The sequence below is a fragment of the Aquarana catesbeiana genome, linkage group LG07 (genome assembly GCF_042186555.1).
Source record: "Aquarana catesbeiana isolate 2022-GZ linkage group LG07, ASM4218655v1, whole genome shotgun sequence".
Lineage (NCBI taxonomy): Eukaryota > Metazoa > Chordata > Amphibia > Anura > Ranidae > Aquarana > Aquarana catesbeiana.
The window spans coordinates 12,527,343-12,599,431 of NC_133330.1; the positions used below are offsets into that span (position 1 = coordinate 12,527,343).

General features: G+C 46.9%; 1 protein-coding gene across 2 annotated transcripts; it reads left to right on the top strand.

Annotated features, from left to right (window-relative positions):
- Positions 1-25,046: 25,046 nt before the first annotated feature.
- On the top strand, positions 25,047-59,942 carry LOC141102689 (galectin-1-like). Of its 2 annotated transcripts, XM_073591608.1 has the most exons (4): positions 25,047-25,313; positions 31,679-31,743; positions 40,785-40,956; positions 59,599-59,942. In XM_073591608.1, exons 2-4 carry the CDS (start codon positions 31,685-31,687, stop codon positions 59,740-59,742), a joined length of 375 nt encoding a protein of 124 aa, XP_073447709.1. In that variant the 5' UTR covers positions 25,047-25,313; positions 31,679-31,684; the 3' UTR covers positions 59,743-59,942. The 2 variants fall into 2 exon arrangements, with proteins under 2 accessions (XP_073447709.1, XP_073447710.1); XM_073591609.1 differs by lacking the exons at positions 25,047-25,313; positions 31,679-31,743 and adding an exon at positions 40,360-40,440.
- The last annotated feature ends 12,147 nt before the right edge of the window (positions 59,943-72,089 follow it).

Here is a 72,089-nt window from a genome sequence, read left to right on the forward strand (position 1 = left end):
AATGAAATTTCTAAAGGGGAAAAAAAAATAATGAAGTAATAACGGTGTCGGCTATAGTGAATTGTCTATAGGAGGAATCAAAAGTGCTCATTTTCAGGGTTAATATGCAAGTTATTGTCATAAAAAAGTGTTTGGGGAACCGGGTCCTACCCCAGGGGACATGTATCAGTGCAAAAAAAAGTTTTAAAAATTGACTTTTTTTCGGGAGCAGTGATTTTAATAATGCTTAAAGTGAAACAATAAAAGTGTAATATTCCTTTAAATTTCGTACCTGGGGGGTGTCTATAGTATGTCTGTAAACGGGCACATGTTTCCCGTATTTAGAACAGTCTAACAGCAAAATGTAATTTCTAAAAAAAGGAAAAAAATAATTTAAAGCTACTCGCGCTATAATGAATTATTGGTCCGACAATACACATAAAAGTTCATTGATAAAAACGGCATGGGAATTCCCCACAGGGGAACCCTGAACCAAAATTAAAAAAAAAAATGCATGGTCCCTCTAAATTCAATACCAGGCCCTTCAGTCTGGTATGGATATTAAGGGGAACCCCACGCCAAAATTTTTTTAGAAAATGGCGTGGGTGCCCCCCTCAAAATCCATACCAGACCCTTATGGATTTTAAGGGGAACCCCGCGCCAAAATTAAAAAAAAAAGGCGTGGAGTCCCCCAAAAATCCATACCAGACCCTTTTCCGAGCACACAACCTGGCAGGCCGCAGGAAAAGAGGGAGGGATGAGAGAGCGCCCCCTCTCCTGAACTGTACCAGGACACATGCCCTCAACATTGGGAGGGTGCTTTGGGATAGCCCCCCAAAGCACCTTGTCCCCATGTTGATGGGAAGAAGAGCCTCATCCCCACAAACCTTGCTCGTGGTTGTGGGGGTCTGCGGGCGGGGGCTTATTGGAATCTGGAAGCCCCCTTTAACAAGGGGACCCCCAGATCCCGCCCCCTCCCGTGTGAATTGGTAATGGGGTACGAATGTACCCCTACCATTTCACAAAAAAAGTGTCAAAAAGGTTAAACACAAGAGACGGTTTTTGACAAGTCCTTTATTAATTTCAAAGTTACATAGTCAGGTTGAAAAAAGACACAAGTCCATCCAGTTCAACCATAAAAAAACAAAACAAAAAAAACAAAAAAAAACCAAAAAAAAATATTGTACAATCCAATATATCCAATACTATACCCACAGTTGATCCAGAGGAAGGCAAAAAACCCCAGCAGAGAAATGCTCCAATTTGCTACAGCAGGGGAAAAAATTCCTTCCTGATCCCCCAAGAGGCAATCGGATTTTCCCTGGATCAACTTTACCTTTACCTTTTAACTTTAATTTCTTCTTCCATCTCCTTTCTTCTGGTCTTCCTTTAGTGTTCTTCTTCTTCTCCATCTTCTTCTTCCTCCGCTCTTCTCGTCCCGCATCATCCTCCGGCTACTTCTCAGCTCCGTCCGCACGATCTGCCTCAGTGGAAGTCTTCCACCGTGTGATGCTTTGGTTCTCCTGACACTTCTTATATAATGGAGGGCGGGGCCACCCGGTGACCCCGCCCTCCTCTGACGCACAGGGACTTCACAGGGACTTCCCTGTGGCTTTCCCTGTGTTGTCAGAGGGTGTGGGGTCACCCGTTTACGTACCCGGGTGAACCCACCCCACTCTGACAACATGGGGGAAAGCCACAGGGAAGTCCCCGTGAAGTCCCGCGGAAGTCTCCCACTGAGGCGGATTGTGCGGACGGAGCGGAGAAGAAGCCGGAGGAAGATGCGGGACGAGAAGAGCGGAGGAAGAAGAAGAACATCGAAGGAAGACCAGAAGAAAGAAAATGAAAGAAGAAACGTAAAGAAGAAGAAATTAATAAAGGACTTGTCAAAAACTGTCTCTTGTGTTTTTTAACCTTTTTGACACTTTTTTTGTGAAATGGTAGGGGTAGACTCTTACTCCATTACCAATTCACACAGGGGGGTCGGGATCTGGGGGTCCCCTTGTTAAGGGGGGCTTCCAGATTCCGATAAGCCCCCTGCCCGCAGACCTACACAACCACCGGCAAGGGTTGTGGGGATGAGGCCCTTCTCTTTTTTAAATTTTGGTTCGGGGTTCCCCTGTGGGGGAATCCCATGCCATTTTTATCGATGAACTTTTATGTGTATTGCCGGACCAACAATTCATTATAGCTGGCGCTAGCGATAGTAGTTTTACAGTAGTTAGTAGTGATAGTAGCGATAGTAGTTTTAAATGACTCTTTTCCTTCAGAAATGTCATTTTGCTGTCAGACTGTTCTAAACACGGGAAACATGCGCCCCTTTACAGGCATACTATAGACACCCCCCCAAATACGATATTTAAATGAATATTACACTTTTATTGTTTCACTTTAAGCATTATAAAAATCACTGCTCCCAAAAAAACGTCTGTTTTTAAAACTTTTTTTGCATTGATCCATGTCCCCTGGGACAGGACCCGGGTCCCCAAACACTTTTTATGACAATACCATGCATATAAGCCTTTAAAATTAGCACTTTTGATTTCTCCCATAGGCTAAATAGATAAAGGGTGTTCCGCGGCTTTCAAATTTGCCGTGAACACCCCAAATTGTTCGCTGTTCGGCGAACTGCTGAACAGCCAATGTTCGAGTCAAACTCATCCCATCCCAGGCTCTCTTCCTGGGAAACATAGACAACGCTGGTCTGTAAGAGCAAAAAGGGGCCAGCTGAAACTGATATTAGAAGTGCAGCTTCTGAAAAGTGGAAAGTTTTGAAGCTATTAGTCTTTGCTGTTCTAATCTGTGTACATAACATATGTATTCCCAGGGGCCTCCTGGGAATACATCATCTTAGATGCCTCCTGTTGTTGCTGGTCGGCTATCCATAAAGGGAGTTGGTGAGATTCCAGCAGAGTTTCCTGTGGCCCCGATCACTCTACTAAGCCTGTTTTGACCCCCCCTGAATAAGGGCGGTCGCAGGCTTTCCGGTAAGCCTCCATTGCTTCATTACCGGGTGGCGGGCAGCACTAGCGGTGAAATACAGACCCAGCAGACATTGCATCCCTTTACACGTGTATTCCCCAGGAAAAGGGTATTGATGCTGTTCAATATTTTCTAGAGGGTGAACCTAGCATTGCCTCCTTCCAACGCTCCTTTATTATGGAGCTATTGGAATTCGCCACTAAGCGAAGCTATTTTTGGTTCAATCAACAATATTATTTACAGCAGCGCGGCGTGGCTATGGGTGCCAAATTTGCCCCAAGCCTCGCCAATCTATTTATGGCAAAGTGGGAGGAGGATGTCGTCTATGGCGACAGGGACCCATCCCTTACGCTATGGGTGCGGTACATAGACGACGTCCTCCTCCTGTGGAGGGGCAGTGCTGAATCTCTTGAGTCATTTTTTAAACATTTGAACAGCAATGATAGAGGCATTTCCCTATCCTATACAGCGAGTAGAGACAAAATCAATTTTCTTGATTTGGAGATTGGAAAACGTAATGGTAGATTTCATTTCCAGACGCATTTTAAAGCCACGGATCGTAACAGCTTCATACCACCAGACAGCTGCCATCATCGATCCTGGCTAGACTCCGTGCCACGTAGTCAGTTTCTCAGACTACGGAGAAATTGTTCTGATATCAACACCTTCAGATCACAGTCTGAACTTTTAAGAACTAAACTTTTAGACAAGGATTATGATCCCATTCTTGTTGATCGTCAATACCAACATGCCCTTGCTGTTAATAGGGAGTCCCTTTTAGAGGAAAGACCTAAGAAAGAACAAAGAGATACCTTTAAATGGTCCATGTTCACCTCCTTTTCTACTCAACATAAACAGGTCAAGGCTATCCTCTCAAAACATTGGGGTATTCTCAAAAATGGCCGAATCCTGAATACAGTTTTGCCTGATCGGGCTAAAATCATTTTTAGAGGAGCCCCCACTTTACGGAGTAAAATCGCTCCAAATATTATCAACCCCCCTATACACCAACCCTTCTTCCATGAGATGGAGGGTTTTTATTCGTCGTGCAGAAAGTGTACGGTGTGCCAGCACAACTCTGGGATAGGATGGAAAACTGTGTCATTCACATCCACAGTGACCAGAAAACGGTACCCTATCAAGCAGTTTTGTACTTGCACCACCAGTTACATGTGTATGTAATTACATGTCATTGTGGGAAACAGTATGTTGGTCGCACCATCCGCTCCTTTGCGATTAGAGTAGCGGAGCACATCGCTCTTATTAACCACTTAAGGACTGCCTCACGCCGATGTACGTCAGCAAGGCGGCATGGGCAGGCAAAATCACGTACATATACGTGATCTGCCTCCCGCGGGTGGGGGGTCCGATCGGACCCCCCCCGGTGCCCGAGGCGGTCCTCTTTTGTCCCCCGGCGATCGGAGGTGAGGGGGAGGCCATCCATTCGTGCCCCCCCCCCCGCGATCGCCGCTGGCCAATCAGATCATTTCCTTTGCTGCTGTATGCTAAACAGCAGCAAAAGAAATGATGTCATCTCTCCTCGGCTCGGTATTTTCCGTTCCGGCGCCAAGGAGAGAAGACTGGAATGTGAGTGTAAAACACTACACACACAGTAGAACATGCCAGGCACACTAAACACCCCCGACCCCCCCCCTATTGCCCCCCAATCACCCCCCAATCACCCCTCCTTGTCACACTGACACCAAGCAGTGTTTTTGTTTTTTTGTTTTTTCTGATTACTGCATGGTGTCAGTTTGTGACAGTTACTGTGTTAGGTCAGTTAGGGTTAGCCCCCTTTAGTTCTAGGGTACCCCCCTATCCCCCCCTAATAAAGTTTTAACCCCTTGATCACCCCCCGTCACCAGTGTCGCTAAGCGATCATTTTTCTAATCGCTGTATTAGTGTCGCTGGTGACGCTAGTTAGGGACGTAAATATTGAGGTTCGCCGTCAGCGTTTTATAGCGTCAGGGACCCCCATATACTACCGAATAAATGTTTTAACCCCTTGATTGCCCCCTAGTTAACCCTTTCACCACTGATCACCGTATAACCGTTACGGGTGACGCTGGTTAGTTCGTTTATTTTTTATAGTGTCAGGGCACCTGACGTTTATTACCGAATAAAGGTTTAGCCCCCTGATTGCCCGGCGGTGATATGCGTCGCCCCAGGCAGCGTCAGATTACTGCCAGTACCGCTAACACCCACGCACGCAGCATACGCCTCCCTTAGTGGTATAGTATCTGAACGCATCAATATCTGATCCGATCAGATCTATACTAGCGTCCCCAGCAGTTTAGGGTTCCCAAAAACACAGTGTTAGCGGGATCAGCCCAGATACCTGCTAGCACCTGCGTTTTGCCCCTCCGCCCAGCCCACCCAAGTGCAGTATCGATCGATCACTGTCACTTACAAAACACTAACCGCATAACTGCAGCGTTCGCAGAGTCAGGCCTGATCCCTGCGATCGCTAACAGTTTTTTTGGTAGCATTTTGGTGAACTGGCAAGCACCAGCACCAGCCCCAGGCAGCGTCAGGTTAGCGCCAGTACCGCTAACACCCACGCACGCACCGTACACCTCCCTTAGTGGTATAGTATCTGATCGGATCAATATCTGATCCGATCAGATCTATACTAGTGTCCCCAGCAGTTTAGGGTTCCCAAAAACGCAGTGTTAGTGGGATCAGCCCAGATACCTACTAGCACCTGCGTTTTGCCCCTCCGCCCGGCCCAGCCCAGCCCACCCAAGTGCAGTATCGATCGATCACTGTCACTTACAAAACACTAAACGCATAACTGCAGCGTTTGCAGAGTCAGGCCTGATCCCTGCGATCGCTAACAGTTTTTTTGGTAGCGTTTTGGTGAACTGACAAGCACCAGCGGCCTAGTACACCCCGGTCGTGGTCATACCAGCACTGTAGTAGCACTTGGTGACGTGGCGAGTCCCATAAGTGCAGTTCAAGCTGGTGAGGTGGCAAGCACAAGTAGTGTCCCGCTGCCACCAAGAAGAAGACAAACAGGCCCGTCGTGCCCATCATGCCCTTCCTGCTGCATTCGCCAATCCTAATTGGGAACCCACCACTTCTGCAGCGCCCGTAATTCCCCCATTCACATCCCCAACCAAATGCAGTCGGCTGCATGAGAGGCATTTTCTTTATGTCCTCCCGAGTACCCCTACCCAACAAACCCCCCCAAAAAAGATGTTGTGTCTGCAGCAAGCGCGGATATAGGCGTGACACCCACTATTATTGTCCCTCCTGTCCTGACAATCCTGGTCTTTGCATTGGTGAATGTTTTGAACGCTACCATGCACTAGTTGAGTATTAGCGTAGGGTACAGCAATGCACAGACTAGGCACACTTTCACAGGGTCTCCCAAGATGCCATCGCATTTTGAGAGACCTGAACCTGGAACCGGTTACAGTTATAAAAGTTAGTTACAAAAAAAAGTGTAAAAAAAAAATATATATATAAAATTTAAAAAAAGTTGTCGTTTTATTGTTCTCTCTCTCTCTATTCTCTCTCTCTATTGTTCTGCTCTTTTTTACTGTATTCTATTCTGCAATGTTATATTGTTATTATGTTTTAACATGTTTGCTTTTCAGGTATGCAATTTTTTATACTTTACCGTTTACTGTGTTTTATTGTTAACCATTTTTTTGTCTTCAGGTACGCCATTCACAACTTTGAGTGGTTATACCAGAATGATGCCTGCAGGTTTAGGTATCATCTTGGTATCATTCTTTTCAGCCAGCGGTCGGCTTTCATGTAAAAGCAATCCTAGCGGCTAATTAGCCTCTAGACTGCTTTTACAAGCAGTGGGAGGGAATGCCCCCCCCCCCACCGTCTTCCGTGTTTTTCTCTGGCTCTCCTGTCTCAACAGGGAACCTGAGAATGCAGCCGGTGATTCAGCCAGCTGACTATAGAGCTGATCAGAGACCAGAGTGGCTCCAAACATCTCTATGGCCTAAGAAACCGGAAGCTACGAGCATTTTATGACTTAGATTTCGCCGGATGTAAACAGCGCCATTGGGAAATTGGGAAAGCATTTTATCACACCGATCTTGGTGTGGTCAGATGCTTTGAGGGCAGAGGAGAGATCTAGGGTCTAATAGACCCCAATTTTTTCAAAAAAGAGTACCTGTCACTACCTATTGCTATCATAGGGGATATTTACATTACCTGAGATAACAATAAAAATGATTAAAAAAAAATATGAAGGGAACAGTTTAAAAATAAGATAAAAAAGCAAAAAAATTATAAAGAAAAAAAAAAGCACCCCTTCCCCCCTGCTCTCACGCAAAGGCGAACGCAAGCGTCGGTCTGGCATCAAATGTAAACCGCAATTGCACCATGCATGTGAGGTGTCACCACAAATGTCAGATCGAGGGCAGTAATTTTAGCAGTAGACCTCCTCTGTAAATCTAATGTGGTAACCTGTAAAGGCTTTTAAAGGCTTTTAAAAATGTATTTAGTTTGTCGCCACTGCACGTTTGTGCGCAATTTTAAACCATGTCATGTTTGGTATCCATGTACTCGGCCTAAGATCATCTTTTTTATTTCATCAAACATTTGGGCAATATAGTGAGTTTTAGTGCATTAAAATTTAAAAACGTGTGTTTTTCCCCAAAAAATGCGTTTGAAAAATCGCTGCGCAAACACTGTGTGAAAAAAAAAAATGAAACACCCACCATTTTAATCTGTAGGGCATTTGCTTTAAAAAAATATATAATGTTTGGGGGTTCAAAGTAATTTTCTTGCAAAAAAAAATAATTTTTTCATGTAAACAAAAAGTGTCAGAAAGGGCTTTGTCTTCAACTGGTTAGAAGAGTTGGTGATGTGTGACATAAGCTTCTAAATGTTGTGCATAAAATGCCAGGACAGTTCAAACCCCCCCCCCCCCAAATGACCCCAATTATGAAAGTAGACACCCCAAGCTATTTGCTGAGAGGCATGTCGAGTCCATGGAATATTTTATATTGTGACACAAGTTGCGGGAAAGAGACAAATTTTTTTTTTTTTTTGCACAAAGTTGTCACTAAATGATATATTGCTCAAACATGCCATGGGAAGATATGAAATTACACCCCAAAATACATTCTGTTGCTTCTCCTGAGTACAGGGATACCACATGTGTGAGACTTTTTGGGAGTCTAGCTGCGTACGGGACCCCGAAAACCAAGCACCGCCTTCAGGCTTTCTAAGGGCGTGAATTTTTGATTTCACTCTTCACTGCCTATCATAGTTTCGGAGGCCATGGAATGCCCAGGTAGCACAAAACCCCCCCAAATGACCCCATTTTGGAAAGTAGACACCCCAAGCTATTTGCTGAGAGGTATAGTGAGTATTTTGCAGACCTCACTTTTTGTCACAAAGTTTTGAAAATTGAAAAAAGAAAAAAAAAATGTTTTTTCTTGTCTTTCTTCATTTTCAAAAACAAATGAGAGCTGCAAAATACTCACCATGCCTCTCAGCAAATAGCTTGGGGTGTCTACTTTCCAGGAAAGTTCTATTTGTGGGAAGAAAAGGACGCAAATTTAGTTTGGGTACAGCATTGCATGACCGCGCAATTAGCAATTAAAGCGACGAAGTGCCATATTGGAAAAAGACCTCTGGTCCTTAGGCAGCATAATGGTCCGGGGCTGAAGTGGTTAAGAGCGGCGACACTAAGCATACTGTTCCAAGACACTACAAATTGAATCACAATCGTGTAATAGAAGGATCACAATTTGTGGTGATCGACAAATATATCCCTCCCTGGAGGGGTGGCGCTAGAGCTAGAGGGGTGTCCCGTTTAGAGACTTTTTGGATCTATGAGCTCCGTACACATTTTCCTTTGGGTATGAACGTGGAGCTGGACGTCAATGCCTTCATCAATAGGGCTTGATGTCCTGTTCCATTTTTCCATTCATTTTTATATTATTTTTTATTTTCTTCATTGGTTCTCTTTTGTTCAATGTTATTATTCTTTATTGGCTCTCTCTTGCTCATTTTGTTTTGTATATGCATTTTTTATATATATATTTCAATATATGATTTTTTCTTTTTAACTATGTATGTGATATTCTTATGCATTATATGTGGGCAGGACTTATTTGTACATTGTTGTGAGGGTCCACTCCACATATGCACATTTATAATACTTTGGTTGGTGGCCATTGACATTGTCCACCTAACTTTATGTAATTTTACGTAAAGGAAGAAGAATTTTGAATTTTTCTATGGCCATTTTTGAAAACCTTTTCATTGCCATTCTTTTGACATATCACAATATTCCTTGCACAGTTATATGTTTACACACATTGCTTGTAAACAGTCACTTTAGATGGACATTAGTAGGTCCATACACATTTGTTTATTTGCACAAGGTATGTCCCTTTATTAGGTATTTACCAAGGAGCAATTCCTTTAATACATACACGACACTTTAAATTGAACACACAATTATTTAACATTTTAACACAATATTGACCTTGTCACGTTGGCCCCATTCTTTTGTTTGTTTGGGGCCAACCACTATATACACGTCACGGAGTACGTCACTTCTTATGCACGTAACGTGCATCCTGGGGTGGTTACTTTAGTATACGATGGTGACCGTCCTCTGGATGAAGTGTCATTCCCGTTACTTCTAGTTTGGAGGCGCGCATGCGCAAGGTGCGCGCACACATCGTAGTTTCGTTGCATTGCGGCATCAGCACAGCGTAGTTGGTGCGCATGCGCAGGGTGCGCGCGCACTTCATATTCATCCAAGAACGGCGCATCTACGGCTTTTGATAGCCGCTATAATGTTTAATCAAACAACGCTTTTAACTTTTCAGGTGGTAATATCACATACTAGGTTCTATGCATAGGTTGATATGGATTCATATGTGTATGTTTGGGTCATTCCTTCTGAGCACAACATTAACCCCTATGGTTTCACTTCCAGCGGGTAACTGGCCTCAGGATGAGGCGTGGAACGCACGCCGGGCGGCCATTTTGGCCTGAATACCGGAAGTGTCATTTGTACACAATGCGGAGTTGCCCCTCATCAACAGGATTACTCCCTCTATATATATCTTGCTGGATGCAGTGGGAGGACCCCCTAGACGATGTCTAAGAGGACGAAGCGCGTTGGGTAGGACCCCACTGCCGCCATACTTTTATAAGTGCTGATTTTACAAAGACTTACATGTGAGTGTACTTTTTACTTTCAATAAATTTTGACATTTGTTTTATGGAATTACGCTATGTGGCCTTTTTCCTTCTTACTCCATATCACCACCATCTACTCCTTACCCTGAGTGACATACGAGTCCACGGATTATTCTTGGATGTCCATTTCCACCATCCGTTTGGAAGATCTACCATCACCCACCACCTAAGCCTGGTTTGACCCACCTGAGCGTATGCCCCCCTGGGTCCATAATATCTGGTAAGCCTTCCCATTTTTGGTGGTGGTGGGCCTCTTCTATCTTCACTTGGATGTCACATATTTGAACTGTTTTCTACACGAAGTCACTACATTTGTATGGACTATTATTTTCCATGAGTCATATAGATATGAGGATTTTGTCCAATTTTTTCTTTTCCTTTAAAATGTTTTTTCACTAACATTTGGACTTCATTGTCCCCAAATTGAACTTTCCAGTTTTTAGCGCTACACATATTTTTGTTTTATTGTTATATGCCTTTAACCAATTGGCTGTGTTAGCTGCTTATATATTCTCTGGGCAGCACAGAATTATTTTGTATATTTTCTCTTCTGAAATACAGACCCAGGGTCTTGCATTGGACATCTCACTTTTGGACTTTATTTCACTTTATGAACTTTTTTCACAAATATTTTATATTTATTTATATTCTTATCTGCACCATCAATTTAATATTTTTTATTAGATTTCATTATTTTTCTGATGCTAGTATCAATTATTTATTAGATATCAGTCATTTTTAGTAAGCTATTCCTTTATTGATATATCACATACATTATTTGCGGTCTTTGTCCAGCGCTGCACTTTTTCTTTCTATTTCTGTCTTTTGTGCCCTTGTATCGTGGTTACGGTGTTCAGCTGCAGGACATCCTTCATGGTTCTCTTTAATATTAATTTTTTCACATTACTTACGCACCTAGCGCAATTCTTTTCTTTATATTTTATAAAGCCCATCCCTACCTGTGAGCCATAGCTGCTGCACGGTTGAACCTGCATTACCGGGCACCATTAAAAGATCATCTGCTTCTGCCTGGCGATCGGTGGACCTCGCAGTGGCGCCGACCTGGTCCACTGTGTTCCACATCTAACCAACCTTCAGCATCTACCCATCCACCGGTTGGTGTGGGGACCCTGCATCGCTTCCTGTGTGTGCTGACTACTTCCAGGACCTGGTGAGCGGGCTTAGGCCCCAAACCCCCCATTTCTTCAGTATCTCTCAGCACATGGACACTGCATGCAGACAACATAACCTGAATTACAAAGGAACTTTCCACTTCTGCTATAACCCCTTCTTACTTGTTGACTGCTAAAAGTGGTTGTTAAGCTACTCTAATTTATATCATCTGCTCTGTGTCCTAATCCTGTGTGTCAGCTATCTTTGGCTTGGAAAGTTCTCATTAGACTGGACAAGGCTAGAGACTTTGCTACCTAAATGTAACTGGAGCTACTGCTATAGTGAAAGGTCAACAAAAGACAGCTAAGATTATAGCTTTTACTCATGATTATACTATCCAGTTTAATCCACGGGGACCATTCAGACTTCATCCCAGGGAGAAAGACTTCCAACGCCACCAGACACTTGATCAATATTATACATTTTGCAGAACGCACGTGAATGCCTTCTCAGCTTCTTTCTTTGGACGCAGAGATGGTGTTCAATCAGTGTTGCCAACCGCCCGTAGATTTACGGGCACCCGTAAAAATGATGGCCGCGAGCCGGCCACGCAACTGCGCATGCGCTGATCCGAAGCCGGCCGGGCTCGGGAAAGCTCGTACGCGCTCGGGCGGGCGGCGCATGCGCAGTAACGTAATAGCGCCGCCCGGCGCCATTTTCAAATCGATCCAGCACGGCGGCAAGCTGACAGCTGAGCCAGGCGACGAGGCGACTCTGTCCTGTCATGCAGTGCATGACTTGGCTGGCTGCACACACAGGCGCCAGGCCGAGGTACGGAGAGTGAAGCTGTGGGGGGGATGGGATCTTCATAGTAAAAGGAGGACATTACTGGGACTGGAGACGGGAGAAGTAATATGATGGTGAATAGAGCACATCAGTCTCTGTCCCTGGCTGCATGGCATATGCATGGGACAGAGACTGATGTGCTCTATTCACCATCATATTACTTCTCCAGTCCACATCAGATTCATCAGTGTGCTGTGTCCTCCTCCTGTACCCCTTTCATCTCTCCACAGGTCAGGGCAGAGGTAAAAGGGGTACAGGAGGAGGACACAGCACACTGATGAATCTGATGTGGACTGGAGAAGTAATATGATGGTGGACAGGGGAGGAGGCTGCTGTGAGGATGTATCATGTCTGCAGTCTTTATCCACCTCCTGTATCATGTCTGCAGTGTCTGTCCACCTCTTGTAGTATGTCCGCAACCTCTGTCCACCTCTTGTAGTATGTCCGCAACCTCTGTCCACCTCTTCTAGTATGTCCGCAGTCTCTGTCCTCCTCTTGTAGTATGTCCGCAACCTCGGTCCACCTCTTGTATTATGTCCGCAACCTCTGTCCACCTCCTGTAGTATGTCCGCAGCCTCTGTCCACCTCTTGTAGTATGTCCGCAACCTCTGTCCACCTCTTGTACTATGTCCGCAACCTCTGTCCACCTCCTGTAGTATGTCCGCAGCCTCTGTCCACCTCTTGTAGTATGTCCGCAACCTCTGTCCACCTCTTGTACTATGTCCGCAACCTCTGTCCACCTCTTGTAGTATGTCCGCAACCTCTGTCCACCTCTTGTAGTATGTCCGCAACCTCTGTCCACCTCCTGTAATATGTCCGCAGCCTCTGTCCACCTCTTGTAGTATATCCGCAGCCTCTGTCCACCTCTTGTAGTATGCCCGCAGCCTCTGTCCACCTCCTGTAGCATGTCCGCAGCCTCTGTCCTTCTCCTGTAGTATGTCCGCAGTCTCTGACCATCTCTTGTCTCTTATGTCTGCAGTCTCTGAGGGGATCCTAGAAAGGATTCAAGAGTGGGAGCGCTGCTGGGATGGGGGTTACGGGAAGAGACAGACACGTGTGGACTGTGGAGAGGAGACTATAGAATAGCCACCAAGCTGGAGCCATCTGACTGAGCCCTGCTGGGTGCACCTGAGAGGAGGTCAGTGACAGCGCCGCCAGGCCAGTCTGAGGGGGGTCACTGATGCAAGGCGGGAGTGAATACAATAATGTAAGGGGGCACTAATATAAAGGTTCCCCCCTATATTAGTAATCCCCCCTTACCTTAGTGTATTCACTCTACGGAAGGTGGTCTCTGGTCACCATCCTGCAGACTCTGATGTAAGGGAGAACTCTCTGCTGGCCGGGTTATAGTATCCTGACCTTCATGTAAATTGAGAAATATGTTTTTTGACTTTTGTTTAACTTAACCACATTGCTAATAGCACTAGCTATGTGTTTATAGTTCAAATATTAATATTTGCAATGTTTAGCACTAAAAACAGTAATTTTAGGTACTTTTTTGCATTGCCAGTAAAAAATGTGGATCTGCCAGTAAATCCCATGGGTTTTTTTTTGGTCAGTAAAAAATTGGCACCGTTTGTAAATTTTGATGTTCTGCCAGTAAATTTCACTTTGGGGGGTTGGCAACACTGCGTTCAATTTGCATTGGGTGTGCCTGAGAGCTGTCCTCCAGAAGTTTGGATTTAAAGAATTCTTTCTGCCATCATGGCAGGGCCGTTTTAATAGTATCATGGGCCCCTGGCCAAAGTAATGCTCTGGGGCCCCTACAATGGCGAAAGCGCAGGGTAAACAGACATCAAGTAGGTAGGAGGCAGACAAGCAGAGCTTCCTCTTTTAGGTGGAGCTCCGCATTAACTACATGAACAGTCATTCTGTACAGCAAAGAAACTGTGGGAAAATACTACATACATAAAATAACAAAGCTGTCCTGTGCATATAATATATCTGCTAGATTGATGCCTCCCCAGCACCATGGCGCCTCTACACCCCAGATATCCCCCCAGCACTCTGACCCCTCTACACCCCAGATACCCCCCCCATCACTCTGACCCCTCTACATCCCAGATATCCCCCCATCACTCTGACCCCTCTACATCCCAGATATCCCCCCATCACTCTGACCACTCTACACCATAGATATTCCCCCCAGCACTGTTACCATATACCATAAGATACCCCTTGTATTGTGGCCCCACTACATCCCTGATACCTCCTACACTGTGGCCTCTCTACATCCCTGATACCTCCAGCACTATAGCCACCCAGGTTACTCCAAGCATTGCTACCCCCTATACATCCCAGATCCCCCCTCAGCATTGTTTTCCCCCATACACCCTTGATATCCCCCAGCACCATTATTTTATCCATGTAGTACCCCCTTTTCCAGTGGAGATACAGTGCATGTAAACTTTTGGCTATGTGCCCACCTCCAGCACTGGACTCACCTATACCAATAAAGCAGGCAGAAGGAGGGGTGGAGGAGGGACCATCCCTCCAGTTATTCCAAACCCTTTGGTGCAAACAGTGCTGGACATCTGGGCTCACCATGACACCATCTACAATGCCACTTCCGCAGGTGGGCTCTCAGTGCTGCTGACTCAGCAGCTCCCACTTCAGCTCCTACCCCGCAGTCTTTGAGTCCTGAGCATTCAAGCTGCATGGGGCGGGGTCAGAGCATCACTGGTGCTCTGGCCCCGCCCCTCCCTGCTGGCTGTGAAATAATAGGTATCGTTCTGTACAGCACGGCGCACCGCTGCCAGCCTGCCTGCCCTGTGTATCCATCACTTTCAGTGCCATCGTGGGACCCCCAATTTTGGGGCAGCATGGGCTCAAGGACCAGCTGCTTTGGGGAAAGTGCAGGGGCCCCCCATGCAGCTGGGGCCCCTGGGCAGTGCCCAGGTGTGCCCACTCATTAAGACATCCCTGCATCATGGCATTATATTCCAATCCTTCAGCCCAAGTTTATGTCTCTGAGATGCTCTCTCTACCCTCTTCCACAGGGATGGACTGGCCATCGGAGATTACCGGTGGGCCGATGGCTCAGTGTGGGCCAGTTTCTGCCGCATCTGCGGTGCGCGGCGATCTACCCGTCAACTGCCGACAGCTGTCGCCTGACGGGTATATAGTAAGCCAGTATGCAGAGTAACGCAGGAAGCGTGTGTAGTAGTAAGTTCTCTCTCTCATGTCACGCGCGGCTGCTTCCCGGCGGCCCCTCCTCTTTTCTCGTCTATCCCCATTGGCTTGTAAGATCATCTGGGATAGACGAGAAGAGAGGAGGGGCCGCCGGGGAGCAGCCGCGCGTGACATGAGAGAGAGAACTTATTACTACACACGCTTCCTGCGCTACTCTGCATACTGGCTAGTAAGATTCTGATGATGTGTCCCCTGATGTGCCCTGATGATGTGCCCCCTGATGTGCCCTATAATGTGCCCCGATCATATGCCCCCTGAGGTGCCCCATACCCTGATGTGCTATGGGCCCTGTGCCTATTGTGCCCTGTGCCCTAATGTGCCCTGTGCCCTGGTGTGCTATGTGCCCTGATGTGCTATGTGCCCTGATGTGCCATGTGCTATGTGCCCTGATGTGCTATGTGCCCTGATGTGCCCCGTTCCCTGATGTGCTGTGCCCCGATGTCCTATGCCCTGATTTGCCCCGTGACCTGATGTGCCTTGTGGCCCAATGTCCTGTGCCCTGATGTGCCCTGTGCCCTGATGTGCTATGTGCCCTGATGTGCTATGTGCCCTGACGTGCCCCGTGCCCTGATGTGCTATGTGCCCTAATGTGCTATGTGCCCCGATGTGCCCCATAATGTGCCCTATAATGTGCCATGTGCCCCGTGCCCTGATGTACTATGTGCCCTGATGTGCCCCGTGCCCTGATGTGCCATGTGCCCTGATGTGCCCCATAATGTGCCATGTGCCCTGATGTGCCATAATGTGCCCTGATGTGTTATGTGCCCTGATGTGCCCTGTGCCCTGATGTGCTATATGCCCTGATGTGCCCTGATGTGCTATGTGCCCTGATGTGCTATGTGCCCTGACGTGCCCCGTGCCCTGATGCGCTATGTGCCCTAATGTGCTATGTGCCCCGATGTGCCCCATAATGTGCCCTATAATGTGCCATGTGCCCCGTGCCCTGATGTACTATGTGCCCTGATGTGCCCCGTGCCCTGATGTGCCATGTGCCCTGATGTGCCCCATAATGTGCCATGTGCCCTGATGTGCCATAATGTGCCCTGATGTGTTATGTGCCCTGATGTGCCCCGTGCCCTGATGTGCTATATGCCCTGATGTGCCCTGATGTGCTATGTTCCCTGATGTGCCCCGTGCCCTGATGTGCTGTGCCCCGTTCTCCTATGCCCTGATGTGCCCCGTGACCTGATGTGCCTTGTGGCCCGGAGCCCCGTGCCCTGATGTGCCCCGATGTCCTGTGCCTCAATGTCGTGTGCCCTGATGTACTGTGACCTGTGCCCTGATGTCCTGTACCCTGATGTGCTGTGTCCTGATGTGCTATACTTTGATGTGCTGTGCCCTGATGTGATGTGCCCTGACGTGCCCTGATGTGCTTTGCCCTGTACCCTCATGTGTTGTGCCCTGTACACTGATGTGCTGGGCTCTGTACCCTGATGTGCTGTGAGCTGTGCCCTGATGTGCTGTACCCTAATATCCTGTGCCCTGATGTCCTGTGCCCTCATGTCCTGTACCCTGATGTCCTGTACCCTGATGTGCTGTGCCCTGATGGCCTGTACCCTGATGTGCTATGTCCTGATGTGCTGTACCCTGATGTGCTATACCCTGATGTGCTGTACGCTGATGTCCTGTACCCTGATGTGCTGTACCCTGATGTGCTGTACGCTGATGTCCTGTACCCTGATGTGCTGTACCCTGATGTGCTGTACGCTGATGTCCTGTACCCTGATGTGCTGTGACCTGTGCCCTGATGTGCTGTACCCTGATTTGCTGTGCCCTGATGTCCTGTACCCTGATGTCCTGTGCCCTGATGTCCTGTACCCTGATGTCCTGTGCCCTGATGTCCTGTACCCTGATGTGCTGTACCCTGATGTGCTGTACCCTGATGTGCTGTACCCTGATGTGCTGTGTCCTGATGTGCTGTGCCCTATATGCTGATGTGCTGGGCTCTGTGCCCTGATGTGTTGTGCCCTGTACCCTGATGTGGCCTGGTGTGCTGTACCCTGATATGCTGTGCACTGATGTGCCTTGTATCCTGATGTGCCTTGTGCCCTTATGTGCCTTGTGCCCTGATGTGCTGTGCCCTGTACCCTGAGGTGGCCTGATGTGCTGTGGCCTGATGTGTTGTGGCCTGATGTACTGTACCCTGATGTGCTGTACCCTGATGTGTTGTGCCCTGGTCCTGTCTGGATGAAGTCCAGGGGCCACATTTTTGTCCCAGTCCAGCCCTGCTCTTCCATATATTTAACAATACTGACAGGGGTGTCCACTGCCCCCCCCCCCCCTGATTTTTAATTTAGTCATGGAACCACTGGCTGAAAGCCTCAGATCTCACTCCTCCATTGATGGGTACCAGATAGGTCCACATTAACACAAACTCAGTCGATTTGCAGACATTATCCTCATGCTCACAAACCTCTCTACTCCCCTGGCTGCGGTACAAGATACATTATTACAGTTTAGTAACATCTCATATTACAAGGTGAACTCAACAAAATGCCATATTCTTGACCTCAATATTGATGGTACAATGCGCAATTAGGTACAGCTAACATATCCTAAGGATAATCCAAAGGATACCTAGGCATTACTCTGACCAAGTCCAGCAAGGGGCCATACAAAGAGGATTTCATCCTCTTTAGATCACAATTCGCACAAAAACGTGATAAATTAGCTCACTTTACCTTCTTCTGGACGGGATTCCTAGTGGCATTCAAGATGAACTTATTCTCCGAGTGATTGTATCTCTTTCACAGTCTTCCAATCCACATCCTTGTCTCATATCTGCCCTCTCTACAAAGACACCTAAACTCTTACGTTTGGCGAGGGAAAAAACCCAGCAGCATGCATAATAGACCCATAAAACACAGGTTGGTTGGTGGTTCTGGATTGGTAGACATTAAAGACTACTGCTTTTCCACAATCCTAGTGTAGATGAGAGACCGGTTCACATTGTCATCTAACACCCACTGGAGCACCGTAGAACAAACAACAGTGCCAGGACACAATCTGGAGTGGTGGCTGCATGAAGGGAGCATTCCCCACCATTACTCCCCAAACAATTAGGGCAGCCATACTAGCCTGGTAAAAGTCTTAGACTACCACTGGAAGCAAACCCCACAGTTCCACTAAACATACCCTTACTAGCTCTATGCTTATTGATACTGGATGTATGTCTTCCACCCAAACTAATAACCTCTCATAGATCCCTTAGTGACCTCTACGTAAAGGGGGGATTAAAACCCTTCTCCAACTTACAACAGGACCAAGTATTAGCCCCAACAGAGTTGTTTCAATACTTAGCCCATGCCTAGCTAAGATGCCCCATCTTACACGGGAGATCCCCAACCAAGAATGGCTTTACCTTAAGTCCTTTTCCCCCAACAAGAAAGGGATTTCTCTTTTCTATAATCTCCTCCAGGAGAAACCAACCTTTGTGACATCCCCCTCTCACTAAATGGGAAAGGGACATAGGAACACAATTCACCCCCATTTGAGTGGCAACGAGCACTAAAGACAATCTACCGCACCTCCCACAGCACCTCTCTCTGGAAACTGACCACATTGAGGATCTCCACATTTAAACCCCACCTACCCTCTCTATGTTGGAGAGGCTGCGGAGAAGAAGGGTTCCTATTTCATATCTTTTGAAGCTGTCCACTTCTAAACAGTTTCTGGAAAGAAATCTTCAGTCTTATCTCTGATGTTGCCCAATCCCCAATTGCTCCTTCACCTGGCCTAGCCTTGCTTAACCTTTCTATAGAGTCTATTAACCTCTCTATAGAGTGCAGACCATAGTTACCCACATCTTATTGGCAGCAAGATTTTCAATTACCAGGCTTTGCAAGTCTATCACTCCTCCATCAATAGGGAACACAGTCCAATTGATTCAAACCCACTACACGTATGAGATAATATTGTCTTCAAACAGGGAAGCACACCTTCACTCCCAAAAAGCCTGGGGCCCATGGCTGCACTGGTATACACACTAGTTCCCTTCATTCCATTTCTAAATGAATCCTCTTGGTGCAATTTCCCTCCTTCATTGACAATTTTTTCTTTTTCTTTCTTCCACTTCTCTTATTCTAAATAGTCTCCCGGGCAAATCTGAGGCTTAACTTCATGGTACGCTCCATGTGAATTGTACGCTATATGCCAGTACTAACTTTTTTATGTTATTTCCTGATCACACTGTTCTCACATTATTTGATAAGTCTGTATTTGCCATTTCATGTTGCTGATTGGTATATCTACACTTTGAAAACTCAATAAAAAATGATTGAACTGAAAATCTTCTTAAAATACATCATAAATAACACACACTTCTACAGAAGCACATAGGTCACATGGGGCATGGTGGAGAAGTGATTACCTACAGCGAGCTCCGGAGAAGTGACTGTTCCCCCCTCCCCTCCCCATTTCTCTGGAAATTAAACCTTCTTAAGAAAGCCTGATAAAGCTGTGGGCGGAGCCTGGCAGGATCTGGCAGCCAATGGCAGCTCAAGCAGCTACCTAGGAAGTCGGCAGGCATGGAAAAATCCCACATTTTCCTGAGAACTGACACAATGGCAGCACAAAGCTGTCCTGTAACCACAGCGGGGAGTGGGAGCAGGAGGATTACATTGGAATTACATTGGACACTGGAATTTCTCCATACAGGTGGAAAGTCAAAAAAATGTGAAAATCGTGAAAAAGTTAATTTATTTCAGTAATTCAATTCAAACAGTGAAACTCATATTTTATATAGATTTGTTACACACAGAGTGATATACCCAAAATTCAGTATCTCAGAAAATCTGAATGTTGTAAAAAAGTTGAATATTGTAGACTCATGTTGTCACACTCTAATCAGGTAATTAACTCAAAACACCTGTAGAGGTTTCCTGAGCCTTTAAATGGACTCTCAGTCTGGTTCAGTAGGTTACACGATCATGGGGATTGTCCAGAAGGCAGTCATTGACACCCTCCACAAGGAGGGTAAGTCATAAAAGGTCATTGCTAAAGAAGCTGGCTGCTCACAGAGTGCTGTATCCAAGCATATTCATGCAGATTTGAGTGGAAGAAAAAGGTGTGGTAGAAAAAAGGTGCACAAGCAACAGGGATAACCACAGCCTTTAGAGGATTATGAAGCAAATGCCATTCAAGAATTTGGGGGGGGGGGTTCACAAGGAGTGGACTATGGCTTCAAGAGCCACCATACACAGACGTATCCAGGACATGGGCTACAACTGTATTATGCCTTGTATCAAGCCACTCCTGAACCAGAGACAACATCAGAAGCATCTTACCTGGGCTAAGAAAAAGGACTGGACTAGTGCCTTGTGGTCAAAATTCCTCTTTTCAGATGAAAGTAAATTTTGCATCTCATTTGGAAATCAAGGTCCCAGAGTCTGGAGGAGGAGTGGAGAGGCACAGAATCCAAGTTGCATGAGGTCCAGTGTGAAGTTTCCACAGTCCGTGATGATTTGGGAAGCCATGTCATCTGCTGGTGTTGGTCCGCTGTGCTTTATCAAGTCCAAAGTCAGTACAGCTCTCTCGCAGGAAATTCTAGAGCACTTCATACTTCCCTCTGCTGACCAGCTTTATGGAGATGCTGATTTCATTTTCCAGCAGGACTTGGCACCTGCCCACACTGCCAAAAATACCAATACCTAGTCACATGATCATGGTATCACTGTGCTTGATTGGCCAGCAAACTCGCCTGACCTAAACCCCACAGAGAATCTGTGGGGTATTGTCAAGAGAAAGATGAGAGACACCAGACCCAACAATGCAGATGAGCTGAGGGCCGCTATGAAAGCAACCTGGGCTTCCATAACACCTCAGCAGTGCCACAGGCCGATCTCCTCCATGCCACGCCGCATTGATGCAGAAATTCATGTAAAAGGAGCCACGACCAAGTATTGAATTTATACCATACTGGACATGGACATACTTTTCCCTAAGCCAACATTTCTGTATTAAAAATCCATTTTTTATTGGTCTTTTGTAATATTCTAATTTTCTGAGATACTGAATTTTGGGTTTTCACTAGCTGTAAGCCATAATCATCCAAATTAAAAGAAAGAAATGCTTGAAAAATATATCACTCTGTGTGTAACACATCTATATAAAATATATGAGTTTCACTTTTTGAATTTAATTACTGAAATAAATTAACTTTTTGATGATATTCAAATTTTTTGAGATGCAACTGTACATGAAAAACAACTTATAGAAATGTATATCTATGACATATACCGCAGTGCTGTACAGAGAACACCGAGCTAGTCAAGTCAGTGTACCAGAGGAGCTTACACTCTAATGTCGTCACACACTATAATTATTATACATACCCTGTATATAATTATACATATAGCCATGCTGTGAGGTAGGTTCTTGGCTCCGGAAGTGGCCATGGATTATATGGAGCAGCCGGTTCTGATGGCGAGTCGGAGTTCGGGTTTCCAACACCAGAACATCATCCATATTGCAGCAAGTCCAAACACAACATGACGGCCATGGGCAGCCCCATAGAATTGTTTATTTGGCCCCTAAATAATATTGTACTTTTTTCAATGCACAATCCATACAAAGATATATTCAACTATTTGTGAAGCCAATTCAGACTTTGTATCAGCAGTAACAGGAATGTCTCATGGCACATCTGTGTTCTGTTTCCAATGCTGCTTTATACATTGCCGTACTTCAATAGTCCCCCCAGACAGTATAATCACCTGCTGACCTCATCAATAATTGAATGCAATGCAATTTTACTTCAGATCAGAGCAGTACAGAAGATATTTGTCCAGTCTTTTGAAGTGTAAGAAGAAAACGATTGATTATCATTAAACAATCCTTTTTAACATATTGCACTTAGAGGCGCCCCTTTTTTGTTCTTTACCACATAATGCATGTAAATGTGCAAAAATCCAGCATTTCCCGTGTTCTACACTGCAGCACAAAAAACATGAACAAGCCACACGGGATGAAGGGGGATTCATGTTCATGTAGTGGAATTTATCTTCCTGCAGGACGAGTGTGACATGAGGACAGTTCTGGTGGTCAAGGAGTTAAGAGATCCATTTTTAGCAGAGAACTTCTACAAAGTAACACCTGGCTGTGCCGTGTCCCCCCCCATACTATGATCAGTAATGATAATTCCTGTGATAGCGTATCATGTGATGTATTGTGTCCCATAGGATGTCATGCATCTCATGATGTATTGAAGGTCCTGATTCCTCTATATAGATCTTTATATCACTAGAGGGGTCACCAGCAGGAAGAAGGAGGTCCTGATCAGGGCTGGTGCAAGGATTTTTGGCAAAACCTCATTTTGCCACCCCCTTGGCTCTACCCCTAACTCCACCCCCTTTGCCCTGCCCATGTATACCCCACCTTTTTAATGAAGTGCCCATAAATGCAGAATACAAATAATTAAGTGCAGCGCTGGAACATAAACATAAGTGAATAGAATCATAAATAATCTGTGAGAAATAAAATTGCACACAAAATATAAGCAGTGAGCCTGCTAAATATAATTAGAAATAGTTCTATAGTAATGAGGGACCAGAGTCCGTGATGTATGAGGTCAGTGGAAGTTCTCTCCAAAAGTGGGATACCATAAACCTGGGAAGTGGGTAAACCCTCTGGTGGGAAGGCTACCACAGATGGCAAAGCACATAAATTTTCAAAAATGGAAATAAATGGAAAAGAGTTGGGTACCCTTACCAGATCCGTAGGACGCACATGCCGTATAGCAGTGCATCAATAAAGCGTGAGGGATGGTCTCCTGTGGTGTCCAGGCGGATGGTGTCCTGTGGATCGCGGTCACACTTGAAGATTAGCCGTCATGGACAGGAGCTGGACCACTGGCTTGCACACCCTTCAGTTTCAGATGATCAGAAGGAAGCGATTCGAAGTGGAGCCATGGAGGAAAAGAAAAAGGTACTCCACATGGTGTAGGTCAAAAATGGGGCTTTATTGGATAAAATCCAAACATGATAAAAGTGATCACAAACAGGTAAAAATTTGGCAATGTGGGAAGCTGGAGATGCCAACGCTGCACTTAATTACTTGTATTCTGTACTGACTTGGTATGTTTGTGTGCTAGCAGCTTCTTGTCACATTTTTGCTTTTGTTGGGTTAGCGCAGCATTTTTATATATTCTTTGTTTGCCCATCAAATGCAGCCTCACCAGCACCCATCAAATGCAGCCTACCAGCGCCCATCAATGCAACCTACCAGTGCCGATCAATGCAGTCTCAGCAGCGCCCATCAAATGCAGCCTCACCAGCTCCCATCAAATGAAGCCTAACAGCGCCCATCAAATGCAGCCTCACCAGCGCCTATCAATGCAGCCTACAGCGCCCATCAAATGCAGCCTCACTAGCACCCATCAAATGCAGCCTACCAGTGCCCATGAAAAGCAGCCTACCAGTACCCAACAAATGCAGCCTACCAGTGCCAATCAATGAATGTTTGCATGCTTTCATTTATTTGGGTGCTGGGACACAGACACAGTACTCCGCCGCCACTGCGCCTCTGACACTGTGTGCGAATGGAGCGGCAACTGCCTGGTGATGCTGAGACTTAGTTGCTTGCTGCAGAGAGAAGAGAGTAGGAACACCAGTGGCCGGGCACCCTAGGCAGCAGCAGTGCGCCCTAGGTGGCTGCCTAGTTTGCCTAGTGGTGGCACCGGCCCTGGTCCTGATTCCTCTATATAGATCTTTATATCACTGGGGGGGGGGTCACCAGCAGGAGGAAGGAGGTCTTGATTCCTCTATATCTTTATATCATTGAAGGGGTCACTAGCAGGAGGAAGGAGGTCCTGATTCCTCTAGATCTTTATATCACTGATATCACTGGAGGGGTCACAGCAGGAGGAAGGAGGTCCTAATTCCTCAATATAGATCTTTATATCACTGGAGGGGTCACCAGCAGTAGGAAGGGAGTTCTGATTCTTCTATATAGATCTTTATATCACTAGAGGGGTCACCAACAGGAGGGAAGGAGGTCCTCATTCCTCTATATAGATCTTTATATCACTAGAGGGGTCACCAGTGGGATGAAGGGGGTCCTGATTCCTCTATATAGATCTTTATATCAGTAGAGGGGTCACCAGCAGGTGGAAGGAAGTCCTGATTCCATTATATGGATCTTTAGTTGGACCTCATTTAGAATAATGTGTTTAGTTCTGGAGATCTCATTTACATAAAGATATTGATAAGATAGAACGAGTCCAGAGATGGGGAACACACATGGTGAAAGGTCTGAGGGATAAAACATATCAGGAGAGACTGCAGGAACTTCATATGTCCATTCTGGAGGAAAGAAGAGAAAGGATGGACATGATTGAAATCTTTAAATACATCAAGAGGGTGAATAAGGATCTTGAGGGCGGGATTTTCAATATGAAGCCAAAATGAAGAACACGGGGACATGATCTCCAACTAACTGGAGGAAAGTTCCAAACTAATTTTAGAAAGTAATATTTTACTAAAAGGGTAGTTGATGCTTGGAATAGACCTCCAGCAGAGGTAGTTAGTCAGTCAGCAATAAGTGGCTTCAAACACTCAGACAAAAAAGACAACAAAACCCATTTAAAAAAAAAAAAAAATTTAAATAATAAAAAAAGTATGATGACATGCATGTCATGTGATGTCAGGGGTTTTTATGTGATGTAATGTGTATAAGGTAATGTAAATTGTTACTTTGTGTTTTAGAAATGACTTTGAGGAAAGTCATCTTTTGCCCCCTTACTGTTTGTTGTGAGTGGTGACATCCCAGCAGAGTGACGATGGATGACCCATGCTTAGTCACATCATTTCGACATTTTATTAGTTCTCTTTCACATTTTATTAGTTCATTGTAATAAGCGGTTCTGGAACAATTCTCAGTCCAGGGAGCACTGGGCTGGGTAATCCCTTCAACATGACTGGTTCCACCTTCAGTAGACCTCCTATATATGAAGAGGTAGAGGTGCACCTGTTCACAAGTTTGTCTGATAAGTCAGCAGAATAGCAGATAAAGTGAGTATGAGCACCGATGGAAGCTGCAAAAGCTGAACAAATGGGTTCTATGGGCTGTAAGCAGTGGTGGATGTAGTGCTGCTGGGTGTGGGCAGTGGTTGGTATAGTGTTTCTGGGAGAGGACAGTGGTGGGTATAGGTTTTCTTGGTGTGGACATAGGTTGGTGTAGGGTTGCTGGGTGTGGGAATAGGTTAGTATAGGGTTGCTGGCTGTCGGTAATTATGGGTTTAGTGTTTGCTCTGTGGGGACAGTGGTGGGCATAGCTTGCTGGGTGTGATTGGTATAGTACTACTGGGTAGGGGCATTGGTGGGTATAGGGCCATTGGGTGTGGGCAGTGGTTAGAATAGGAGTTGTTGGGAGTAGTCAGTTGTTGTATAGGGTTGATGGGTGTTGGCAATGGTGCATATAGTGCTGTTGGGTATGAGTAGTGGTTGGTATAGTATTGCTGGGTGAGGGCATAGGCTAGTATAAGGTTGATGGGTTTGGGCAGTGGTGGGTATAGTGTTGCTTGGTGTGGGCATTCAAGGGTATAGGGTTGCTGGGTGTGGGTAGTTGTTGGTATAGTTTTGCTGGGTGATGGCAGTGGTTGGTATAGTGTTTCTGGATGTGGGCATTGGGGTGGGTACAGGGTTTCCTGATGCGGGCAGTGGTTGGTATAGTGCTCCTGGGTGAGGGCAGTGGTGGGTATAGTGTTGTTGGGTTTGGGAAGTGTTTGTTTAAGTGTTTCACATTGTGGGCAGTGATTGGTATAGTGCTGCTGGATGTGGGCATTAAAGAGTATAAGATTGCTGGGTGTGGGCAGTGGTTGACATAGTTTTGCTGGGGGTCAGGGGATAGCAGTGGTTGGTATAGTGTTGCTGGGTAAGGGAAATGCTTGGTGTTGGGTTGATGACTGTGGGCAGTGGTGCATAAAGCGCTGTTGGATGTGGGTAGTGGTGAGTATAGTGTTGCTGGGTGTGGGAAGTGGTGAGTATAGTGTTGCTGGGTGTGGGTAGTGGTTGGTATAGTGTTGCTGGGTGTGGATAGTGGTGAGTATAGTATCTCTATAATACAGGGTATAATAATCATCCCCCCTCTCTATTAGACATGTGCGATTTGTTTCGTACGAAACGAAAATTCATACGAATTTCCGAAAATTGGTACATTTGAAAGCATTCGAAATATGAATTGCTATGCTTCTGAATTTTATACGAAATTTCGTCGATGAATTTTGGATCCAAATTTGGTTACAATGGAAACGTGACTGGTGTTTTGTTGACCAATCAGAGGTTTTCTTCTGCTGCTGAGTGGGGGTTGGGAAAATGACCTTTTTTAATATGGGAGTGGGAGACTGGTACTGGTAGTCGATGGGAGATTCGGAAACGGACAAAAGAAGAATGTTCGTTAATATCGTTTTATTATACAAAAATATATGACTCAGAGGGTTGGGTGTGTCATTGCCATCATCCCTCAAAACTTTAAGAAAAACAAAATCTACCTCGGTGTGGGATTTTTAAGGCAATGTATTGATGAAAAAAGTTATATATTATATTAAAAGTAATTTTTATTGATACAAAAAAAGAGAATAGAATACAAGTGAACATACAAAATAAATGTTTTAGAGTGTCGTATGATTAAAAGAGAACATCAAATGACATGAAAATTAAGTGATGCATCCTACTGCTAAGTACAAACACCACCCCAGTTGATACGATGGCGTCCAATAGCAGATTTCCAACGCGTTTCAACTTTTAATTGTCATAGCAAAGTCTTCCTCAGGGAAGGATTGCATCACATTCTAAAATTTCAAAAAATAACAATAACAACATAGTTACTAGTTATATATAAATACACATATATCGCCTATATTTAGAAAAAACGCATTTCAACTGAAGAAAAACAAATGCGACTTACATTCGGCATGTAGTTGCATAAAGATGCTTTTTCAGTGCTGACAGGGGCCCTAATCACCAAATGCCTGTACCGCTCAATATCCTCTACGGGGCAGCCCGGTATACTTTAAAGAACACATATTTGGCAGCCATAGAAGCCAAAAGACTGAAAAACATAAACAGTATTTAAATGAAAAAGGTAATGATGATTCTTGGAGAGAGTGCATCTCCAGAGAGAAAAAAAAAGGGGTAAAAAAATGCAAGTGAAAACTACCTTGAGTTGGTCGTGTAGCATGTACAGATAGGGTTCCAAGCGATTGGTAGCAGAGAGCCTAGGTCTTAAAGCGGGGGTTCACCCACACCGCCAAAAAAAAAAAAAATATTAAAAGCCAGCAGCTACAAATACTGCAGCTGCTGACTTTTAATAAATGGCCACTTACCTGTCCCGGGGTCCAGCGATGTCGGCAGGGGACGCTGAGAACCCGCTCGGTTCTCGGCAGCTGCCGCCGCCATCCTAGGTGAGGGAATCAGGAAGTGAAGCGTTGCGACTTCACTTCCCGGTTCCCTACTGCGCATGCGCGAGTCGCGCTGCGCGTCCCTAGTGGTCCCCGCTCTCTCCTGGGAGCTGTGTGTTTCCCAGCAGACAGCGCGGTGGGGACGGGAAGAGGCATAGACCCCCATGGGAGTCTATGCCGGAAGTGGGTGCAAATACCTGTCTTAGACAGGTATCTGCACCTCTCTCCCCCCTGAAAGGTGCCAAATGTGACACCGGAGGGGGGGAGGGTTCCGAAAAGCGGAAGTTCCATTTTTGTGTGGAACTCCGCTTTAATGTACCTCTCTGTTTGAAGCCAGTAATGAAATGCTGCCTTTGGCTGTCCCTGGCGTCCTAATGTAGAGGATATGGGCATAACTACAAGATGGGCGTTTGCATAGGTCTAAGACAAATCTCCTACTCATTGGTGGGCGTTTGCATCAATCTAAGAATAGTCTCCTATTTATTGGTGAAGCCTTGGGGGGGGGGGCGCGGCCTCTATTGGCCGCCGTCAATTGCAGAAAGTGTCCTTATATGGGAAGCTAGAGCATCTCATAGCTTCATGTTGTCTTGGTAATGAACGCCTCCCCTTCCCCCCTCCCCTCCCGGCCGCAGTATGAAGCCCTCCTCATTCTGCGTGTCCTATGGGGTGTGTGGGCGCGGCGGCAGGGAGGGAGGGGAGTATCCAATCCCCCAGGCAACTACCTGTATGAAGGGACGTGGAGCGTCCTCCCTCCCTTCCCGGCCGCAGCATGAAGCCCTCCTCCTTCTACGTGTTGCAAGGGGTGTGGGCATGGCGGTAGGGAGGGAGAAGAGCATCAGGTCACCTAGGCGACTATATGTGTGGGAGATGTAACGTGACGTCCGCTCACACTAAGGCCCCTTTCACACTGGGGCGGTGGGGGCGTCGGCGGTACAACAGCGCTATTTTTAGCGCTGCTGTACCGTCGTTCTTGCAGCGGTATTCGGCCGCTAGCGGTGCGGTTTTAACCCCCTGCTGGCGGCCGAAAAAGGGTTAAAAACCTCGTACAGCGCGGCTATATTACCGCGGTATAGCCGCGCTGTCCCATTGATTTCAATGGGCAGGAGCGGTGAAGGAGCGGTGAATACACCGCTCCTTCACCGCTCCAAAGAAGCGGTTTGCAGGACTTTTTTCACCGTCCTGTCACCGCACCGCTTCAGTGTGAAAGCCCTCGGGCTTTCACACTGAACAAACAGCGGAGGCTGTTTAGGGGCAGTTTGCAGGCGGTATTTTTAGCGCAATTCCGCCTGCAAACCGCCCCAGTGTGAAAGGGGCCTAAGGGGAGAGTGCCGTGTAATCTACACAGCGCTGTTGGATGATATGTCAGAGCACCAGAACGCAATGATCTTGATGCCTGTCAGGTATATAAGGAAAGGAGGGGTATTGTAAGCCCCGCCCCCGACCACATCATTGTGTGCAATAATGTTTGAGGAATCAAAAAAAAAAAAAAAATATAAAATAAATTAAGAACAAACAAAGAGTCAGTGCAGACCCTAGTGTATAAGGCACTGTCACTGTAAAAATAATATTCCATAAATTGGATGAACCCTGTATATTCAAGGGGAAAAGGGGTTTGGGCACTTTTCATTAAATATAGAATGCATCAATGCTCCTATCTATTTTAAATAGAATCAGTGACCCTTCATTCTCTAATGAGTTAATGGAGGCTTGCCTTATAATATCAATAAACATAATTTTAATATACAGGGTTCATCCAATTTATGGAATATTATTTTTACAGTGACAGTGCCTTATACACTAGGGTCTGCACTGACTCTTTGTTTGTTCTTAATTTATTTTATATAATTTTTTTTTTTTTTTGATTCCTCAAACATTATTGCACACAATGATGTGGTCGGGGGCGGGGCTTACAATACCCCTCCTTTCCTTATATACCTGACAGGCATCAAGATCATTGCGTTCTGGTGCTCTGACATATCATCCAACAGCGCTGTGTAGATTACACGGCACTCTCCCCTTAGTGTGAGCGGACGTCACGTTACATCTCCCACACATATAGTCGCCTAGGTGACCCGATGCTTTTCTCCCTCCCTGCCGCCATGCCCACACCCCTTGCAACACGTAGAATGAGGAGGGCTTCATGCTGCGGCCGGTGTCTTGCCGAATAAGTTCCTTCGGCGGATAGGTTCCCCCCCTGTACTGCGCAGGCGCAGCGCCTGCGCAGTACGTACTACTGTCGGCCGCCGGAGATAGCCGAAGCTCAAACGCTTCAATCAGCTGTACACGGCGCCTGCGCTCTGGGTCCAGGTTCCTTCCCCACTATCCAAGTGGACCTAGAGGGGGAATCTAAAAGTGCCGAGCGCAGCGAGGCCGTGCCCGAAGCGTGGCGAGCGAAGCGAGCCTGCGAGGGGCCCTCTTACAGGCGCCGTGTACAGCTGATTTTCAGCTGTTCCGCTTCGGCTATTTCCGCCGGCTTCTACTGCACATGCGCAGTAGAGGGGGGAACTAATCCGCCGAGCGGAACTTTCTCGGCAGAACACCGGGAGGGGAGGGGGGAAGGGGAGGCGTTCATTACCAAGACAACATGAAGCTATGAGATGCTCTAGCTTCCCATATAAGGACACTTTCTGCAATTGACTGCGGCCAATAGAGGCCGCACCCCCCCTCCCCCCCCCCCCCAAGGCTTCACCAATAAATAGGAGACTATTCTTAGATTGATGCAAACGCCCACCAATGAGTAGGAGATTTGTCTTAGACCTATCTTGTAGTTACGCCCATATCCCCTACATTAGGACGCCAGGGACAGCCAAAGGCAGCATTTCATTACTGGCTTCAAACAGAGAGGTACCTTAAGACCTAGGCTCTCTGCTACCAATCGCTTGGAACCCTATCTGTACATGCTACACGACCAACTCAAGGTAGTTTTCACTTGCATTTTTTTACCCCTTTTTTTTTCTCTCTGGAGATGCACTCTCTGCAAGAATCATCATTACCTTTTTCATTTAAATACTGTTTATGTTTTTCAGTCTTTTGTCTTCTATGGCTGCCAAATATTGGTTCTTTAAAGTATACCGGGCTGCCCCGTAGAAGATATTGAGCGGTACAGGCATTTGGTGATTAGGGCCCCTGTCCGCACTGAAAAAGCATCTTTATGCAACTACATGCCAAATGTAAGTCGCATTTGTTTTTCTTCAGTTGAAATGCGTTTTTTCTAAATATAGGCGATATATGTGTATTTATATATAACTAGTAACTATGTTGTTATTGTTGTTTTTTGAAATTTTAGAATGTGATGCAATCCTTCCCTGAGGAAGACTTTGCTATGACAATTAAAAGTTGAAACGCGTTGGAAATCTGCTATTGGACGCCATCGTATCAACTGGGGTGGTGTTTGTACTTAGCAGTAGGATGCATCACTTAATTTTCATGTCATTTGATGTCCTCTTTTAATCATACGACACTCTAAAACTTTTTTTTTTGTATGTTCACTTGTATTCTATTCTCTTTTTTTGTATCAATAAAAATTACTTTTAATATAATATATAATTTTTTTTTCATCAATACATTGCCTTAAAAATCCCACACCGAGGTAGATTTTGTTTTTCATATCGTTTTATAATTGTCATAATAATTACGATTATTTGTTATGAAGTTAAAAACCCAGGAAGTCAGCAAAGCACAGGGATGGTGGGAGCCCCTCATAATGAGCATAATGAGTCCGACGACTGCCACATTGAGAAAGGTATTTTTTGCTTTTTAAGTTCATCATAACGAACATTCGTAATTGTTATGAAAAGTTAACGAACCTAACGAAAATTCGTCTTTTGTACAAATCCAAATTGAATTTCGGACACAAATTACGAAATACGAATTAACAGCTAATACGAAACAGAACGGAACAAAACGAATTTATTGACGGCGCACATGTCTACTCTCTGTTATCCAAGGTGTAATAATTCTCTCCTTTCTCTCATACAGACTTTCATGTTTAGACCTTGTTACCGTGTTGAGGTGGAGGGCTTCATTCCGGAGGGCTGTAAGAGGTAGGTGAAGATTCTTGCCTCGGTTTATTATACAATATACGTCTGCTCTCTGTATAATATGATTATCTGCCATAGTAGAACTTACAAGAGTAGAAAAGTGTGTTCTGTGTACAGTACATCCTGCTGACCCCTCCTCACTGGGAATTTGGGGTGTGTGGTCCCTCAAATAATACCGGACATCAGATTGTTTTTCTCAGAGCAAATTTAGCTCAAACATTTGTGCTTCTACAATGTGACAAAATGTCATCCTGGATAAAACTTGTCTGACTTATCAGCCATCATCTGAAATAAGACAACTGACCAGTGTGGGCCGGTAGAATTTTTTTTTTTTGGGGTGGGGGGCAGTAAAAAGTATGCTCCCCCCCCCCCCGGTCGGTAGCACTTACCCCATCACCAGTGGCTTCTCGTTCTCTCATCACAGCAGCTTCCATTTCCTCCCTCCTCCTTGGCGGCCAATCAGGAGTCTTCTCTTTTCAGGCCAATCGGAAAACAGGTCTCACACCTGCTTCTGATTGGTCGGATTGAGGATCAGTGTTTCAACAGCGAATATTTGCTGTTGTAAGACATCTGGGTGGGATCAGAGCGCATCCTCTGTGTCCCAAGCCCACCCAATTTTGAAGCCTATTAGAGCCTGGCCGCTGTAATTTATGCACCTGGTGCCCTGAAAGGGGCCGGACGCATGAATTGGGGGTGGCTGTGGCGGCTATGCATGAATCTATCCATTACCATATAGGGGGTGGTGTGGAGAGAGGGGGCGGGACCTGGGTGCCCCTAATGGACGGCCCACCACTGCAACTGACAGTCCTGTGACTGCCATCTAGGCTCTCCATCTACCAATCCTCCATCCCTCCATCAGTCTGATCGGCAAACCTCTTCCCTGCCATGGTACATACACCCCATGGAGGTTGGCTGAATTTCCAGGACTTCCTGTCGGTCAGAGGATGGTGAAGTGATAGGAACAAAATGTCCCTCCAAAACCAGAAGAATTAATTTTTTAAAATAAAATCAAGTGAAGCTGCGCTGCTAATATACATAAAATGAATGATGTTATGTGCAAAATCTTAATACAAAAACAATAACTTGCTCTAATATAGAATATTATCTGCAATTTAATATCTTTAATCCACAATCCCATGTATGCCATGCATGCTGTGGTATTATATATGTCCTTATACATATATACCTCCCAACTTTTTGAGTTGGGAAGGAGGGACAAGATTGGTTAAACTCACAAGTGCTTTTTTTTTACCACTACTATTCCTTTATATTGGCTTTTGGAATTTACAAATGCAGCAGTTTAGAAATCAGATGAAAGGTTTAGTGCTGGAAAACACTTTTTGATAGATAAAAAGTGCATTTTATATACATCTATAGAGATCAGATCAAAATGAGAGACAAATGAGGAGGAATGAGGGACAGAATGACATTGCTCCAAATCAGGGACTGTCCCTCGAAATCAGGGACAGTTGGGAGCTAAGCCACTGTGCTCTCAGAACTCTCACCTCCAATCCATTTATAAGCAGGGCCATCTTTAATATTGATTGGGCCCTGGGCAAAGATTTTTTTGGGGCCCCCCCCAGCTAGACTCAAAATGAGTTTACTGCAGCAGATCAGGCAACGATTGTGATTGGCTGCCAGAGATTACAACACATCATTACAGCTCACAGATTAGTTTCTAGAGGTTACAGAACATCATTACTGCTCACTAATTGGATTCTAGAGGTTGCTGAAAATCATTATTGCTCACTGATTAGTTGCCAGAGGTTACTACACATCATAACCTCTCAGTGCAATTTGCGGGTGTGGCCAAACTGCACTAGCATTGAGGGGTGCACTATGTACAGAGTGCAGGGTTGGGGATAAGCTTTGTGCAGAGTGCAGGGGTGAGGTGGGTGCAGGGGTGAGGTGGGTGCAGGGGTGAGGTGGGTGCAGAGTGCAGGAGTGAGGTGGGTGCAGAGTGCAGGAGTGAGGTGAATGCAGGACTGAGGTGGGTGCAGAATGCAGGACTGAGGTGGGTGCAGAATGCAGGACTGAGGTGGGTGCAGACTGCAGGGGTGAGGTGGGTGCAGGGGTGGGGTGGGTGCAGAGTGCAGGGCTGAGGTGGGTGCAGAGTGCAGGGCTGAGGTGGGTGCAGAGTGCAGGGCTGAGGTGGGTGCAGGGCTGAGGTATGTGCAGATTGCAGGGGTGTGGTGGGTGCAGAGTGCAGGAGTGAGGTGAATGCAAGGCTGAGGTGGGTGCAGGGGTGAGGTGGGTGCAGGGGTGAGGTGGGTGAGGTGGGTGCAGGGGTGAGGTGAGTGCAGGAGTGAGGTGAATGCAGGACTGAGGTGGGTGCAGACTGCAGGGGTGAGGTGGGTGCAGACTGCAGGGGTGAGGTGGGTGCAGAGTGAGGTGGGTGCAGAGTGAAGGGCTGAGGTGGGTGCAGAGTGCATGGCTGAGGTGGGTGCAGGGCTGAGGTATGTGCAGATTGCAGGGGTGAGGTGGGTGCAGAGTGCAGGGGTGTGGTGGGCGCAGAGTGCAGGAGTGAGGTGAATGCAAGGCTGAGGTGGGTGCAGAGTTAAGTGAGTGTAGGGGTGAGGTGGGTGAGGTGGGTGCAGGGGTGAGGTGGGTGAGGTGGGTGCAGAGTGCAGGGGTGAGGTGGGTGCAGGGGTGAGGTGGGTGCAGGGGTGAGGTGGGTGCAGGAGTGAGGTGGGTGCAGGAGTGAGGTGAATGCAGGACTGAGGTGGGTGCAGACTGCAGGGGTGAGGTGGGTGCAGGGGTGAGGTGGGTGCAGGGGTGAGGTAGGTGCAGGGGTGAGGTGGGTGCAGGGGTGAGGTGGGTGCAGAGTGCAGGGGTGAGGTGGGTGCAGAGTGCAGAGTGCAGGGGTGAGGTGAGTGCAGGACTGAGGTGGGTGCAGAGTGCAGGACTGAGGTGGGTGCAGTGTGTAGGGGTTAGGTGGATGCAGAGTGCATGGGTGAGGTGGGTGCAGGGGTGAGGTGGGTGCAAGGTGGGTGCAGGGTGCAGGACTGAGGTGGGTGCAGGGTGCAGGACTGAGGTGGGTGCAGGACTGAGGTGGGTGCAGAGTGCAGGACTGAGGTGTCTACAGAGTGCAGGGGTGAGGTGGGTGCAGGGGTGAGGTGGCTGCAGTGTGTAGGGGTTAGGTGGATGCAGAGTGCATGGGTAAGGTGGGTGCAGAATGCAGGGGTGAGGTGGGTGCAGAGTGAGATGAGTGCAGAGTGAGGTGGGTGCAGGGGTGAGGTGGGTGCAGAGTGCAGGGGTGAGGTGGATGCAGACTGAGGTGGGTGCAGGGTGCAGGACTGAGGTGGGTGCAGGGTGCAGGACTGAGGTGGGTGCAGGGTGCAGGACTGAGGTGGGTGCAGAGTGCAGGACTGAGGTGGGTGCAGAGTGCAGGACTGAGGTGGGTGCAGAGTGCAGGACTGAGGTGGGTGCAGAATGAGGTGTCTACAGAGTGCAGGGGTGAGGTGGGTGCAGGGGTGAGGTGGGTGCAGAGTGCAGGGGTGAGGTGGGTGCAGAATGCAGGGGTAAGGTGGGTGCAGAGTGCAGGACTGAGGTGGCTGCAGTGTGTAGGGGTTAGGTGGATGCAGAGTGCATGGGTAAGGTGGGTGCAGAATGCAGGGGTGAAGTGAGTGCAGAGTGAGGTGGGTGCAGGGGTGAGGTGGATGCAGAGTGCAGGGGTAAGGTGGATGCAGAATGCAGGACTGAGGTGGGTGCAGGACTGAGGTGGGTGCAGAGTGCAGGACTGAGGTGGGTGCAGGACTGAGGTGGGTGCAGGACTGAGGTGGGTGCAGTGTGTAGGGGTTAGGTGGATGCAGAGTGCATGGGTGAGGTGGGTGCAGGGGTGAGGTGGGTGCAAGGTGGGTGCAGGGTGCAGGACTGAGGTGGGTGCAGGGTGCAGGACTGAGGTGGGTGCAGGGTGCAGGACTGAGGTGGGTGCAGGGTGCAGGACTGAGGTGGGTGCAGAGTGCAGGACTGAGGTGTCTACAGAGTGCAGAGGTGAGGTGGGTGCAGGGGTGAGGTGGGTGCAGAGTGCAGGGGTGAGGTGGCTGCAGTGTGTAGGGGTTAGGTGGATGCAGAGTGCATGGGTAAGGTGGGTGCAGAATGCAGGGGTGAGGTGGGTGCAGAGTGAGATGAGTGCAGAGTGAGGTGGGTGCAGGGGTGAGGTGGGTGCAGAGTGCAGGGGTGAGGTGGATGCAGACTGAGGTGGGTGCAGGGTGCAGGACTGAGGTGGGTGCAGGGTGCAGGACTGAGGTGGGTGCAGGGTGCAGGACTGAGGTGGGTGCAGGGTGCAGGACTGAGGTGGGTGCAGGGTGCAGGACTGAGGTGGGTGCAGAGTGCAGGACTGAGGTGGGTGCAGAGTGCAGGACTGAGGTGGGTGCAGAGTGCAGGACTGAGGTGGGTGCAGAGTGCAGGACTGAGGTGGGTGCAGAATGAGGTGTCTACAGAATGCAGGGGTGAGGTGAGTGCAGAGTGAGGTGGGTGCAGAGTGCAGGGGTGAGGTGGGTGCAGAGTGCAGGGGTGAGGTGGATGCAGAGTGCAGGGGTAAGGTGGATGCAGAATGCAGGACTGAGGTGGGTGCAGGACTGAGGTGGGTGCAGGACTGAGGTGGGTGCAGGACTGAGGTGGGTGCAGAGTGCAGGACTGAGGTGGGTGCAGGACTGAGGTGGGTGCAGAGTGCAGGACTGAGGTGGGTGCAGGACTGAGGTGGGTGCAGAGTGCAGGACTGAGGTGGGTGCAGAGTGCAGGACTGAGGTGGGTGCAGGACTGAGGTGGGTGCAGTGTGTAGGGGTTAGGTGGATGCAGAGTGCATGAGTAAGGTGGGTGCAGAGTGAGGTGGGTGCACAGCTCTCCTCCCACCCAGATTTCAATACAGAGCTCCACTCCCCTAAGTACAAGGCTGTCCTCCCACAAAGTGCCCCCCCCCCCCATTCCAGTACAGAGGAAAACTCTGTGTACTCACAGCATGTTGTCCTCCGATGTCCGTGGAGCCTGCCAGTCCCAGAAGCAGCTTCCCCTGTGCAGAGTCCCCGCCCCCTTCCTCCTCTGCTCTCATAGATCGTGCGTGTACCCTAGGGATGAGAACAGCCGCCGGAAGAGGAGCGCTGTCACTTGGAAAAACACAAGCCGTGCTTGTGTATTTCCAAGTGACAGTAGCGAGCAGCCAGCATGCGACCAGCACCGGAGGTGGCCGAATTCCGGCGGGCAGTGCAGGGTTTAAGGGATGGGCAGCGCAGGGCCCCCAACAATGACAGGGCCCTGGGCAGATGCCCCTTTTGCCCCACGGTAAAGACGGCCCTGTTTATAAGCTGGCATATAAATATTTATCTGTCAAAACTGCTGATCCTCCAATTTCCTCTGCCCACTAGGGACCCTCTCAGTATATCTGCCAGTGCTCCGGTATACATAGGAGTAGGTGCCTATACATACCTATACCTACGCCTAAGGTTCCAGTATATTCATGTTGCAGAATTTTCTCTGTTTCTTAACAGAAGCACAGTTGCATAAATGTGTCTTCTGCTCTTTATCAAAATTCCAACAATACAAATACATCTGTTTTGCTCTTTCTTATGAAGAGTTTGCAAATCCAAAAGGTTGTAAGAAGATCCCTGGCAGGATATTGACTCAGTGTAGTCCTTTCTATGGCACAGCGAGACAAAAAGCCTCACACACAAATCATGCTGAGATTCCAAAGCGGCAGGGAGTGCTGTTTGTTGGGAGTCCTTTATTTAAAAAAAGAAAAAGAAAAAATCGATCAATCACGACACCCGCTGCCACCGCCACAGTTCCGTCTGACAGTTCTTTAACTGGGTGACCCCGCCCTCTTGTGACATCATCGGCCAGGGGCCACTTAGTTATTTAATTAACTAAACTAGCAGATTGCAGGAGCGGAACTTTTTTTTTTTATTTATTTTTTTTTTTTTTTTTCAGGGGTCCGGCGGGGCGGCGGGCATCATGATTGATGATAGATGTACACTGGGATTTTTTATTTTACTTTTTAAATAAAGAACCTGTCAAAAACGAATGTATTTTTTACACTACACACAGTACCCCATACTCATTCACATGGGTGGGTGCCGGGATCCCAATTGTTAAACGGGGCTTCCAGATTCCGATAAGCCCCCTGCCTGCAGACTCCCACAACCACTGGCTAGGGTTGTGGGGAAGAGGCCCTTGTCCCCATCAACATCGGGACATGGAGCTTTGGGGAGGCAAGGTCTCCCTGCCCATGAGCACCCCCCATGTTGAGGGCATGCAGCCTGGTATGGTTCAGGAGGGGCGGAGGGTGCCCGCTTGTCCCCTCCCTTTCCTGACCTGCTTGGATAAGGGTCTGGTATGGATCTTGGAGGGACCCCACCCCATTTTTTTTTTTTTATTTCATTTTGGCAGGGGGGTCCCTGAAAAATCCATACAAGATCCGAAAGGCCTTGTGGGGGACCCCACACTGTTTGTTCTGATTTTTTTTTTTTTTTTATATACATTCAGCTGTCAGCTAATGACTAAACAGTTGTTAAGGACACAGTGGCTACCCGCTCCTTAACAACCATGTTGTTTACTGGTTGTTAAGGACACGGGCAGCCCCCCGCTCTTTAACAAAACCTATTTATTAATGCAAATCAGTGGCGTTGCAATGTTGTTGTTGGGGGGGGGGGGCGGGGGGCGGCCCGCACCAGGTGACACCCACCAGAGGGGTGACACCGGGGCCACCGCTAAACACTGTACTGTATTGTAGCGGAGCGGTGCGAGAAGGGCATCCAGCCGTGCGGGGTAGGCTGCCTGTAACACTCCTCACTCAGTCTAATATCCCAGAGTGAGCCGAAGTTGGTGGGCGGAGCTGGGAGTGTGGCTGCCTCCTCCACTCCTCCCACTGACTCCTTCACTATGGCTGATCCCGCAGCTGAAGCAGATAGAGGCGATGACACAGCAGCCTTGCCTGGGTCTTCATCTGCAGGCATGAGGCATGCTATGTAAGTTACTCTGCACACTGCACAGTGTCACTACATAGAGTTCTAGCCTGCCCTGTACCACCCCAGCCTGCCCTGTGCCACCCCAGCCTGCCCTGTACAACCCCAACCTGCCCTATACTACCCCAACCTGCCCTGTATCACCCCAGCCCGCCCTGTGCCACCCCAACCTGCCCTATACCACCCCAGCCTCCCCTGTGCCACCCCAACCTGCCCTGTACTACCCCAACATGCCCAATACCACCTTAACCTGCCCTGTAACACTCTAACCTGCCATATACTACCTAAACCTGCCCTATACCACCCCAACCTGCCACTATACCAACCTATACTAACATTTACAGGGGCTGGTTTGGGGTGCGCCCCGTTACCGTGCTCTGCCTGCATGGTGCTGGACAGCCTAGACAGGAGGGGGGGTGACACCATGTTTTACTGCACCAGGTGACACCAACCCTAGTGACGCCACTGATGCAAATAAATAGGCCGACTAGTGCCAGGTGTTAAAGTGGGGTTCCACCCAAAAAACAAAAATAACTGGAAAAATTCTAAAAAAAAACCCCAAAAAATTTGGATATTTTTTTTTTTTTTTTTTCACTTACCTCTAATTCCCTGTTGCTAGGTGGTCCCTCGTAGTCTGCCTGTTCCTTTGCCTGGGCTGGTGACATCACTTCCCCCTCGGCACAGAAAGGGCTCCGCTCTGCTCCCTCCCTCCTGTCAATCATCTGGGACCCATTACAGGTCCCAGGTGATTGAGCGGCCAATCACAGCGCGCGCATGCGCAGTGGGTGCCAGGCTGTGAAGCCACAGCCTGGCGCCCACAGTTGAAATGCCGGCGCCGACGAGCGGAGGGGGACCCAGGGACAGGTAAGTGTCCAATTAAAAGTCAGCAGCTGCAGTATTTGTAGCTGCTGACTTTTAATTTTTTTTTTTTTTTTTTTGACGGCCCCCCTGGGTGGAACTCCTCTTTAAATTACTGCATGTTTTCACTATTAAAATACAGCAAGACTTCATAAAATAACTCATACGGTATTTTAGTAGCATAGAGAGAGAGAGACTGACTCTCTCTCTGCGCTGGGCTTCCCACCCACACATCCCCTTCTCTTAGGCAGTCAGGGAATGTGGGCGGGTCAGACACAGGAGGAGCAGAAGCAGCTCTCTCTCCTCTCCTGCCTGTGTAGGAGGATGGAACTGTCAGCGTTCTGCTGAGCGGCTCTATCTGGCTGTGATCCAGAGCTGTCAGTGAACTCCCATCCCCCGGTGAATTAGTCCTGATCACAGCCCCGAATTGAAGGGGATTGTACAGCTTACAGACTGGACAGGACTTGGCATTGTACTAATGGCACCGAGATCCCTGCCTGCCAGCCTCAGAGGCGGATCTTTAACTAGGCAAATTAGGCATCCAGGATGCCCCTGTGAGCGTGGACCTTAGGTGACCGCCTAATTAAAGAGCCCCCTCTGCTTGGCAGTCTCAGCAGCAGCTCAGCTCACCCTGCTCTCCATCAGCCAGCAGTGACTCAAAGCTGAGCTCACCTTGTTCCCTCTCCCAGCAGTGACTCTGCAGCTCAGATCACCATACCCCCTCTCTTAGTAGTAGGACGGGAGAGCAAAAAGCTAATAAAGACTTTAATGATTTTTTTTGTTTCTCTTGGCAACTTCCAGGATGAATTGTTCCACAGTGATTGCAACTACAAATGTCAATAAGGGATTGTCTAAAACCTTACTTACAGCTTGTTAAGAATATGTAAGTAACTGTTTGTCCATGTCCAGGCTAAAGGTTCACTTTAGGTATTTTGTGGTATGGGGACGTGTATTACCAGGACCCTATTTGTTTAGAAATGTTTTTCTAGCAAACTATTATAGTTTTAGGTCTCTAAAAATAGTAGCTGGTATAATCTATTTATACTTTTTTTTTTTTTAATTTCTATTGAGATTCTAGAAAATGTAAATATAATTTTCTATCATGAATTTTCTTTAAAAGTGGCAGAAGTACCTCTGATACCCATGGGAGAACCACTGGTGAATGACTCGACTACTACATCCAACAAGGTCAGCTGAGAAGAATAATTGCTGTTTCTGTCTTTCTAGGTTTACCATAAACTTGGGAATAGATGATAGTAATTATGTGTTACACTTTGATGCTCGATTTGACTATTCTGGAGACAATCGCATGATAATCTTGAACTCAAAGCGGGACGATGCCTGGGGAGAGGGGCGGAGGGAAAGCTTTTTTCCCCTCCAGGAGGGATCAGACACCAAGGTACGTCTACACTGGGAGGGGCGGGACAAATGTTGGATGGGGCATCACTGTTCAAATTGGACACATTGAGGGTTTATTTACTAAAACTGGAGAGTACAAAATCTGGTGCAGCTGTGCATGGGAGCCAATCAACTTCTTCAGCTTGTTCAATTAAGCTTTGCCAAAAAGAAAACTGGATGCCGATTGGTTTCTATGCAGAGCTGCACCAGATTTTATCCATCTCCGAAAGGTGCAGTAGGCAGCCAGTGACGGCTTCGGTGAAGGGTATATAGCCATTCAGCTCATTCCATGAAGGATGAGAACCTCCCACATAGAGAGATCCAATGGATTCCATCATGCTGCCATTGTGTGCCATGATATACCGCTTAGTGAATGGTTGCTTTTGGTCAGATCACTGATTGTCAGAATTATTGGCTTGTGAAATTTTTCATGTAACATTTTATTTCTATTCGTGTATGCGTGTGTTATTGAAAATGGTATGTTTCTGAGATGGTTATTCTAAGTGGAGGAGGGAATGGTGATCAGGAAATCCCTGACATGGAATGTTACTATAGGTTCCCCTGTAGAGGCTCAATCTGGGGGGTAGTGGGGGGTTGGCCGGGAACTGAAGCTCATCACCATCGTGTTACATCTCTGTTAGAGAGAGACCAATGTATGGGCTGGGGACGAAATACAGGGGAGAGACCAATGTGGGTGCTGGGGATGGGATACAGGGGAGGGACCAATGTGTGTGCTGGGGATGGGATACAGGGGAGGGACCAATGTGTGTGCTGGGGATGGGATACAGGGGAGGGACCAATGTGTGCTGGGGATGGGATACAGGGGACAGACCAATGTGTGTGCTGGGGAGGATACAGGGGAGGGACCAATGTGTGTGCTGGGGATGGGATACAGGGGACAGACCAATGTGTGTGTGCTAGGGCGAGATAGAGGGGAGGGACCAATGTGGGTGCTGTGGTGGGAAATGGAAAGGGTCCAATGTGAGTGCCAGGGGCAGGATACAAAGGAGAGTACAATGTGTGTGCCGGGGGGGTACAAAGGAGCTACCAACGTGTGTGTTTGGGAGGAATATAGGGGGATACCAATGTGTGTGATTAGGAGGGGATACTGGGAATGAATATTACTGCTGATGAATGCTCAGTTCATCTCTGGGGGCAGAATTCTATATGGGGTAGAATAAGAAATAACTGACACAGAAAAATCGTATTCTCGTCAACAATTCTCATTTACCCCAAGTCAGTCATAGTAGATGGGACCGTTGTCAAGGACACATGAATTGGAGCCATGGCTTAGACAGTGGCAGATCTGCATCAGGACAGACATGTATTGGGACCCCTGGAGGGGGGGATTGTTTGTTTTTTGTTTTTTATCAGTATAGAAAAAGGTCTAAGAATTAGATACATTGCAGATATAGTTTGTACATGGTGATCTGCAGATAACAGACAAAAACAGTATTATTGAAAATAACCACCGAGAGGTATAGCATTTCTATTGGTATACACACAGCAAATGTTAAGCCCAGCACCCTTTGTCGTTAAGCCCTGCCCCCTAGGATTCACAGTCTAATGCCAGAGTCTCAAGTCTTTGTCATGTTTGTGGTAGGGGTAGGATAATGGAAAGGCCGCTGTATGCCATGCCAGCTACATTTCTTAACCTTTTTTGCCCCAGAGGAACCCTTGAAAAATGTTTAGGTTTTGGGGAACCCCTGCTAAAACCAATTCATTGGTAGTCAGTGGAAACAAATGCCCCTTGCATTGGTGGCTGGTGGTAAGAATGCCCCACTTACAGTGGTGGTCAAAATTCAATTCTTACAGGCAGAAAAAATCATTGGTGTCGTGAATCTGGCCCCGCCAAGTGATGTTGGACCCCAAAATAAGCAGGAAATATTAAATGGGAGGTTAATCAGCCACAGCTCAAGGAACTCCTAGAAACCTCCTGAAGGAACCCTGGGTGATGATGGTGAGCATACAGGCACAGGTGCCTCCAGCAGAGTCCCTCCTTGCATCAGGTGCCCCCAGCAGAGTCCCTCCTTGCATCAGGTGCCCCCAGCAGAGTCCCTCCTTGCATCAGGTGCCCCCAGCAGAGTCCCTCCTTGCATCAGGTGCCCCCAGCAGAGTCCCTCCTTGCATCAGGTGCCCCCAGCAGAGTCCCTCCTTGCATCAGGTGCCCCCAGCAGAGTCCCTCCTTGCATCAGGTGCCCCCAGCAGAGTCCCTCCTTGCATCAGGTGCCCCCAGCAGAGTCCCTCCTTGCATCAGGTGCCCCCAGCAGAGTCCCTCCTTGCATCAGGTGCCCCCAGCAGGGTCCCTCCTTGCATCAGGTGCCCCCAGCAGGGTCCCTCCTTGCATCAGGTGCCCCCAGCAGGGTCCCTCCTTGCATCAGGTGCCCCCAGCAGGGTCCCTCCTTGCATCAGGTGCCCCCCAGCAGGGTCCCTCCTTGCATCAGGTGCCCCCCAGCAGGGTCCCCCTCTGCATCAGGTGCCCCCCAGCAGGGTCCCCCTCTGCATCAGGTGCCCCCCAGCAGGGTCCCCCTCTGCATCAGGTGCCCCCCAGCAGGGTCCCCCTCTGCAACAGGTGCCCCCCAGCAGGGTCCCCCTTTGCATCAGGTGCCCCCCAGCAGGGTCCCTCTTTGCATCAGGTGCCCCCCAGCAGGGTCCCTCTTTGCATCAGGTGCCCCCCAGCAGGGTCCCTCTTTGCATCAGGTGCCCCCAGCAGAGTCCCTCCTTGCATCAGGTGCCCCCAGCAGAGTCCCTCCTTGCATCAGGTGCCCCCAGCAGAGTCCCTCCTTGCATCAGGTGCCCCCAGCAGAGTCCCTCCTTGCATCAGGTGCCCCCAGCAGAGTCCCTCCTTGCATCAGGTGCCCCCAGCAGGGTCCCTCCTTGCATCAGGTGCCCCCAGCAGGGTCCCTCCTTGCATCAGGTGCCCCCAGCAGAGTCCCTCCTTGCATCAGGTGCCCCCAGCAGGGTCCCTCCTTGCATCAGGTGCCCCCCAGCAGGGTCCCCCTCTGCATCAGGTGCCCCCCAGCAGGGTCCCCCTCTGCATCAGGTGCCCCCCAGCAGGGTCCCCCTCTGCATCAGGTGCCCCCCAGCAGGGTCCCCCTTTGCATCAGGTGCCCCCCAGCAGGGTCCCTCCTTGCATCAGGTGCCCCCCAGCAGGGTCCCCCTCTGCATCAGGTGCCCCCCAGCAGGGTCCCCCTCTGCATCAGGTGCCCCCCAGCAGGGTCCCCCTCTGCATCAGGTGCCCCCCAGCAGGGTCCCCCTCTGCATCAGGTGCCCCCCAGCAGGGTCCCCCTTTGCATCAGGTGCCCCCCAGCAGGGTCCCCCTTTGCATCAGGTGCCCCCCAGCAGGGTCCCTCTTTGCATCAGGTGCCCCCCAGCAGGGTCCCTCTTTGCATCAGGTGCCCCCCAGCAGGGTCCCTCTTTGCATCAGGTGCCCCCAGCAGAGTCCCTCCTTGCATCAGGTGCCCCCAGCAGGGTCCCTCCTTGCATCAGGTGCCCCCAGCAGGGTCCCTCCTTGCATCAGGTGCCCCCAGCAGAGTCCCTCCTTGCATCAGGTGCCCCCAGCAGGGTCCCTCCTTGCATCAGGTGCCCCCCAGCAGGGTCCCCCTCTGCATCAGGTGCCCCCCAGCAGGGTCCCCCTCTGCATCAGGTGCCCCCCAGCAGGGTCCCCCTCTGCATCAGGTGCCCCCCAGCAGGGTCCCTCTTTGCATCAGGTGCCCCCCAGCAGGGTCCCTCCTTGCATCAGGTGCCCCCCAGCAGGGTCCCCCTCTGCATCAGGTGCCCCCCAGCAGGGTCCCCCTCTGCATCAGGTGCCCCCCAGCAGGGTCCCCCTCTGCATCAGGTGCCCCCCAGCAGGGTCCCCCTCTGCATCAGGTGCCCCCCAGCAGGGTCCCCCTTTGCATCAGGTGCCCCCCAGCAGGGTCCCCCTTTGCATCAGGTGCCCCCCAGCAGGGTCCCTCTTTGCATCAGGTGCCCCCCAGCAGGGTCCCTCTTTGCATCAGGTGCCCCCCAGCAGGGTCCCTCTTTGCATCAGGTGCCCCCCAGCCTCAGTTCTTACTTCAGTGTCCCAGGCAGAACCATAGTTACCCCCTCCCCCTGTACATAGTTAAGCCCCCTGTAAATAGTTAACCCCCCCCCCTCCTGTATATAGCTAACCCCCTTCTGTACATTAAAGTTAAATTGCTGCACTGAGACAAGAGCAGAAGGAACATGGCATGAGCGGCCGGCACCGTGTGTTCAGTGGAGAGGGGAGGGGCCGATCCGTGCAGCTAACCCCGGCTTCAGTATTGTGAGAGGAGAAGCCGATTCATTGGCTGCACGGATCGAGCCCCCTTCCTCTCTCCACTGAACACAAGGAGGAATGATCTAGCGGCTGCGCCGGCGGCCATTTTGTTGCATACACACGGTCACACAAATCGTATATGGTGGTGTTCTGCGCTTAGGACGGGCTTGTGACTGAACTGCAGCCCCCCAGATAAAGAAAGCCCCAAAGGTGCGATCCAGTAGTTATAAAATCTGAATTAGGGGATTGGCGCTGTTCACTAGTATGAGATAAAGAGATCCACTATAAACAAACTGCTACTCCAAGGAAAACATTTTACCCCAATTATAAATAAATGAAAAATGTAGCACAGTGTAAATGCTGTTAGAAAAATAAAAATAAGTGCTAGGAATGGTCACCAAAATGTGCAGACTACCCAAAGTAAAAAAGAATATAATACATAAAAAAATGGAACTCCAAACAATGAGTGATCGGTCAAGTGTGTGTAGAAAGTGGTTGTCAAAGTCCACTGAGAATGAATGATGTTTATGCAATAAAAAGTGCGATAAAAAATATAAGTGAGTTATACCTAAAAGTGGGGAAACACACTGTTGCCCACTATAAATAAGTGTGTATACTAGTGTAGCCAAATATTAAAAAATTATATTGTTTGAAAAAAATGTGTTGAAAAAAATGAAAAAACACAAAACAAAAATAAAAAACAAAATAAACATAGGAAAAAAACAAAGTCCAGGTACCACAAAATTGTAATCAAAAAGCAACACAAAAACAACAGGTGCCGTGAATATTAGTTCTGTCGTTCAGTAAAACAGTTCTAGTGCAACAGGCTAGTGCATCTTCAGAGGTTACAGGTAAGTCCGTCCCAATAGTTGTATACTGTCCAGGGTGGAGTCCCCTCTAGTGCCCCCACTCACCAGAGTGCCCAACCCCTGCAGGGGTAATGAGCATGTAGATCCAAATCTGATGATCCAATCGGTCGGTGTCCCCCTCACCACCTTTTATCACTTGTGTCACCAGATCGTTCTCAGAGGACATCCATCCGGAACAGTTATCATGTGCAGGGAAAAGAGAAGAGCCTCATAGTGTAATTCCGAAAGTAAATTTATTAAACTTAAGCTCACAACAGGAATAGATAAATAAAATCCGAAGATTAAAACAAATGGCACTCTGCCGGCTGACTCCACGTGAGAAGCCGCAGACAGAGCAGTGTAAGCGGCGTGCGTTCCACAGCCGTCTGCCGATGCCGGAAGTGCAGGACAACAACAAAAGGATAAAAAGACGTATGCGTACCAAGAGACCACGCCTTACGCGTTTCGTCATCAAGACGTCATCTGAGGCGCGGCCATCTTGGTACACCATACGTCTATAAATACTGCACGGAGGCGCCACGGAAGCCAATCGAAAAAAGTGGTGTATGACGAGCACATCCGCCCTGTTAATGAAAAATGGGAGGATTCGATGTAGTGCAAAATGGGAGATATGCTGTCGGACACCCCCTAGTGGGAGTTTAGGCAATAGATAATAGGTTCCAGGTAAAATGAGAAAGAGCGCCTCCGTGTGTACCAATAACTTAATGTCACCATTTTAACAAAACAATCCATACTACAACGAAATAGATATCTAATATATAATACAGAAATCCATGTAGCAGAAGGGAAATGAAAAAAATGAAAAAAGGAAGGGCCTTATCAATACAAATAATATAATGTCATATACACCAGATCATATATATAATGCCATAATGTAAAGACTGGCCTATTAATGAGATGCCTGTATATAAATACTCATGAGTAAAAACATATATAAATATTCATAAAAAACACATATAAATGGTCATCAAAAACTATCTTAAACATTTTTTCAGAAAATTCTTTGATACAAAAAGATTGTTCTAAATATCCCTAGTTCCACAACACGTTAGACAATTAAGTAGATTATAAAAATAAAAATAAAAATAAACAGGCAGAATAAAACAAGAATAAAAATAGAAGGTTAAAAACGGATACCATATAAGATAAAAATCAAAAAAAATTTTTTTCAAGATAAAAAACCGGAGAGAATATGGTCGAAAATGATTATAATATTTCTAATGTGAGGCCTGGGACATGCCATATGAAAAGTGTGCAACCAGGCTCCGGATACCAAGGGATGTGCCCTTGGATCCAAGTCTGGGATCATATATACAGCAACATTACCATCCACATCCAAAAACATATTTAGTGTATGAGTAAAGGAAAGATACTATAGCTTTAAAAAATATATATGAATGGGATACACCATAGAGTAAGATTTAGTTAGGAAGGGGGAACATAGGTGCCCAAAGTACACTAGCTATCTCACGTGACACATATTGTGCTATAATAAGAACCAGAAGGGAGGAATATAGTCATGGACCCTATATAATTATATACATGTCATACTGTATGCCGTAAACGGAAGGGATGAGGTGGAGTCCCTATGTGCGTATGGATATTAAAAATTAGATAAAAAACAGTTAAGATCGATGTCCACATTAAGTCCTCTAGGGACCAGACTGTCCAAACGGTATATCCATCTAGTTTCGTTTTGGGATATCAACACCTTCTTACTCCCCCCCCTCCAATTATCCTTGATCGTGTCTATACCGTAAAACACCAAACCCGATGGATCTCTATGATGGAACTCGTCAAAGTGCCTGGAAAGGTTATGCTTAGGAAACCCCTTTCTTATATTAGTAATGTGCTCCCTAATACGCACACGTAGGGGTCTCGTGGTCCTGCCCACATATTGTTTCCGACAGGGACACTCAATGACGTAGGTCACATGGGTGGTGTTACACGTGATCAATTCTCTAATGTCAAACTCTGTACCTTTTCTAGAAAAGAAAGAGGACCTTTTCTTCGGTTGCTTTTTGCTAACCCGACATCCCAGACAATTCTGGCATCTATAAAAGCCTTTAAGGCCTGAGAACAGCTTAATGTTTTTAGGAGGGTCTATAACATTATGTACCAATTGGTTCCTGAGGGTAGGGGCCCTTCTGTAAATAAACCGTGGTTTTCTGGTAAGAATGTTCCCCAGCGTTCTGTCAGATTTTAAAATGGGCCAATATTTCCTCACTATATGTTCTATATTCCTGTATTGAGTGTTAAAACCCGTGATAAAAGCTATGTCCCCTGGCAAGTCCCTTTGCGTGTTGTTTCCCTTAGTGACTAAGAGGGAATCCCGGTCCAGATTCATTATCTCATTTTTCAGTTGCCGTAGGGAATCGATATGGTAACCCTTATCAGTGAATTTTTTAATCAACATATCAGATTGTTCACAATAATCCTCAACATTCCGACAATTCCTCCTTATTCTCAACAGCTGTCCCTTAGGGATGTTATCTTTCCATTTGGGGTGGTGACAGCTGGAGATGGGTATATACCCATTACGATCGGTGGTTTTGAAGTATGTTTTCGTGAACAATTCATCCCCTTCCTTAAAAATTTGAAGGTCCAGATAATCAATCGTGTAAAAGTCCGATTTTCCAGTAAGCGCGATGCCAAAAGTGTTCTGATTAAGTTCATCAAGAAATTTTTGAAATGTGTCCGGGTTGCCTTCCCATAGAATGATGACATCATCGATGTAGCGGCGGTAAAATTTAATTTCTGGTCTCGATATCCCATATATGTAGCGTTCTTCCAACATGTCCATAAATAAATTCGCCACACTGGGGGCGTATTTAGCCCCCATGGCTACCCCTTTTTTCTGAACATAGAACTCTTTCTTATACCAGAAATAGTTGCTCTCCATGGCCAGCTCCAATCCTTCCAGAATAAATTCAATCTGTTCATGTCTTAATTTAGATCTTTCATGCAAAGCTTTTTTTACCCCTCTCAGTCCGTCTTTCTGAGAAATACTCGTATACAGGGAATTCACATCTATGGTGGCCAATAGCCATTGGCCACTCCCTGAAATAGTTTTTAATTCATTAATCAACTGGGTGCTATCCCTAAGATAAGACTTCCCTTCCACCACTAGGGGTTTCAGGAATTGATCAATATATTCCCCCAATCTAGAGAATAGGGAGTCCACTCCACTTATAATAGGCCTCCCCGGTGGTTTGTTCAGTCTTTTATGTATTTTGGGCAGATGGTATATGACCGGGGTTTTGGTGGATTCGGGAATCAAATATTGAGCCTCTTTCTTATTAAGAATACCTGCTTCCAACCCTTTCTTTACGAATTTCTTCAGTTTCTTCTTATATTGTAACTTAGGGTTATGTTTCAGTTTGTTGTAGGTATTTTCTACTTTCAGTAGGTTTTCCATCTCTTCCTCATAATCCTCTTTCTTCAAAATGACTAGTCCACCCCCCTTGTCGGCAGGTCGTATCACCACTTGCTTCTTTTGACCGATTTCTTTAATGGTTTTCCAAATGTGGATGCTTCTTGACTTCTTAGTTTTCATTTTGGCCAGGTCATTCTCCACCATACGCTTAAAAGCCCCTATACACTGATCCCCTGGAACTTTGGGATTAAAAATTGAATTATTTTTAAGATGGGTATGGCTGTAGACTTCTGGTTCGGGTGGGGGGGTGGGCTTATTATTCAGAGCAAAGTGCTTTTTTATCTTCAGTTTTCTGATAAATTTCTGTAGGTCAATGTATACCTCAAATTTATCGATGCTTTTCTCGGGTGCGTACTTAAGTCCAAGATCCAATATCTTGAGTTCCTCTCTTGAAAAAACTGCCTCACTAAGATTAAAGATGCCCTGGCCTAATATACCCTTCTCCTTTTTCTTCCTCCCTCCTCGTTTTCCTCTTGTCTGTTTCTTCCGTACTCTCTGTATGCCTGTTCCGGTTCCCTCTCTGTATTCCTGTTCTCTCCAATCCCCGCATTCCTCCGTGGGTATAGAGGTAATGGATGACCCGGATGACCATTCACCCCCTGTGTTCTGTATGTACCCATGGGTCCATCCCCTCTTCTTCGAGTGTCGTAGGGTTCTGCCTGTGTTCCTCTCCAACCTGGACGCCGATACTGTACTCTCGCGTTCCATCTCCCAGGTGGTCTGTCCCTGGGTCTCCCCTGAAAAAAATCCCTACCCCCTGGGTTTTGTCTCGTGTTCCTAGGGCCCCAGTGTGGTGAGTACGGTCTCATCTCTCTGATGGGGGAGAACCTATTATGGGTCGGAACGTTGTACCGTGGGGTGCCTGGTGACCTCCCATAAGAATGCTCATCTCTACTGCCTTCATATCCCCGAGTATAAATCGGAGTCCTCGGTATTTCACCCCCTCTGATAGGAGGTATATGTTCAAATCTAGTCTGTCTTGGGATATTCTGGTTGGGTATTTCCATCCTATCCTCATCCTCACTGGAATTCTCATCCAGCGAAATTACATCGGGGTCTTCATTCATCATTTCATTATCCGTCTGCCATTTATAAACTTTCCGGTTGGTGTAGTCCAAAACATCCCTTTTAAACTTCTTTTGTTTTTTGGCTTGAATCTCTAGATCATATTTTTTAATGATCTCTTGCAGTTCCTTCTCCTTGGTTTTGTAGTCACTTTGGTTGCTATATGGTTGTAAAAGGGCTTTGATATTACTAATATTAGTTTCAATACCTCGTAATTTTAATTGTCTTCTTTTGACTATATTGCTTAAAAGTTCCTTTTCACATTTAGCAAAAAACGCAAACCACTCTTCCATGAGTCCAGAGTCATTAAGGCCGTCATTGGGATTAAGGTCCCACCTCAACCTCCTAGGAGTCATGTTTTCTCCTATATAAGTCTCAAGTGTGGCAACATCCCACCATACCCTGAGCTGTTTCTCTAGTATTCTTAATAAGAAAGAGGCTCAATATTTGATTCCCGAATCCACCAAAACCCCGGTCATATACCATCTGCCCAAAATACATAAAAGACTGAACAAACCACCGGGGAGGCCTATTATAAGTGGAGTGGACTCCCTATTCTCTAGATTGGGGGAATATATTGATCAATTCCTGAAACCCCTAGTGGTGGAAGGGAAGTCTTATCTTAGGGATAGCACCCAGTTGATTAATGAATTAAAAACTATTTCAGGGAGTGGCCAATGGCTATTGGCCACCATAGATGTGAATTCCCTGTATACGAGTATTTCTCAGAAAGACGGACTGAGAGGGGTAAAAAAAGCTTTGCATGAAAGATCTAAATTAAGACATGAACAGATTGAATTTATTCTGGAAGGATTGGAGCTGGCCATGGAGAGCAACTATTTCTGGTATAAGAAAGAGTTCTATGTTCAGAAAAAAGGGGTAGCCATGGGGGCTAAATACGCCCCCAGTGTGGCGAATTTATTTATGGACATGTTGGAAGAACGCTACATATATGGGATATCGAGACCAGAAATTAAATTTTACCGCCGCTACATCGATGATGTCATCATTCTATGGGAAGGCAACCCGGACACATTTCAAAAATTTCTTGATGAACTTAATCAGAACACTTTTGGCATCGCGCTTACTGGAAAATCGGACTTTTACACGATTGATTATCTGGACCTTCAAATTTTTAAGGAAGGGGATGAATTGTTCACGAAAACATACTTCAAAACCACCGATCGTAATGGGTATATACCCATCTCCAGCTGTCACCACCCCAAATGGAAAGATAACATCCCTAAGGGACAGCTGTTGAGAATAAGGAGGAATTGTCGGAATGTTGAGGATTATTGTGAACAATCTGATATGTTGATTAAAAAATTCACTGATAAGGGTTACCATATCGATTCCCTACGGCAACTGAAAAATGAGATAATGAATCTGGACCGGGATTCCCTCTTAGTCACTAAGGGAAACAACACGCAAAGGGACTTGCCAGGGGACATAGCTTTTATCACGGGTTTTAACACTCAATACAGGAATATAGAACATATAGTGAGGAAATATTGGCCCATTTTAAAATCTGACAGAACGCTGGGGAACATTCTTACCAGAAAACCACGGTTTATTTACAGAAGGGCCCCTACCCTCAGGAACCAATTGGTACATAATGTTATAGACCCTCCTAAAAACATTAAGCTGTTCTCAGGCCTTAAAGGCTTTTATAGATGCCAGAATTGTCTGGGATGTCGGGTTAGCAAAAAGCAACCGAAGAAAAGGTCCTCTTTCTTTTCTAGAAAAGGTACAGAGTTTGACATTAGAGAATTGATCACGTGTAACACCACCCATGTGACCTACGTCATTGAGTGTCCCTGTCGGAAACAATATGTGGGCAGGACCACGAGACCCCTACGTGTGCGTATTAGGGAGCACATTACTAATATAAGAAAGGGGTTTCCTAAGCATAACCTTTCCAGGCACTTTGACGAGTTCCATCATAGAGATCCATCGGGTTTGGTGTTTTACGGTATAGACACGATCAAGGATAATTGGAGGGGGGGGAGTAAGAAGGTGTTGATATCCCAAAACGAAACTAGATGGATATACCGTTTGGACAGTCTGGTCCCTAGAGGACTTAATGTGGACATCGATCTTAACTGTTTTTTATCTAATTTTTAATATCCATACGCACATAGGGACTCCACCTCATCCCTTCCGTTTACGGCATACAGTATGACATGTATATAATTATATAGGGTCCATGACTATATTCCTCCCTTCTGGTTCTTATTATAGCACAATATGTGTCACGTGAGATAGCTAGTGTACTTTGGGCACCTATGTTCCCCCTTCCTAACTAAATCTTACTCTATGGTGTATCCCATTCATATATATTTTTTAAAGCTATAGTATCTTTCCTTTACTCATACACTAAATATGTTTTTGGATGTGGATGGTAATGTTGCTGTATATATGATCCCAGACTTGGATCCAAGGGCACATCCCTTGGTATCCGGAGCCTGGTTGCACACTTTTCATATGGCATGTCCCAGGCCTCACATTAGAAATATTATAATCATTTTCGACCATATTCTCTCCGGTTTTTTATCTTGAAAAAAATTTTTTTTGATTTTTATCTTATATGGTATCCGTTTTTAACCTTCTATTTTTATTCTTGTTTTATTCTGCCTGTTTATTTTTATTTTTATTTTTATAATCTACTTAATTGTCTAACGTGTTGTGGAACTAGGGATATTTAGAACAATCTTTTTGTATCAAAGAATTTTCTGAAAAAATGTTTAAGATAGTTTTTGATGACCATTTATATGTGTTTTTTATGAATATTTATATATGTTTTTACTCATGAGTATTTATATACAGGCATCTCATTAATAGGCCAGTCTTTACATTATGGCATTATATATATGATCTGGTGTATATGACATTATATTATTTGTATTGATAAGGCCCTTCCTTTTTTCATTTTTTTCATTTCCCTTCTGCTACATGGATTTCTGTATTATATATTAGATATCTATTTCGTTGTAGTATGGATTGTTTTGTTAAAATGGTGACATTAAGTTATTGGTACACACGGAGGCGCTCTTTCTCATTTTACCTGGAACCTATTATCTATTGCCTAAACTCCCACTAGGGGGTGTCCGACAGCATATCTCCCATTTTGCACTACATCGAATCCTCCCATTTTTCATTAACAGGGCGGATGTGCTCGTCATACACCACTTTTTTCGATTGGCTTCCGTGGCGCCTCCGTGCAGTATTTATAGACGTATGGTGTACCAAGATGGCCGCGCCTCAGATGACGTCTTGATGACGAAACGCGTAAGGCGTGGTCTCTTGGTACGCATACGTCTTTTTATCCTTTCGTTGTTGTCCTGCACTTCCGGCATCGGCAGACGGCTGTGGAACGCACGCCGCTTACACTGCTCTGTCTGCGGCTTCTCACGTGGAGTCAGCCGGCAGAGTGCCATTTGTTTTAATCTTCGGATTTTATTTATCTATTCCTGTTGTGAGCTTAAGTTTAATAAATTTACTTTCGGAATTACACTATGAGGCTCTTCTCTTTTCCCTGCACATGATAACTGTTCCGGATGGATGTCCTCTGAGAACGATCTGGTGACACAAGTGATAAAAGGTGGTGAGGGGGACACCGACCGATTGGATCATCAGATTTGGATCTACATGCTCATTACCCCTGCAGGGGTTGGGCACTCTGGTGAGTGGGGGCACTAGAGGGGACTCCACCCTGGACAGTATACAACTATTGGGACGGACTTACCTGTAACCTCTGAAGATGCACTAGCCTGTTGCACTAGAACTGTTTTACTGAACGACAGAACTAATATTCACGGCACCTGTTGTTTTTGTGTTGCTTTTTGATTACAATTTTGTGGTACCTGGACTTTGTTTTTTTCCTATGTTTATTTTGTTTTTTATTTTTGTTTTGTGTTTTTTCATTTTTTTCAACACATTTTTTTCAAACAATATAATTTTTTAATATTTGGCTACACTAGTATACACACTTATTTATAGTGGGCAACAGTGTGTTTCCCCACTTTTAGGTATAACTCACTTATATTTTTTATCGCACTTTTTATTGCATAAACATCATTCATTCTCAGTGGACTTTGACAACCACTTTCTACACACACTTGACCGATCACTCATTGTTTGGAGTTCCATTTTTTTATGTATTATATTCTTTTTTACTTTGGGTAGTCTGCACATTTTGGTGACCATTCCTAGCACTTATTTTTATTTTTCTAACAGCATTTACACTGTGCTACATTTTTCATTTATTTATAATTGGGGTAAAATGTTTTCCTTGGAGTAGCAGTTTGTTTATAGTGGATCTCTTTATCTCATACTAGTGAACAGCGCCAATCCCCTAATTACGGTCACACAAATGTTGTCGGAAATTGCGAATGTCAAGAACGCAGTGACATACAAGGTGTATGACGAGCCGAGAAAAAATACGTTTAATAGCCAGTGCGGCTCTTCTGCTTGATTCTGAGCATGCGTGGAATTTTGTGCGTCGGATTTGTCTACACACGCTTGGAATTTCCGACAACAATTTTTGTTGTCGGAAAATTTGAGATCCATCTCTCAAACATTTGTTGTCGGAAATTCCGTCAGCACATGTCCGATGGAGCCTACACACTCACATCGAACATTTGTTGTCGGAAATTCCGACCATGTGTAGTAATTCTTATTATCTCCCCCCCCCCCCCACACCATCCCAGTATAAATGTAGTTAATTTCTTGGGATGGCTGGCAAGGATTTGGGCTGGCCACTCCTTGCGCAAAGTGTCACTCCGGTGACAAGTGTTTGGCACTTGTACACGGGCACTTATGGCACTGCTACAAAAAAGTAAGTACAGACATTAATGTTCAACACCTATTTTACAGGAAGTTCCCCTTCATCCTCTAACTTTCCTCAGCCTTCCTTCTATTCCCCTCTCCCAACCTCCCAACATGCTAACACTAATCTTTGTTATAACGTCCTCTCTCCTCAAACTCTCATTTCTTTACCCCCCCTCTCCAGCCCGCAAACCGTACATATCTCTCTGTATTCTGCCCACTCAATATTACTGCACTTATCACCTCCTGCTCATTCTAAGCCCACACATTATAACCACTTCCACTCCACTACAGCATCTGCCCTCCTATAAATCCCACTCCCGCCTTACCACCCTCACCCTCCTACTACTCCTAATGTCTGGGGACATCGCACCAAACCCCGGCCCTCCCACACCCAATTCCCAATGCCAAAATTGGCTGTCTACCTCCTCCAACAGTAGTCATAACTCCCACCTTCTCATCCCAATTCCCCTGATTCCACAAGTCAGCCCCCATCTTTCATGTGCCCTCTGGAATGCCCGCTCAGTCTTCAACAAACTAGCTTCTGTTAATGACCTTTTCCTCTCCAAATCCCTTAATCTATTTGCTATTACTGAAATCTGGCTCAAAGGAATTTGACACTACCTCTCCAGCTGCTCTGTCACACAGTGGCCTCCTCTGGACTCACTCCACCAGACCCAGTGGACGAAAAAGAGGGGGTGTCAGTCTTCTCCTCTCCCCATAATACACCTTCCAGGTTCATCCCACACCTCCCTCTCTTTCCCCCTGCTCTACTTAACCTAACCTCCTCTTTTAACCTAACACAATGGACAAAAACCACCACTCACTCCAACTGCAACACTGTCGACCTCATATTATCCCATCACCGCACTCCCTGCAACCTCTCTAACACCCCCTTTCCTCTCTCTGATCACAACCTTATCTGTTTCACACTCTCCTTGTCTTCTACCTCCCATGCTGCCAACCCACAAACCACTACCCGCAGGAACCTTCGCAACCTCAACCCTTCTCTTCTTCACTCTGCTACTGATGGCCTTTATGACAAAATCACACCCCTGTCCTGCCCAGACCTAACCATTTCCATCTACAACAACACGCTGTCATCCACCCTAGATGTACTTGCTCCTCTTTCTACACGCAGAACCAGGCCCCATCTGTCACAACCCTGACAAATAGATGATATCAGAAGTCTCAAGAGATGCAGTCGTGCTCTTGAGCGATCATGGCGTAAATCTAAATCCCTGCAAGACTTTACCCTCTACAAATCTGCCATTCTCAAATACAGCTCCTGCCTCCACACTGCTAAACAAACCTACTACAACACTCTCTTTTCTACCCTTAATTCCTTGCTTCACCCTCCACTGCCCCCACCCACCAACTTGCTTACCGCTCAACTGATTGTCAACCATTTAAAAAGCAAAATTGTCACAATTCACAAGAATATGCAGCAAGATATTCAGCATTGAACTTCCTCCCCTACCCAACACATCAGGTCCAACACCACACTCAATACTTTCCTCCTTCTGCCCATTTACCACCGATAAAGTTGATAAACTCCTCTCCATGGCCCACCTCACTACCTGTCCCCTGGACCCTGTCCCCTCACAATTACTGCGACCACCTTCCCGCTCTATCCTAACCTTCCTATCCCACATCTTTAACCTCTTCCTCTACTCCGGCACCTTTCCTTCCCCACTCAAACACGCACTTGTTACCCCCATACTTAAAAAACCCTTACTAGACCCCACCTGTTTGAATAACTTAAGACCTATCTCCCTGCTCCCCTTTGCTTCCAAGATCATCGAACGCCTTGTCCATGACCGAATGATTCGCTACCTCACGGACAACAACTTTCTCGACCCCCCTACAGTCCGGCTTCCGCCCACAACATTCTACTGAAACTGCCTTACTAAAACTCACCAATGACCTACTAGCTGCTAAAACCAATGGCCATTACTCCATACTCATACTCTTAGACCTCTCTGCTGCCTTCGACACAGTTGACCACCTGCTCCTCCTCAACAAATTACACTCCCTTGGCCTCCGTGATTCTGCTTTATCCTGGTTCACCTCCTACCTATCTCAGCACACTTTCAGTGTCACTTACAACTCTATCTCCTCCACTCCCCTTCCTCTTTCCGTTGGGGTACCCCAAGGCTCCGTCCTTGGGCCCCTCCTATTCTTGCTCTATACCTCTTCCCTGGGCCAGTTAATAACCTCCCATGGCTTCCAATACCACCTCTATGTCGATGACACCCACAATATATAACTCCACTCCTCAACTCACACCCTCGATCTCCTCACAGATCTCAAACTTACTGAATGATATATCGGTATGGATGTCACACCACTTCCTCAAACTCAATCTTTCTAAAACTGAGCTTGTCATATTTCCTCCTTCGCTGTCCCCCCCATGACTTTACTATTAGGATCAACAACACAACTATTGGTCCCTCCACACATGGCAGGGTCCTGTGTGCAATCCTTGACTCTGACCTCTCCTTCAGCCCCCACATTCAATCACTGGCTAAATCCTGCCACCTTAACCTCCGCAACATTTCCAGAATTCGACCCTTCCTGACTAATGACACCACAAAGCAACTTATTCACTCCTTGAATTTTTCCCGCCTTGACTTCTGCAACTCTCCTTAATGGACTACCCTTAAGCAGGCTATCCCCCCCTTCAGTCTATTATGAATACTGCTGCTAGACTAATACACCTCACTAATCGATCCGTGACTGCTGCCCCTCTCTGCCAGTCCCATTATTGGCTTCCCCTACCCCACTATATAAAATTCTAAATGCTAACCACAACATACAAGGCCATCCACAACATCGCTCACAGCTACATCACCAACCTCATCTGCAGATATCGCCCAAATCGTCCCCTCCGCTCCTTCCAGGACCTCCTGCTCTCTAGCTCCCTTGTTACCTCCTCCCATGCTCGCTTTCAGAACTTCTCCAGAGCTTATCCCATCCTCTGGAACTCCCTACCCCGGTATGTCCAATCGGCCCCTAACCTGTCCACCTTTAGGACATCCCTTAAAACTCACTTATTCAGGAAAGCCTATCCCACACCCACCTAACAACTGTCCCCGAGCCACCCCCATCAAATCATTCTCCGCAGCTATTACCTTTTGTACCACCCCACCCTCCCTTTAGAATGTAAGCTCTACGAGCCGGGCCCTCCTGTCCGTTCTGTATTGAACTGCACTGTAATTTTGCTGTTCCCCCTCTACATTGTAAAGCAATGCCTAAACTGTTGGTGCTATATAAATCTCGTATAATAATAATTCTGGGTGACAGATACACCATCCTCATCAGTGGCGGCTGGTGCTCAAAATTTTTTGGGGGGGCGCAAACAAACAAAAAAAAAACAATTACAGCCTCACTGTGCCCATCAAACGCTCCCACTTTGCCATCGAATGCTGCCACTGTGCCCCCCGCCCCCGAGCGGCAAACATTTTCCTCCATGTCCTTGATGTCTTCTCCCGTCCTCTCCTATGATTGGACGCCTGATAGGCATCCAATCACAATGCCTGCCGTTTCAGCCAATCAGCTGACAGGTAACAGACCCGAGCACCTGATTGGCGGACAGGCGGGTTCAGTGTTAGGAAAGCAAATATTCATTCACTTTTCTAACACAGCTGAGTGAACTGCGAACGCCAAGCATGGCGCTCGCTGGTTACCTTTTTCGATGCCTATTAGAGCCTATGGCTCTAAGCAGGTGCTTAAAAAAAATACCTTGCCGCTGTAATTCAGGTGCCCGGGGCCCGGAAATGGGCCCAGGCCTGAATAGGGGGTGGCAGCAGCAGCCATAGATAGCTTCATGCATTGCATGAAGCTATCTATTGATTATAGAGGGGTGGCAGGAGAGAGGGGGCGGTGCCTGTGCGCCCTTACGGACGCACCGCCACTGGTCCTCATAGGTCCTGTCAATAAAACATTGCAGCACAGAAGCACATCCCTCCATTTTTTCCTTCCATTAACAATTTTCTGCAACACAAAAGTGGAGAGTACATAAAATAAGCTACATGTACATATCATATTATGGAAATATATTTTTGTTGAAATGAACGGTATGGTAAAGTCTTTGTCTCTATGGCCAACACTCATTGACTTTTTATAGTCCAGCAAGCTGACACTGTGCCACCTCTTTTCTTACAGATTTGCTTCCAGTATGAACAAGACAAGATCATTATACAATTACCTACCGGAAATCCTCTCTCCTTTCCAATCCGCTTTCCCACAATGGGGACCCCATACTTGGCCATGAAAAACCTCCATCTCAAGTCCGTCATAGTAACATAAAGAACCCCGCAATAGAGGAGCTGTTTGTTCCACGTGTCCATATCCAGGTTCTGTGAAAATGGCCATAGTGGATCAAAAAGAAAAAAATTCTTTAATCCTGCTTTGTAACCCCCTCCCTCCAATCTGCATCCTTGCTGCTCATGTAATCATACTTTGTGCTTTTACTTTACTACATTTCAAATAAAATCCAGTGAGCTCTATTGTGTCTGATCAATCCAATCATTTTATTTTTTAGCGTCAAACTGACTTTGGATTGATTGCTGTAGTCCGGGGTCAGCAACCAGTAGATCGCAGACAGGTGACTGGTAGATCTCAGTCTGGTAGATCATCATTCCAGAGCATCAGAGTGCAATGCAGAGGGACTACTTGTAAAGTTGGAGGTGTAGTAGGGAGCCGCATAAGTCGATGGCTCCTCTGTAGTGCCAGTGATCTGCCGAGAAAGTTCCCCTCGGCGGATAAGGACCCCCCTGTACTGCGCAGGAGCAGCTCCTGCGCAGTACGAGCCGGCGGAAATAGCCGAAGCCGAATAGTTGTAAATCAGCTGGTACATGGTGCCTGTAAGAGGGCCCCTCGCGGGCTTGCTTCTCTCGCCACGCTTCGGGCACGGCCTCGCTTCGCTCGGCACTTTTTTATTCTACCTCTAGGTACACTTGGATGGTGGGGCTTCAACCTGGACTCAGGGTGCAGGCGCCGTGTACAGCTGACTGAAGGTTTTCAACTTCGTTCGTACTGCGCAGTACAGGGGGGTCCTTATCTGCCGGGGGAACTTTCTCGGCAAGACACCGGCTCCTGTCCCATGCGGAGTGATACCAACTGCACTCAACCTCTTATCCCGGCTAGCGGTCTCCAGCAGCAGGAAAGAAGAAGTCTTCGGGTCAGCGTGAAGCAATACACCGAGCATAATAGCATAGGGCCGATTTCACACTGATGTGACACTGGGGGTGCAGTGCAGTGTACCTGCAGCTTTCCTGCGGGTTTACTGCACTTAGCCATAGACTTCTATTACATAGTTAGTCAAGTTGAAAAAAGACACAAGTCCATCCAGTTCAACCATAGAAAATAAATAAATAAATAAAATAGAAAATATCATACAATCCCATATACCCAATCCTATACCCACAGTTGATCTAGAGGAAGGCGAAAAAAAGAAAATCCAGAAAAGCATGATCCAATTTGCTACAGCAGGGGAAAAAATTCCTTCCTGATCCCAGAGAGGCAACTGGATTTTCCCTAGGTCAACTTTACCTATAAATGTCAGTACCCAGTTATATTCTGTACATTTAGGAAAGTATCCAGACCTTTCTTAAAGCATTCTACTGAGCTGGCCAGAACCACCTCTGGAGGGAGTCTATTCCAGATTTTCACAGCTCTTACTGTGAAGAAACCTTTCCATATTTGAAGATGAAATCTCTTTTCCTCTAGATGTAAAGAGTGTCCCCTTGTCCTCTGTGATGACCGTAAAGTGAATAACTCAACACCAAGTTCACTATCTGGACTCTTTATATATTTATACATGGTGATCATATCCCCCTAATCTCCTCTTCTCGAGAGAGAATACATTCAGTTCCTATAATCTTTCCTCATAGCTGAGCTCCTCCATGCCTCTTATCAGTTTGGTTGCCCTTCTCTGCACTTTCTCCAGTTCCCTGATATCCTTTTTGAGAATTGGTGCCCAAAACTGAACTGCATATTCCACATGAGGTCTTACTAATGATTTGTACAGATGATATCTCTCTCTCTGGAGTCTGTACCTCTCTTATACAAGAAAGGACTTTGCTCGCTTTGTAAACCACAGCTTGGCATTGCATGTTGTTATTGAGCTTATGATCTACCAAAACCCCCAGATCCTTCTCCATCATTGATTCCCCCAGTGGTGCTCCCCCTAGTATGTATGATGCATATTCTTAACCCCCAAGTGAAGAACTTTACATTTATCAACATTAAACCTCATCTGCCACATAGTCGCCCAATTAGACAGAGCATTGAGGTTGGCTTGTAAATAAATTGGAGACATCCTGTAAGGACATTATTCCACTGCATAGCTTGGTGTCATCTGCAAAGACTGAAATGGTACTTTTAATCCCAGACCCTATATCATTTATAAAGATGTTAAAAAGCAAGGGTCCCAGCACTGAACCTTGGGGTACACCACTGATAACCTTAGACCATTCAGAGTGAGAATCATTAACCACTACTCTCTGAATTCTGTCTTTTAGCCAGTTTTATATCCATTTACAAACTGATATTTCCAAGCCTGTAGACTTTAGCTTACACATGAGCCGCGTGTGGGGAACTGTGTCAAACGCTTTTGCAAGATCCAAGTACACCACGTCCACCACCACCCCTCTGTCCAAGTATACCACTTCCTCAGCCACCCCTCTGTCCAAGGTTTTACTTACCTCCTCATAAAAAGAAATCAGGTTTGTTTGACAACATCTGTCTTTCATGAATCCATGCTGTCTGTTGCTTAAAATATTTTTTTCCAGCAAGAACACGTCTATGTGGTCTTTTATTAAACGCTCCAGTATCTTCCTGACTATAGAAGTTAAACTAACAGGTCTATAGTTACTTGGTAAAGACTTTGTTCCCTTTTTAGATATAGGCACCACATTGGCCCTGCGCCAATCCAGTGGTTCTATTCCCGTCATTAACGAGTCCCTAAAAATTTCATACAATGGCTTTGAAATGACAGAGCTCAATTCTTTTAGGATCCGTGGGTGGATGCCATCAGGTTCAGGTGCTTTATCCACCTTTATTCTGTCTAATTATTTCTGGACCATATCACTTTTGAGCCATTGTGGATCATTTGGGGCTGTGTCACTACCACCCCCATTATGGACATGAGCTCCCCCCATGCCCTTTTGTATACTCAGAGCTGAAAGTATTTCATACATTTGCCTTCTCTTTGTCCCCAGTCACCCACTCTAGATTATTTTATAAAGGGCCTACATGCTCAGGCTGCTTATGGTGGGCACAGTTGGCTGTATATGATGGGCACAGTTGGCTGTATATGATGGGCACAGTGGCTGCATTTGATGTTTTTGTTTCAGTATTTTTCAGAATTTTTTAAGTTCGTTTCACACCAGCTGCCACTGCTAGGGTCCCTTGGGTAAAAATATGATCTAGTGTCTTAATGCCCTGATGTAGCACCCTGGGGTTTAGTCAGGGATGCTCCTCACAAATTTACTTGCCAGGAGTAGTTACCATGGTCAATTGTTAGCCATTGATTTCTCCCTAAGTTTGGCCTTGTTGCACTTTTCTCTTCTACCACTAGGTGACCGGGTACTTGGTGGTACTAGATAAGAGAAGGGCGACCCAAGGTCAGGTTATGGATATGTGGGCAGGGCCGTCTTAACAGCATCATGGGCCCCTGGGCAAAGTAATGCTCCGGAGCCCCTACAATGGAGACAGTGCAGGTAAACAGACATCAAGTAGGTAGGAGGTAGAAAAGCGGAGCTTCCCCTTTTGGGTGGAGCTCCGCATTAACTACATGAACAGTCATTCTGTACAGCAAAGAAACAGTGGGAAAATACTACATACATAAAGTAACACAGCTGTCCTGTGCATATAATATATCTGCTAGATTGATGCCTCCCCAGCACTATGGCCCCTCTACGCCCCAGATATCTCCCCAGCACTCTGACCCCTCTACACCCAAGATATCCCCCTAGCACTCTGACCCCTCTACACCCTATATATCCCCCCCAGCACTCTGACCCCTCTACACCCTATATATCCCCCCCAGCACTCTGACCCCTCTACACCCCAGATATCCCCCCCCAGCACTCTGACCCCTCTACACCCCAGATATCCCCCCAGCACTCTGACCCCTCTACACCCCAGATATCCCCCCAGCACTCTGACCCCTCTACACCCCAGATATCCCCCCAGCACTCTGACCCCTCTACACCCCAGATATCCCCCCCAGCACTCTGACCAGGGGCGTCGGTAGGGGGTGGCTAGGGGGGGCTGAAGCCCCGAATGTGACCCCCAAAAGCCCCGAGTCTATGCAATGCTGAATTCTGTTGTTAGCCCCGAGCGCCGGCCGCCGGGACCGATCTGGTCGTGAGTGTGGCCGAAAGTGGCCGAGTGCCATAGCAGCCGAAAGTGGCCGAGTGCGGCCGAGTGCCACAGATCCCGCCTTCTGGAGCCTGCAGCGCCAATGTCAGGACCGTGGGACGTGTGACGTGACGTCCATCTTAGCCTGCAGGCTCCAGTAGGTGGGAACGCTACATGCCCAATCGGGCGGGCGGCTGACTCTCCTCTTCTCCTCGGCTCGGCTCCTCTCTGATGGTGACGAGCTTGAAAAGTATCTGGAGTGCCAAGCTAGGGACCCAGCAGGGAAGCAGGAGTGGCGCTTGAGGGAGATACCAGTGCAAAGATTGAAAGAGCTCAAGGGATTCAGAGTCAGTGAATCAGAGGGTCTAGTGAGAGATCAGGAGCTCAGTGTTGAAGAAATAAAAGAGGCAGTTTTAGTGGAGCTGAAGGAACTGTTACATTTGAGTTAGGAACTGTTAATGACTGTTTCCATAGGAGACAGCATTCCTGCATGTGCAGATGTGGTGCCATGCTGGGGCCTTTCCCTACACGGCTGTCCTCCTATTGAAGTTTCGGAGCCTGCCAATTGAATCTACATCTACTTGAGGGTGTCCTGGGTCTAACCCTCTTTTCCCCAAAAAATACAAAAAGGACTGTTAAGAGAAATAAAACCTCTTTTACCTGCAAGAAGTGTCTGGTGCCCAATGACTTTGACCACCTTTGCACCCACTATGCCTCACAACCCATTACATATTGAAGGATGTCAGCTACCCCTGGCTTGGAAAGTCCTCATTAGACTGGACAAGGCCAGAGACCTTGCTACACTTAGATGCCCAGACAATTGGATCAGGGATGGATGGAACTCTAAGAGGGTCAGAATAAACCACATGAGGGTGTGAGGGGATTACAAAGGGGGCATGGTGGATTGCCAGGCCCTGAGCACAGCCTGCATGGAGAGAGTGAGTGGGAATGGAGGTCAGAAGCCCCTATAGGAGCCCAAATATGCTTCTAGGACAACAGAAGAGTTGGTGTCATCTGAGATAAGCCAGTTATGTGCGTAAGGACTGCAACAAGAAAATAATTCTGAAAATCAGGACCAGCTAACCCACCCTGGGTCCAAGGTCTATATAAAGTCTTTTTACTAAACCAATGGGGGCCAGATTGCCACAAAAAGGTAGAAAGGAGTCAGTTAAATTGTTTAAAAAAACTTTTTTAGGGATCCATATCAGTGAATGTCTTAAAACAGAGAAAAACAGGGAGAACCTTTGGCCAAGTTAATTCTGCCTATGAGGGAGAGGGGTATGTAGCACCCTCTACTATAGGTAGGTGCTAGAAGTGAGGATTTTTGTGATAGCTCTCAGGCAGGTAAATTTAGGCAGGCCTATGCTGCATGCTAGGCCTGCTTGTTTTTGATCTGAAGGGTAGGGAGTGGTTAGTGTAGCAGTGGGTGCGACCACCCGTGCTTCTGTCCTTGGGTGCCTCCAGTGCTTCCAGGGAGAATGTTTTGGAAGAGGGGCAGGGCTGGGGTCTGGAGTGACAGGGAGCTCATGTGGGGAGCCCTGACCAATCCCCAATTGGTATTGGCAGGGGGCAGGCCTCCTACATAAGCTCAGGTCCAGCCCACTGGAGGGGAGTTGTTGGCTGGGAGAAGTAAAGAATGGAGTGCTAGATTGCAAGCAGGAGGTCCATCCCCATCTGGGGGGGGGGGTGCGTGCCTTGGCGGAGGAGCCTGGGAGCTGGGAGGAAACCTTACCCATAGACCGTCATGGAGCGGGTGTCCTGGAACAGAGGGGCTGGAGAAGTGATTGGAACGCATGTCCGGTTAAGTTCTTTACCATGGACTCAGGGCAGGAGAAGGTCGGTGAGTGAGCCACAGTGGATATCTGGAGGAGGCATGCCATTGGAGCTGGGTGCAAGGCCAGAGGAGAGGCTGTGGGCTTTTGTGTCAAATTGATGTGGCCTGCGGACACAGGATTTGCAAGTCGGACTAGCTGGGATCAGTAGTCCACCAACTAATGCAAGCTGCTAATCAACTAGGCCGCAAGAAGGGGTACTGCATGCCCCTGGCCTACTAATAAGCCAGCAAGTTCAGCAAGTTCAGCAAGTTCAGCAATTCTGTCAGCACCTGGGATTATTCAGAGTGATCCCTGGTGTAATAGGAAGATGATGGGGCGGAAAGACTAACATGTTACAGTGGAAATTTTGTGCAGAAGGAGAGAAGTCCTGGGAGTGACAGTCTGCAGGAGTTGATGCAGAGGAGGAGCAACAGTCTGCATGTGTGTAATGCAGGGGAAGTGACTGTAAATGTTAGAGTACTCCAGTTCTTCAAAGTTCAGTTAATTCAATCAATTCTTAAACATGATGGCAAAGAATCTGTTCTATGGGCATCCCATATCCCCTTTCCCCAACCAAGTTATATCCCCCAAATAAACAAAAACAAAACAAAGCAAAATGACTGTTCATTGTCTCTGAGAGTGATATATGGAGGTCTGGTAGCAGTGGTGATATGGTGGATGATAGTAACTAGTAGCAACCATTTGCTACAGGTAGATTATCCCAAGCCTTGAGAAATTGCTTAGTGGAGACCAGTAAGTTGTAAAGATTTAGTTTTGTGTATTCAGCAACATTGGGAGAGATATTAATACTGTCAAGAAGATCCTGCCAGTAACAGGCGTCCTGTGCGTGCAGTTGCGCGATCGCGAGCGCCTATGCGCCTATGCGCTATTTAAACCTGGCTGTCACACGGGGATCTTGCTGTCTGCTCTACAGCGTTACGTGTGTTGATCCTTGAGAACCTGTTTCTGTACTAAGACCCGGCTTGTTCCTGATTATCCTTGTTATCTGCCTGCATCTGATCCCGGCTCGTCTCCGACCATCCCTGTCTTCTGCCTGCATCTGACCCCAGCTTGTCTGACTACTCTTCTGCCTGACCCTCTGGCTTATCCACAGTCCGCCTGGCTATCGATCCGGCTTACCTGACTCTCCAGCCTTAGTATACTGACTTCAGTTCCAGTCTGCTGTTTGGTTCCAGTCTGCTGCACCAGTGTTCCAGTCTGCTATCCAGTTCCAGTCTGCTGTTTGGTTCCAGTCTACCTTCCGGCTCAGTCTGAAGTTCTACTGCACAGCGCTTCCTGAGTTCCAGACCCACTTCCTGCTGTTGATCCTGCCAGGCACTCGTGCCACTCCTGACTCTTGTGCTTCCTGTATATCCTACCAGGGCCCTGGAGTCGGAGCCGCAAGAGAGGCCATCCCCTGCAAGTCGGGCTCGTCCACAAGGTACATGACAAATACCCAGATATCTCATGAAGTCCATCCATTCAAGGGGCAAAGACGGGTCTGCTCGGGCTCCTGTGTCTATAGGTAGAATCAGGCATTTGTTACAATTTACCCGCAACTCTGACAGCTCTACATAATGGTCAAAGATCCGCAAAGTTTTACATAACGAGGGTCCACGGTCGTTAAAGGAGAAGTATGGTATAGTACAAATAAATAGCATTAACTAACAGCTTTTCTTTCATTCCTGTGTTGCACCGTTTTTGCTGTTTCTCCATTCCAAGTTCTGGTTAGGGCTGAGTAACGGTCCTCTTTAGGTTTGAAAGTTTGGTGTCGGTGGTTACATCTGCAGTGATCTGCCCCCTCCTTCTTTCCTCCTTCAGCTGTCAGCTGTGGCCCCGATTTGCCCAAAGAGCCACAAGCTGGAATGGGCATGCTTGTCATATGCCTTTGTCTCTATAACATCACATTGTTAACAAGAAATGGAGGCACATAACAGTATGCTGAACCGTGGGATTTTCAGAAGAAGCCGGGCGTCAGCCTCTTCAGGGTTATTGAAGAACCTCATCGAGCCACCATGAGGAACATGGAGCCGACTGGGGTATAACCAGGGCTTTTTTTCTCAGAGAATAGGTGCAGGAACTCCTGCCTTCTGAGTCAGCCGTCGATTCTGCCCCCTACCCACCTCTGAGCAATGTCCCTTGGTTCCACCTTCTACATACCTCCCAGTACCGCCCCTTTTAGAGAATACAGAACCAAGTATCATTTTGTACTACTAAGTGATTTTTTTAATGATAACAAGACAGTAAAATAGAATCCCTGATGTGAGCAACAATAGACCCCACCCCAGCAACAGTAGACCCCCCCCAAAACAACAGACCTCCCCCCAGAAACAATAGACATCCCACAGCAACAATAGATCCCATAAACAACAATAGACTGTCTCCCCCCCAGCAACAATGCTCCCCCACACCAAAAAGACACCCCAGTAACAAAAGACCCCCAGCAGCAACAACAGATCTCCCAGCAGCCAACAGCAATAGACCTCTCCCTCAACAGTAGATCCCTTCCAGCAACAATTGACCCCCCACCAGCAACAATATACCTACCCAGCAAGAATAGACCCCCATGCAAAAATAGATCCTTACTAGAGACAATAGATTCTCCAAGCAGACAGCATCAATAGACCCTCCAGCACACCCCAGCACTCCTTTCCATTAAATACATTAATTGCCAGAGGTACCGGAACTGCGTTCCCCCACGTTCCCGCTGAAAAAAAGCCCTGGGTATAACATACTATACTTCACCCTCTTCGGTGAAAGACTTATACTTCCTTTGCAGCTCTGCAGAACAATTAGGGAAGAAGTGCACAATGGTATTTTCATAAGGCAGTGTTGGATGTTTCTGGGCCTCAATAAGGATCCGATCCCTTTCTCTGTAATTCTAGAAACGGACCAGGAAGGGCCTAGGTAGTGCTCCTCGCATACCCTTCCCAGTAGGAACCCTGTGAGCGTACTCCACCACCTAGGTTTGGGAGACTTCAGTGAGGGCCAATATGGATTTGAAAAGGTTTCTGCAAAGTTTGCTGGATTTTCTCCTTTAGCTCCCTCCGGAAGGCCCAGCATGCTGATATTATTCCGCCGCAGTCTATTCTCAGCGCTGTCTGATTTACTCACCAGCAACTGTACTGTACACTGGAGAGATTGGAGGAGATCAGCATGTTGTACAGTTGTGTCTTCAGTGGCAGAAATGTGGGATTATTTGTCCATCAGGTGACATCTGATCTTATCAAGATCGTTTTGGATTAAATTGCATTCTTCCACCAGATGGTCAATGCGGATCAGGAGAGAGATCTTACTACGCTCAATAGCCTGCAGGATGGCCTGTGTATTTGTGTCGGAGACTCAGTCTTGAGAACATGCTAGTTGCTCAGAGACGTCGTCAGCCTCCATCTCAGCTAGCTGGTCATGCAGCCTGTCAGCCAAGATGGCATCGGGACACAAGGTCGCAGAAGCCAACTGCTTCTTTCTGAATCGTGGACCCATGAAGCAGATCCTAGAAGGCATGATCTGCAGCTCACAGGAGGTTTCCTGAGCAGTCTGAAGGGAGAAAGCTGCTGAAAATCATGGAGAAATGGCCTGGATTTGGTTAGGATGTGAGGAGCTCCGCAAGTAGATGTCTGCTGCGCTCTACATCCAAGCCACGCCCCATTATTATTTATTTTATTGTACATCTTAACTGTATATATATATCTAATTATATATATATATATATATATATATATGTAGCAGAATCTCTGACCTCTTCCAGTCTAATTGGAACCCTCAAGGCCAAACATAGCTGACATCCTTCGACATGTGGTTGGTTGTGAGCAGTGTTAATTTAGTCAACTAAAATGACTAAAACATTTTAGTCGACTAAATGAATACTATTTTAGTCGACTAAAACTAAAACAATTGAGATGACTAAAATACGACTAAAACTAAAATGACATTTTAACAGTTCTCTCATCTGTACTGCAACTTCTCCTTGTAGTTCTTCACCCCTTGAGCTCCTTGTCTCTCATTGGACCCTCTGATTCATTGACTCTCAATCCCTTGAGCTCCTCAAGGTTTTTGCGGTGGTATCTACCTCAAGCGTCACCCACGCTTCCCTGTTGGGTCCCTAGCTTGGCACTCCAGATACCTTCAAGCTTCACCCCTGCTAATCGGCTCAGTCCCTAGCTTGACACACAAGGCTGCTCTGTAAGCGTCACCTCCGCTGGTTGGGTCCCTGACTTGATCACCGCCTGAAGTTTCCAGATACTCCACCATGCCCGTTTGGTAAGAATACTGCTCCGGTACTTGCTTCAGTTACTCACTGTTGTCCCTGGTAAAGACGATTGGTCCCTTAGTGGCAACAGCTTCCCTTCTACCTCTTACTTCTTGATAGGCCCTCACACAGCCTGGCAGCCTGATGCCCCTGGGATAGGCCCAATCTCCGGCCTAGCAGCCCAGGGCAAATGACACACATCCACCCAGACGGAGGTCCAGGTGGTACACAAGAACCTGGATCACCTGACCCCACCCAAATATATAGGCTCTCCTAACAGGCCAAGGGATTCAACAAAATCCCTGCCCATTGGCTGAGATACCCCATATACCCATAACCTGACCTTGAGTTGTCTATCTCAATCTAATATCTCCAAGTGCTCGGCCACCTGGTAGTAGAATAAGAAAGTACAGCCAGGCCAAACTTAGGGAGAAATCAATGAATCCCTAGCAATTGACAGCAATAGCTACTCCTGACAAGGAATTTAGTGAGGAGCTCCCTGACTAAACCCCAGGGCGCTACATCTATATATAGTGTATATAGAGTATATACAGTACATGAAGTGTGCAGAGGGTAATGTATGGAGTTTGTAGGGGGTAATGTTCAGCTAAGAAGACATTTGTTGCACCTGTTATATTATTCTAATTTATTAAAACCTTCATTTCGAAATCTACCATTGTTGCACTTTCTTTAATGTAAGTTCATTTTTCTTTATTTTCCTAACTTAAAGCAGAGTTCCACCCAAAAGTGGAACTACCGCTCATTGTACTCCTTCCCCCTCAGGTGCCACATTTGGCACCTTTTGGGGGGGGGGACAGCATATCTGTCTTTCACAGGTATGCTTTCCCCACTTCCGGGAGCCTCAGCCGCGGGTATTGACATCACGGCTGGGGCTCCCTCCTCCTCCCCCTGTCGTCGGGCCAGTAGGAGAGAGGAGCGGAACCCCACGCATGTGCAGTAGGGTTCCCAGTGTGAAGCCGAAAGGCTACACTGCCGGGTTCCCTTGCTCGCAATGGAGCTGATGGAAACATCAGCTGCGGTGCTGACATCGCTGCACTCCAGGACAGGTAAGTTTATTAAAAGTCAGCAGCTGCAGTATGTGTAGCTGCTGGCTTTTAATTTTGCAGCAGTGGGCGGACCTCTGCTTTAATAAACATTTATTTTGAACATAGAGTCAAAAACAGGGGTGATTGGCGCTGTTCCACTGAAATCAAAAAAACTGGTGTGGTATATCAAGTGAACCGTGAAACAAACCGAGCATAAATAACAATGTATGAAATAAAACCAAATTAGGTGAGAATCGCTGAAGTATGTGCAACACCTGCCCCCATGAAAAAGTGCAGCGTGTATTCACTCCATGGTGAACCAAAATAGATCAAGGTCTAGGTGAATCAAAAAAATGTGAAATGAATTCCCAAACAAACTATCAGGAAATCCTTAAAATCATATACTAATCGTAATAAACATCAATAGTGCATAAACTAAAAAACACCAATGGTGTATAAATGAAATTGAAATCTATAATCCCAAATGCACATAAGAAAATTAAAAATTCATCATAAATCTTGAGTCCACAAAATGTCCCAAAGAATATTATTAAAATAAAATAAAAATAAAATAAAATAAAAAAATGTAAATAAAAAGGCTTGTAGTGCAAAGTTCTTCATAAGGTGCAAATCGTGAGTCTTTTTAAACATCTAACATTGATCTTAGTGCCGTGAAATCTTCCTGTCTTCCAAACGCCCCCCAATGTGCCCTCACTCACCGAAGGGGGACACCCCTGCAGGGGTATCAGGCCTGTCAGCTGTATCTCGCAGCTATGGTCCTTGGTGAAGGCTCCTATTCGAATCTCCACTCTCGGTGTCCGGGCTGGCTCCAATCAGTCCCCGCAGGCACATCCATATAGAATAAAAATGAATCCCATCGCGTAATTCCGTAAAATGTAAAGGCTTTATTGAATATACTAAAAACAAGTCAACAATATCCCGCTGCCTAGTTGGCAGTCAGACTGAGTGGGAGAAAGCAGTGCGGTGTGGCGTGCGTTCCACCGCTCGTTCCACACCCGGAAGCAAAGCAATAGGGCAAGACGTATGCGTATCACTTGGCCACGCCTTACGCGTTTCGTCATCCAGACGTCACCTGAGGCGCGGCCATCTTGGTACTCCATACGTCTTATATATGCGATGGAGGCGCCCGGAGGCCAATCATGGTGGAAAACCCGCCCC

What these genes read in the sequence shown, in the direction of transcription:
- LOC141102689 (XM_073591608.1), top strand. Translation starts at nt 31,685, where the DNA reads ATGTTTAGACCTTGTTACCGTGTTGAGGTGGAGGGCTTCATTCCGGAG. An exon ending in ATTCCGGAGGGCTGTAAGAG is followed by an intron (nt 31,744 to 40,784) that starts GTAGGTGAAGAT and finishes CTGTCTTTCTAG; the next exon opens with GTTTACCATAAACTTGGGAA. An exon ending in AGGAGGGATCAGACACCAAG is followed by an intron (nt 40,957 to 59,598) that starts GTACGTCTACAC and finishes CTTTTCTTACAG; the next exon opens with ATTTGCTTCCAGTATGAACA.